Below are 72089 nucleotides of genomic sequence, written 5' to 3'. Positions count from 1 at the left end.
CACGTGGAAATTATATCTCACGGAGGCCACTGACGAAGCAGGATCCAAGGACGAGCAGGATACCAGGCAACTGATCAACCTGGTGACAAGGAGAAATTGTCTTAGAAGGGGGACATGTCGCCGCATCTTCTGCTGCCAAATGGGGTCAGTGCTGTTGATGCGTCCTTATATGGTCCTCGTTGAAGTCACGTGCAGTCCGTGCAGACGCGGTAGGTAGCACAGGGCCCAGACGCTTGAATGCCCTCGCAATGAATGCAAGCGCACGTGGAAATTATATCCCACGGTGGCCACTGACGACGCAGGAACCAAGGACGAGCAGGAACCCAGGCAACTGATCAACCTGGTGACAAGGAGAAATTGTCTTAGAAGGGGGACATGCCGCCGCAACTTCTGCTGCCAAATGGAGTCAGTGCTGTTGATGCATCCTTATATGGTCCTCGTTGAAGTCACGTGCAGTCCGTGCAGACGCAGCAGGTAGTACAGGGCCCAGACGCTTGAATGCCCTCGCAATGAGTGCAAGCGCACGTGGAAATTATATCCCACGGTGGCCACTGACGACGCAGGAACCAAGGACGAGCAGGAACCCAGGACAACTGATCAACCTGGTGACAAGGAGAAATTGTCTTAGAAGGGGGACATGCCGCCGCAACTTCTACTGCCAAATGGAGTCAGTGCTGTTGATGCGTCCTTATATGGTCCTCGTTGAAGTCACGTGCAGTCCGTGCAGACGCATCAGGTAGTACAGGGTCCGGACGCTTGAATGCCCTCGCAATGAGTGCAAGCGCACGTGAAAATTATATCCCACGGTGGCCACTGACGACGCAGGAACCAAGGACGAGCAGGAACCCAGGCACCTGATCAACCTGGTGACAAGGAGAAATTGTCTTAGAAGGGGGACATGCCGCCGCAACTTCTCCTTCCAAATGGAGTCAGTGCTGTTGATGCGTCCTTATATGGTCCTCGTTGAAGTCACGTGCAGTCCATGCAGACGCAGCAGGTAGTACAGGGCACAGACGCTTGAATGCCCTCGCAATGAGTGCAAGCGCGCGCGGAAATTATATCCCACGGTGGCAACTGAACAAGCAGGAACCAAGGACGAGCAGGAACCGAGGCAACTGATCAGCCTGGTGACAAGGAGAAATCGTCTTAGAAGGGGGACATGCCGCCGCAACTTCTGCTGCCAAATGGAGTCAGTGCTGTTGATACGTCCTTATATGGTCCTCGTTGAAGTCACGTGCAGTCCGTGCAGATGCAACATGTAGTACAGGGCCCAGACGCTTGAATGCCCTCGCAATGAGTGCAAGCGCACGTGAAAATTATATCCCACGGTGGCCACTGACGACGCAGGAACCAAGGACGAGCAGGAACCCAGGCACCTGATCAACCTGGTGACAAGGAGAAATTGTCTTAGAAGGGGGACATGCCGCCGCAACTTCTCCTTCCAAATGGAGTCAGTGCTGTTGATGCGTCCTTATATGGTCCTCGTTGAAGTCACGTGCAGTCCATGCAGACGCAGCAGGTAGTACAGGGCACAGACGCTTGAATGCCCTCGCAATGAGTGCAAGCGCGCGCGGAAATTATATCCCACGGTGGCAACTGAACACGCAGGAACCAAGGACGAGCAGGAACCGAGGCAACTGATCGACCTGGTGACAAGGAGAAATCGTCTTAGAAGGGGGACATGCCGCCGCAACTTCTGCTGCCAAATGGAGTCAGTGCTGTTGATACGTCCTTATATGGTCCTCGTTGAAGTCACGTGCAGTCCGTGCAGACGCAACATGTAGTACAGGGCCCAGACGCTTGAATTCCCTCGCAATGAGTGCAAGCGCACGTGGAAATAATATTCCAAGGTGGCCACTGGCGACGCAGGAACCAAGGACGAGCAGGAACCCAGGCAACTGATCAACCTGGTGACAAGGATAAGTTGCCTGAGAAGGGGGACATGCCGCTGCAACTTCTGCTGCCAAATGGAGTCAGTGCTGTTGATACGTCCTTATATGGTCCTCGTTGAAGTCACGTGCAGTCCGTGCAGATGCCGCAGGTAGTACAGGGCCCAGACGCTTGAATTCCCTCGCAATGAGTGCAAGCGCACGCGGAAATAATATCCCACGGTGGCCACTGACGACGCAGGAACCAAGGACGAGCAGGAACCAAGGCAACTGATCAACCTGGTGACAAGGACAAATTGTCATAGAAGGGGGACATGCCACCGCAACTTCTGCTGCCAAATGGAGTCAGTGCTGTTGATGCGTCGTCCTTATATGGTCCTCGTTCAAGTCACGTGCAGTCCGTGCAGACGCAGCAGGTAGTACAGGGCCCAGACGCTTGAATGCCCTCGCAGTGAGTGCAAGCGCGCGCGGAAATAATATCCCACGGTGGCCACTGACGACGCAGGAACCAAGGACGAGCAGGAACCCAGACAACTGATCAACCTGGTGACAAGGAGAAATTGTCTTAGAAGGGCGACATGCCGCCGCAACTTCTACTGTCAAATGGAGTCAGTGCTGTTGATGCGTTCTTATATTGTCCTCGTTGAAGTCACGTGCCGTCCGTGCAGACGCATCAGGTAGTACAGGGTCCGGACGCTTGAATGCCCTCGCAATGAGTGCAAGCGCACGTGAAAATTATATCCCACGGTGGCCACTGACGACGCAGGAACCAAGGACGAGCAGGAACCCAGGCACCTGATCAACCTGGTGACAAGGAGAAATTGTCTTAAAAGGGGGACATGCCGCCGCAACTTCTCCTTCCAAATGGAGTCAGTGCTGTTGATGCGTCCTTATATGGTCCTCGTTGAAGTCACGTGCAGTCCATGCAGACGCAGCAGGTAGTACAGGGCACAGACGCTTGAATGCCCTCGAAATGAGTGCAAGCGCGCGCGGAAATTATATCCCACGGTGGCAACTGAACACGCAGGAACCAAGGACGAGCAGGAACCGAGGCAACTGATCAACCTGGTGACAAGGAGAAATCGTCTTAGAAGGGGGACATGCCGCCGCAACTTCTGCTGCCAAATGGAGTCAGTGCTGTTGATACGTCCTTATATGGTCCTCGTTGAAGTCACGTGCAGTCCGTGCAGACGCAACATGTAGTACAGGGCCCAGACGCTTGAATTCCCTCGCAATGAGTGCAAGCGCACGTGGAAATAATATTCCAAGGTGGCCACTGGCGACGCAGGAACCAAGGACGAGCAGGAACCCAGGCAACTGATCAACCTGGTGACAAGGATAAGTTGCCTGAGAAGGGGGACATGCCGCTGCAACTTCTGCTGCCAAATGGAGTCAGTGCTGTTGATACGTCCTTATATGGTCCTCGTTGAAGTCACGTGCAGTCCGTGCAGATGCCGCAGGTAGTACAGGGCCCAGACGCTTGAATTCCCTCGCAATGAGTGCAAGCGCACGTGGAAATAATATTCCACGGTGGCCACTGGCGACGCAGGAACCAAGGACGAGCAGGAACCCAGGCAACTGATCAACCTGGTGACAAGGAGAAATTGTCTTAGAAGGGGGACATGCCGCCACAACTTCTGCTGCCAAATGCAGTCAGTGCTGTTGATGCGTCCTTATATGGTCCTCGTTTAAGTCACGTGCAGTCCGTGCAGACGCAGCAGGTAGTACAGGGCCCAGACGCTTGAATGCCCTCGCAATGAGTGCAAGCGCACGTGGAAATTATATCTCACGGAGGCCACTGACGAAGCAGGATCCAAGGACGAGCAGGATACCAGGCAACTGATCAACCTGGTGACAAGGAGAAATTGTCTTAGAAGGGGGACATGTCGCCGCATCTTCTGCTGCCAAATGGGGTCAGTGCTGTTGATGCGTCCTTATATGGTCCTCGTTGAAGTCACGTGCAGTCCGTGCAGACGCGGTAGGTAGCACAGGGCCCAGACGCTTGAATGCCCTCGCAATGAATGCAAGCGCACGTGGAAATTATATCCCACGGTGGCCACTGACGACGCAGGAACCAAGGACGAGCAGGAACCCAGGCAACTGATCAACCTGGTGACAAGGAGAAATTGTCTTAGAAGGGGGACATGCCGCCGCAACTTCTGCTGCCAAATGGAGTCAGTGCTGTTGATGCATCCTTATATGGTCCTCGTTGAAGTCACGTGCAGTCCGTGCAGGCGCAGCCGGTAGTACAGGGCCCAGACGCTTGAATGCCCTCGCAATGAGTGCAAGCACACGTGGAAGTTATATCCCACGGTGGCCACTGACGACGCAGGAACCAAGGACGAGCAGGAACCCAGACAACTGATCAACCTGGTGACAAGGAGAAATTGTCTTAGAAGGGCGACATGCCGCCGCAACTTCTACTGTCAAATGGAGTCAGTGCTGTTGATGCGTTCTTATATTGTCCTCGTTGAAGTCACGTGCCGTCCGTGCAGACGCATCAGGTAGTACAGGGTCCGGACGCTTGAATGCCCTCGCAATGAGTGCAAGCGCACGTGAAAATTATATCCCACGGTGGCCACTGACGACGCAGGAACCAAGGACGAGCAGGAACCCAGGCACCTGATCAACCTGGTGACAAGGAGAAATTGTCTTAGAAGGGGGACATGCCGCCGCAACTTCTCCTTCCAAATGGAGTCAGTGCTGTTGATGCGTCCTTATATGGTCCTCGTTGAAGTCACGTGCAGTCCATGCAGACGCAGCAGGTAGTACAGGGCACAGACGCTTGAATGCCCTCGCAATGAGTGCAAGCGCGCGCGGAAATTATATCCCACGGTGGCAACTGAACAAGCAGGAACCAAGGACGAGCAGGAACCGAGGCAACTGATCAACCTGGTGACAAGGAGAAATCGTCTTAGAAGGGGGACATGCCGCCGCAACTTCTGCTGCCAAATGGAGTCAGTGCTGTTGATACGTCCTTATATGGTCCTCGTTGAAGTCACGTGCAGTCCGTGCAGATGCAACATGTAGTACAGGGCCCAGACGCTTGAATGCCCTCGCAATGAGTGCAAGCGCACGTGAAAATTATATCCCACGGTGGCCACTGACGACGCAGGAACCAAGGACGAGCAGGAACCCAGGCACCTGATCAACCTGGTGACAAGGAGAAATTGTCTTAGAAGGGGGACATGCCGCCGCAACTTCTCCTTCCAAATGGAGTCAGTGCTGTTGATGCGTCCTTATATGGTCCTCGTTGAAGTCACGTGCAGTCCATGCAGACGCAGCAGGTAGTACAGGGCACAGACGCTTGAATGCCCTCGCAATGAGTGCAAGCGCGCGCGGAAATTATATCCCACGGTGGCAACTGAACACGCAGGAACCAAGGACGAGCAGGAACCGAGGCAACTGATCGAACCTGGTGACAAGGAGAAATCGTCTTAGAAGGGGGACATGCCGCCGCAACTTCTGCTGCCAAATGGAGTCAGTGCTGTTGATACGTCCTTATATGGTCCTCGTTGAAGTCACGTGCAGTCCGTGCAGACGCAACATGTAGTACAGGGCCCAGACGCTTGAATTCCCTCGCAATGAGTGCAAGCGCACGTGGAAATAATATTCCAAGGTGGCCACTGGCGACGCAGGAACCAAGGACGAGCAGGAACCCAGGCAACTGATCAACCTGGTGACAAGGATAAGTTGCCTGAGAAGGGGGACATGCCGCTGCAACTTCTGCTGCCAAATGGAGTCAGTGCTGTTGATACGTCCTTATATGGTCCTCGTTGAAGTCACGTGCAGTCCGTGCAGATGCCGCAGGTAGTACAGGGCCCAGACGCTTGAATTCCCTCGCAATGAGTGCAAGCGCACGCGGAAATAATATCCCACGGTGGCCACTGACGACGCAGGAACCAAGGACGAGCAGGAACCAAGGCAACTGATCAACCTGGTGACAAGGACAAATTGTCATAGAAGGGGGACATGCCACCGCAACTTCTGCTGCCAAATGGAGTCAGTGCTGTTGATGCGTCGTCCTTATATGGTCCTCGTTCAAGTCACGTGCAGTCCGTGCAGACGCAGCAGGTAGTACAGGGCCCAGACGCTTGAATGCCCTCGCAGTGAGTGCAAGCGCGCGCGGAAATAATATCCCACGGTGGCCACTGACGACGCAGGAACCAAGGACGAGCAGGAACCCAGACAACTGATCAACCTGGTGACAAGGAGAAATTGTCTTAGAAGGGCGACATGCCGCCGCAACTTCTACTGTCAAATGGAGTCAGTGCTGTTGATGCGTTCTTATATTGTCCTCGTTGAAGTCACGTGCCGTCCGTGCAGACGCATCAGGTAGTACAGGGTCCGGACGCTTGAATGCCCTCGCAATGAGTGCAAGCGCACGTGAAAATTATATCCCACGGTGGCCACTGACGACGCAGGAACCAAGGACGAGCAGGAACCCAGGCACCTGATCAACCTGGTGACAAGGAGAAATTGTCTTAGAAGGGGGACATGCCGCCGCAACTTCTCCTTCCAAATGGAGTCAGTGCTGTTGATGCGTCCTTATATGGTCCTCGTTGAAGTCACGTGCAGTCCATGCAGACGCAGCAGGTAGTACAGGGCACAGACGCTTGAATGCCCTCGCAATGAGTGCAAGCGCGCGCGGAAATTATATCCCACGGTGGCAACTGAACAAGCAGGAACCAAGGACGAGCAGGAACCGAGGCAACTGATCAGCCTGGTGACAAGGAGAAATCGTCTTAGAAGGGGGACATGCCGCCGCAACTTCTGCTGCCAAATGGAGTCAGTGCTGTTGATACGTCCTTATATGGTCCTCGTTGAAGTCACGTGCAGTCCGTGCAGACTGCAACATGTAGTACAGGGCCCAGACGCTTGAATGCCCTCGCAATGAGTGCAAGCGCACGTGAAAATTATATCCCACGGTGGCCACTGACGACGCAGGAACCAAGGACGAGCAGGAACCCAGGCACCTGATCAACCTGGTGACAAGGAGAAATTGTCTTAGAAGGGGGACATGCCGCCGCAACTTCTCCTTCCAAATGGAGTCAGTGCTGTTGATGCGTCCTTATATGGTCCTCGTTGAAGTCACGTGCAGTCCATGCAGACGCAGCAGGTAGTACAGGGCACAGACGCTTGAATGCCCTCGCAATGAGTGCAAGCGCGCGCGGAAATTATATCCCACGGTGGCAACTGAACACGCAGGAACCAAGGACGAGCAGGAACCGAGGCAACTGATCAACCTGGTGACAAGGAGAAATCGTCTTAGAAGGGGGACATGCCGCCGCAACTTCTGCTGCCAAATGGAGTCAGTGCTGTTGATACGTCCTTATATGGTCCTCGTTGAAGTCACGTGCAGTCCGTGCAGACGCAACATGTAGTACAGGGCCCAGACGCTTGAATTCCCTCGCAATGAGTGCAAGCGCACGTGGAAATAATATTCCAAGGTGGCCACTGGCGACGCAGGAACCAAGGACGAGCAGGAACCCAGGCAACTGATCAACCTGGTGACAAGGATAAGTTGCCTGAGAAGGGGGACATGCCGCTGCAACTTCTGCTGCCAAATGGAGTCAGTGCTGTTGATACGTCCTTATATGGTCCTCGTTGAAGTCACGTGCAGTCCGTGCAGATGCCGCAGGTAGTACAGGGCCCAGACGCTTGAATTCCCTCGCAATGAGTGCAAGCGCACGTGGAAATAATATTCCACGGTGGCCACTGGCGACGCAGGAACCAAGGACGAGCAGGAACCCAGGCAACTGATCAACCTGGTGACAAGGACAAATTGTCATAGAAGGGGGACATGCCACCGCAACTTCTGCTGCCAAATGGAGTCAGTGCTGTTGATGCGTCGTCCTTATATGGTCCTCGTTCAAGTCACGTGCAGTCCGTGCAGACGCAGCAGGTAGTACAGGGCCCAGACGCTTGAATGCCCTCGCAGTGAGTGCAAGCGCGCGCGGAAATAATATCCCACGGTGGCCACTGACGACGCAGGAACCAAGGACGAGCAGGAACCCAGACAACTGATCAACCTGGTGACAAGGAGAAATTGTCTTAGAAGGGCGACATGCCGCCGCAACTTCTACTGTCAAATGGAGTCAGTGCTGTTGATGCGTTCTTATATTGTCCTCGTTGAAGTCACGTGCCGTCCGTGCAGACGCATCAGGTAGTACAGGGTCCGGACGCTTGAATGCCCTCGCAATGAGTGCAAGCGCACGTGAAAATTATATCCCACGGTGGCCACTGACGACGCAGGAACCAAGGACGAGCAGGAACCCAGGCACCTGATCAACCTGGTGACAAGGAGAAATTGTCTTAGAAGGGGGACATGCCGCCGCAACTTCTCCTTCCAAATGGAGTCAGTGCTGTTGATGCGTCCTTATATGGTCCTCGTTGAAGTCACGTGCAGTCCATGCAGACGCAGCAGGTAGTACAGGGCACAGACGCTTGAATGCCCTCGCAATGAGTGCAAGCGCGCGCGGAAATTATATCCCACGGTGGCAACTGAACACGCAGGAACCAAGGACGAGCAGGAACCGAGGCAACTGATCAACCTGGTGACAAGGAGAAATCGTCTTAGAAGGGGGACATGCCGCCGCAACTTCTGCTGCCAAATGGAGTCAGTGCTGTTGATACGTCCTTATATGGTCCTCGTTGAAGTCACGTGCAGTCCGTGCAGACGCAACATGTAGTACAGGGCCCAGACGCTTGAATTCCCTCGCAATGAGTGCAAGCGCACGTGGAAATAATATTCCAAGGTGGCCACTGGCGACGCAGGAACCAAGGACGAGCAGGAACCCAGGCAACTGATCAACCTGGTGACAAGGATAAGTTGCCTGAGAAGGGGGACATGCCGCTGCAACTTCTGCTGCCAAATGGAGTCAGTGCTGTTGATACGTCCTTATATGGTCCTCGTTGAAGTCACGTGCAGTCCGTGCAGATGCCGCAGGTAGTACAGGGCCCAGACGCTTGAATTCCCTCGCAATGAGTGCAAGCGCACGTGGAAATAATATTCCACGGTGGCCACTGGCGACGCAGGAACCAAGGACGAGCAGGAACCCAGGCAACTGATCAACCTGGTGACAAGGAGAAATTGTCTTAGAAGGGGGACATGCCGCCACAACTTCTGCTGCCAAATGCAGTCAGTGCTGTTGATGCGTCCTTATATGGTCCTCGTTTAAGTCACGTGCAGTCCGTGCAGACGCAGCAGGTAGTACAGGGCCCAGACGCTTGAATGCCCTCGCAATGAGTGCAAGCGCACGTGGAAATTATATCTCACGGAGGCCACTGACGAGGCAGGAACCAAGGACGAGCAGGATACCAGGCAACTGATCAACCTGGTGACAAGGAGAAATTGTCTTAGAAGGGGGACATGTCGCCGCATCTTCTGCTGCCAAATGGGGTCAGTGCTGTTGATGCGTCCTTATATGGTCCTCGTTGAAGTCACGTGCAGTCCGTGCAGACGCGGTAGGTAGCACAGGGCCCAGACGCTTGAATGCCCTCGCAATGAATGCAAGCGCACGTGGAAATTATATCCCACGGTGGCCACTGACGACGCAGGAACCAAGGACGAGCAGGAACCCAGGCAACTGATCAACCTGGTGACAAGGAGAAATTGTCTTAGAAGGGGGACATGCCGCCGCAACTTCTGCTGCCAAATGGAGTCAGTGCTGTTGATGCATCCTTATATGGTCCTCGTTGAAGTCACGTGCAGTCCGTGCAGGCGCAGCCGGTAGTACAGGGCCCAGACGCTTGAATGCCCTCGCAATGAGTGCAAGCACACGTGGAAGTTATATCCCACGGTGGCCACTGACGACGCAGGAACCAAGGACGAGCAGGAACCCAGACAACTGATCAACCTGGTGACAAGGAGAAATTGTCTTAGAAGGGCGACATGCCGCCGCAACTTCTACTGTCAAATGGAGTCAGTGCTGTTGATGCGTTCTTATATTGTCCTCGTTGAAGTCACGTGCCGTCCGTGCAGACGCATCAGGTAGTACAGGGTCCGGACGCTTGAATGCCCTCGCAATGAGTGCAAGCGCACGTGAAAATTATATCCCACGGTGGCCACTGACGACGCAGGAACCAAGGACGAGCAGGAACCCAGGCACCTGATCAACCTGGTGACAAGGAGAAATTGTCTTAGAAGGGGGACATGCCGCCGCAACTTCTCCTTCCAAATGGAGTCAGTGCTGTTGATGCGTCCTTATATGGTCCTCGTTGAAGTCACGTGCAGTCCATGCAGACGCAGCAGGTAGTACAGGGCACAGACGCTTGAATGCCCTCGCAATGAGTGCAAGCGCGCGCGGAAATTATATCCCACGGTGGCAACTGAACAAGCAGGAACCAAGGACGAGCAGGAACCGAGGCAACTGATCAACCTGGTGACAAGGAGAAATCGTCTTAGAAGGGGGACATGCCGCCGCAACTTCTGCTGCCAAATGGAGTCAGTGCTGTTGATGCATCCTTATATGGTCCTCGTTGAAGTCACGTGCAGTCCGTGCAGGCGCAGCCGGTAGTACAGGGCCCAGACGCTTGAATGCCCTCGCAATGAGTGCAAGCACACGTGGAAGTTATATCCCACGGTGGCCACTGACGACGCAGGAACCAAAGACGAGCAGGAACCCAGGCAACTGATCAACCTGGTGACAAGAAAAAATTGTGTTAGAAGGGAGACATGCCGCCGCAACTGCTGCTGCCAAATGGCAGCAGCAGTGGCGGCGCTATCTAAGCAGTGCCCATGCGTCTGCTGTTAAAAGCAGACGAGGTTGCCGCACAAGTTAGAAGGTGTCTTTTGTCAAGTGTTCCAGAGGCGGGGTTTATGCCCTACCGATGTCTTGTGGCACTGTTTATATCGGCCAAACCAAACGCAGTGTCACCGACCGCGCATGGGAGCACGCGCAAAAAGCAAGCAAGAAAGAGGTCAAGGGCGCACATATGGTGGCCCACGTTGCTGCGTGTGGTTCTGAGGCTCGCTTCTCGACCACTGCTATTCTGGGCGGGAGCTGTAACACTTGTGGAAGACTTGCAGTGGAACCTATTATTTGAAAATGAGTGGGGACAGTTGCACTGTTGTATAGGTGAGCCCCGTCAATTGCACTGAGCACCTTCGAACATGAATCCTGAAGCATCCGTATTTGGTATACATGCGTCACCGTGTGATATTGCTCTATACGTTTTGTGCACATGTGTGGCAATATAATAAGCAAAAGTTGCTAGTATTTCCTATGACTTCAAATAAATAAATTAATGTCGCACACCAATCACTGTATCAGATGTACTTTCTCAAATTTCTGCTATCCAGGCACTGATAATGCGCAGTGTTGTCAAATTTTCTTTGAACGTCTGGCTAAACTGAGACACAGAAGTCGCTAACTTTTCGGCAAATGTCGCTCCAAAGTCGCCGAAATTGTCGCTAAAACTATCGAGTCAATTTTATATAATTCAGGCCATTTTGAACGCTTTATCGAAACGTTTCCCGTTTGTATAGTGTGCATGCAGGCGAGAAATAAACATATGAATTTACGTTACGATATTATTTATTATTGCAGTTAAAAAACACTACATGATGGCAGGGGAAATACTTCAGATTTCATGGTTACAAATCTAGCATGGTTCAAGACAACACGGGTGAGATCACTTTTCTAGCACAAAGATGCACTTGGTCCACGTTAGGCCTACATATTTTCTAGTTTTCGACGCTCGTGATATAAGAACTAAATGACATTACATGAGCTTGGTGATGTCGTTAACATGGCACTGACAATTACGTGATTCTTGTACAAATCGTATCCAAAGCTGTTGCCCCCTGATTCACCTGAAAAGCGTGCGAAACGGAGGCACGGTGCGTTCACATTCGCGCGAACGAGCCCAGCTACTCCAATATTCGCGCCTTTCTACAAATGATGTGTCCTATTATTTACCTGCTGCCCTCAGAATCTCGCCTTAAGATTATTTTTCAGTAGATGTGGTAATTTAATTTACTGCTGCACTTGCAAATGTCTACCAAACGAAGGTACTTATAGAAACTGTGGCACCAGCAGTGTTAGACCCATTCGAATTAAGTTTATAAGCAATTAAAAAACATGCATTTTGCGAGTGCAAGTAAACTCTACTTCCCTCGGCGCAATCACCTGCAGTGTATCACCTCTGTGAGTGCAGACCACCGTTGCTGCATCATGGTCACAAGCCCAAACACCGTACACCCAATTCAGGCCGCCTTTCTTTTCGCTAATTAATAATAAAGCGCGTTTTAGAAAGCTATTTCTAAAACGCCTTTCCTAACTTCCAAGTCGCTGAAATATCACAATTTGTTCTGTCAGGTCACTAAAAAAATGTCCGCAGTCGCTAAATAGAAACATTTGTCGCCAAATTGCTAAAATTACAACGTTGATCCTACGCGTCGTAGGGAAGTCTTTAGCTTTTTGATGCGGCGTGGTATGGTGGCGCCATATAGCTTGCATATGCCGAGTAATTAGCCTAATGCATGCACCTAGGGAATAACAGCTATCGACTCCGATATTTCGGCGCACACCAGTGCATATTTTTACGCCTTTATTTGTCTTTGTATTTGCGGGATTACACATATAAAGCACAAGCATTTCCAGGAAACGTGACCCGAACCAACGAAAACACTAATTCTAGCGTGGTATTGCAAATAAAACTTTGTTTGGTTATGCATATGAGGGCCCATGGGACATAGAAGAGGCTTCAGAAAAGAGGCTTCACAAACCACTGGAAACAGTAAGTATAACTCAATATCACATGTAAAATATCTATATAATGGCAGTACTGGTATGCCCATCACCGTGGCCGCACGGCTTCGACAATGGAGCCTTGTCTAAGCATCTACTCAGAAGCCAAGGCCGTAATGAAAAGTTGTGTGGGAACATGTTCTTGTTTTTTTCATGGGCTGTCTTTGCTAATACTATTTTCGCACTCATAGTTGCTCATTGAGTGTCCTAGCCCCTCTAGCATACCATATAATATAGTTTTCTGAAATAGGACCATCTGTCGTAGCGCCGATGCGTAGCCGATACGTGTGTTAGATATACTTAACGAAAGTGTTTGGCACCTAAGTGTGGCGGCGGGGTTCTGCTGTGCAGGTAGTCCGAGTTAAAAGAGATTTAGCATGCTTGTATGTATGTATGTATGTATGTATGTATGTATGTATGTATGTATGTATGTATGTATAATCTACGGTATATAACCCGCCGTGGTTGCTCAGTGGCCATGGTGTTGGGCTGCTGAGCACGAGGTCGCGGGATCGAATCCCGGCCCCGGCGGCCGCATTTCAATGGGGGCGAAATGCGAGAACGCCCGTGTACTTAGATTTAGGTGCACGTTAAAGAACCCCAGGTGGTCGAAACTTCCGGTGTCTCCCACTACGGCGTGCCTCATAATCATATCGTGGTTTTGGCACGTAATGCCCCATAATTTTTTTTCTACGGTATATATATATATATATATATATACTGTATTGCATACATACATACATGCCGGAACTTTGAGTTCGGACAGATTTAGCATGATTGTATGTATGTATGAGCAGGCAAGGAGACACAATCTCTCCGCTACATGCTTATAGAAGAAATATTCAAGCGCTTAGACTGCGAAAGCTTAGGAGTGAGGATCAATGGCGAATATCTCGAGAACTTGTTCTCGAGAAAGAAGCTTGAGAACAAGTTAAGGACCGCACAAAAAGCGATGGAACGAAAAATGCTAGGCCTAACGTTAAGAGACAGGAAGAGAACGGTGCGTATCAGAGAGCAAACGGGGATAGCCGATATTCTAGTTGACATTAGGAGGAAAAATGGAGCTGGGCGGGCCATGTAATGGGTAGGATAGATAGCCGGTGGACCATTAGAGTTACAGAATGGATACCAAGAGAACGGAAGCGCAGTCGAGGATGGGAGAAAACTAGTTGGAGTGATGAACTTAGGAAATTTGCAGGCGCAAGTTGGAATCAGCTAACGCAAGACAGGGGTAATTGGAGAGCACAGGGAGAGGCCTTCGTCCTGCAGTGGACATAAATATAGGCTGATGATGATGATGTATGTGTGTATGTATGTATAATCTACAGTGTATATACATAAAAATATATATATATAACATGAACTATACTATGGCTCTTCTGAACCTCATCGCAGCGCATGCATAAGATAATCTGATAAAGGTAATGCAAATGTTTTGGTATGGTTAACCGATTGCATTTAGGTCACTCCATCAGTACTGCGCATCTGCCAGATTATTTCTTTGCCGACCAGCTACGTCCCACTCATTTAAGGGCCCCTAAACCACACCCGATATTTTTTAAGGTTTTCAAGTAAACACGCGCATAGAGTTCATAATGCCGTCACGATCAACGATGCCAAAAGCACCACCGCTACGCGTCGCGGGCGTGCCACAAAATCAAAAAACAATACCGTGCTCCTCTCCGAGCCTTTCCGGTATGCCCAGCGGTCGTAGTGATGTCACCAGGGTGCATCTGGTGATGTCAACGGTGGCCACGATGTCGATTGGTCGAGCAAGAACCTATGACTTCCGGTTAGTCTATTAGCAGGTACGCGCGCTCCCTGCTCTGCCTCGTCGTGTTGCTTGTGCGCACTTGCGAATCGGTAATTACAGTCCGCAAAGCAAGTGCCAAATTGGTCACGTTCCAACACAGTCATGCTTAACGGCGACAGTGTTGGCCTTTCTACACGTGCGCGCAACACAGGGTCCATAGCGGCACGTTTCGCATCAGCATGGGCCGGCACAGCAACAACCGCGGCTAGCCGAGAGCGCCGAGTCGCGGCTAAGGCCCGTCCACGTTACTGGCACGGTAACTCGCCGCACGCCGTTCGCCATACGCGGGCCGCCGTTCGACGGTGGTTTTGCTCGCGAACGGCGAGATTTCCTTGCCGTGGAGAGGATGAGACCGGGACTCATTTGTGCGGCAGCCTCACCGCCGCTGATCGCTCGACGGCGCCGATATCGTCGCTAGGCCTTCTCCGGTTCACGTCAAAGCTGAAGCGCACGGCGCTTCGGAATGAATCGCCGACGCTCACAAGCCGCAATATTTTCTTACCGTTGTTGTCGCTTATCCCAATAATTGTACACAAATAGGAAAATACTCTGATATTAGCGGCGCCGTCGGCTGTGATGCGAGCACAGCCGAGCCGGTCGTCTGCCGTCGGTAGCCGTGCACTGTAGCTGAGCTCGACAAGTAACGGAGCTCTCGTTCGTGTTTAACGTTTAATAGTGGATTTTGTTTTACATATAATGTAGAATTTATGCATCAGTTTAACTAGCGGAAATCACTTTGCTTGGAAGAGAAGCTGCAGCCGATGTTTTCGTCGCCAATGGAGGAGGCGCGCAGCTTCGCGGTCGTCGATTGGCCCGTCAGTCTTGCGGTGGGCGGTGCGCCAGCCGAACTGCCGTCTGCTTTGGACACCACTCGCGCGGCAAACGTTCTACGGCACTGGAGCCCGCATCGCCGTCGGTATATTTGCCGCTAGCGTGGACGTGCCTAAAGCGGAAGTGGAGAGTGTTTTGAGAAGCGCGTTGGCGATGTCGCATGTCATGTTACATTTGGAAAAGCACTCGGCGAGGAGGAGAGACCAGCCGACGAGGAGAGTAGCGAAGGAAAAAGCGAAACGAGCGAGGGCCATGTTTCGATGATCAAACGCGTGTAACTCCGCTATTACGGCACCATTTCGAAAAATTCTCGCGGCTACGTGTTCGTTGTAGACTCGTGCACAACTGCAACACCACAACTGAATTTCGACCTCTGGGTGGTTTTGGGGCCCTATAAGCGACCATGAGGCGATGTCTCAGCGGTGTTTTATCCATATAAATTTAAAATGTCCCTTCCAAGGTTTGGGCGTTGATAGCAAAGTTGCTTCACGCGTAAATTCCGCAGTGGCAATCGTGCCTGAAAAGCATGAAATGGCTGCTCGGCTCGAAAACAGTTTGAATTTCAAACAGAAGTCTGCGCGCCCTTCATCTTGAAGGAGCCCCGCTTCCATCCAGCAAGTCCAGCTCACACGCACCAACGATTTTATGTAAAACGCACTGCCCTATACGCCAACAATTAAGGCACGAGACTTCAGATAATCATCCAGTGCAGAACGTGCAATACAGCCGCTAGAAGATCGCCGCGGAGCAACAAAGGAAGACACACAGAGAAAAAAAATCACTGACGATTACGATACTCCCTTATGCGAAAGTTGAGCACAGTTCTACACGTGTTTTCATTTCGCGGGTCAATATTTTGTATTATAATTATATAGGTACATGGTTTATATTAGGAAGAGAACGCTGTGAGTATAGCGTAGCTGGCGTAGACAACCTGTCACGTGCGGCACATCGCAAACGGAGCGAAGTGAGCCGCGACTGCCTCGATAATCGGGAGATCACGAGAGGCAGCGCGTGGGTGACGCGTGGGCGCGATTCACAACAGCCGCAGCAGACAGACCTCCACTAATGCAGTGCTTTGTTTCCATACAGACGACACGCGCTAGTCTGGCGCCTTATCGTAGTCATCGTCACCGCACAGTCCGTCTTGCGCGGCACTACGCTTTTATTTGCACGCTTTCGTTCCACCAACGACGCGAGAGGCCCTTCGCCGCGAGGAAATCAGGAAACCGTGCATGCCACCAATGTCAGCGGCGACAAGACCCACGGGAGCATCACATCGAGCCTTATGCGTAGCGGCTCGCCTTTTGCCCCTTGCATGTGCAGTGATCGCCATCACACACGCTGATACCGTGGACTGACCTCAGCAGGTGACGCCGCGAATGAGCGGAGCCCTTCCCACCTCACGCCACACTGACCCCCCCCCCCCTCGGAAGCGCAGATGATATCGCCCACGCGGTGGCGGATGCAGTAGCCGCCGGCCATAGAGTTAATATACTGACTCTAGAGGCAAAGCTCGGCCGAAAAGGGGGGGACCGCTAGAGCGCCGCCATCTTGGAACGCGTCAATGTGGCCAGCGCAATTATTTTTGGGAGTAGTGGAGGCGCTGTTTTGAGAGATGAAATTAAGTATAGGTCGCCTTATGCTGTGTCATCAAAAACGAATACCTGATGGCTTTATGAAGGTGATGTGTGAATATTAAGCTTACAGGAAGCGTTTGCTAACGTAATTTATGCAATTCACGATGTACTTATTCACTCAAAAACGCATGGCGTGAGTTTCGGTTTCGGATATTTTTTATTTGTGTTTTCGGATGCGTGGTAGTTTCGTTTGCTATAGTTCAGCTCTGACATGTTATCGCGCAACGACATCGGTTGACGCGATGGCACCTTCGTGCCTTTTGTGCAAGACTAAAGCTCCAAAGGGCTCTGGCATTTCCCTTCACACGTAAGTAAACGTGTCTGACTTGTTCAGAACATCACGCGAGTAGACAGTTTTCGTGATTCATCGCAATCGTTCGAGAAACATCACAGTACAGCATTTTTAACCTATTGCTTTGTCTGCAAAACTATAAAGAAAGAAGACAATGAACATGCAGAGTGGTGTCATTTTTTGCAGGTTTCCTCTCAGTAATAGGGAATTGCTGGACAGGTGGATCAGTGCAACCGGAATTGTACCGGCAAATCCACGTGCAAGTCACAAAATCTGTTCATTGCACTTTGGACCATCATGCTTCTACAAAGGCCACAGCAGAAGGACATTGAAGAGTGATGCGGTACCGACTATTTCTGTGCCAGGAAGCAATCAACAGGTGAGTATCTAATACGGACGGAATCGAGTGCACGAACCCACATATTAATAGCGCAGGTGTTTTATTAACTGTGCAATATTTTCAACACTTCCTTGCATGCCATTTCACGTCACATATCTTCTCTAGTCACAAAGGTGGGCAGCAAATCCACTTGCACGATCGACTCCGGGCATGTAGCGCCGTTCACTTGTACTTGATGCCGAGTCTTCTATGTATGTCCATAAACTGCAGATTTGCACATCATAGCCCTATGAGCAATTTCAAAATTGAATTTTTTTAAACATGCACATATGCAATACTGGCATAATCTCAAGTACCACTAAGCAGGTCGGACTCAAATATTTGTTGGGTAGACTCGCAGGTAAAATAAGTCGATCATGTGGGCAGCTTTAAATCAGTGTCCCAAAGGGGTATGAAATTTAGTTTTTATCTCATACACTGATTATTTTGCTGTAGAAGCAAGACAACCCACCATATTAGTGTCACATATATTGCACATCATACTGAAATGAGCTTTAATTTACCAATTGGGATGAATTATTTTTGTGGCTCTTTCAGTCTAATCGCACTGCAAGCTGCATTTATCAACCTTCGGTTGGATCTTTGCAAATGTTCAATGAAATATGTTTCCCTGTATGCAGCTGATATGCAGTAACAAGCCCTTCTGTGTGCTCCAAAGGGAAAACTTAAGCTCTAAATTAAAGAATACATGTCTATAAAACAACAAGCATTTGAGGGCAAGCCACTGAGAATGAAAGCAGCCACTTCTCCACGTAAACGACACTCTTTCTCTCAGCTGACTCCTACACCTGGCCAAGGCAGCTCCCCTGCACAGACTCCGCAAGCCAAGACGCCGCGGAGGCACGTGCAGGTAAGAGGCAAGAAGCAATGGCACTGGTGTTTACATTTACCCAATTTCTTTTTATTACGCTTAGGCAGCCAGTACACCTCGAATGACTGCCTTGACGGCGGGTGTGTCACCCAAGTCGCCAAGGAAGCGTATGAGGGTAAGCCACAGAGAATGAAAGCGGCCACTTCTCCACATAAACGATACTCTTTCTCTCAGATGAACCCCACACCTGGCCAAGGCAGCTCCCCTACATTGATTCCACAAGCCAAGACACCGCGGAGGCATGTGCAGGTAAGAGGCAAGAAGCAATGGAACTAGCGCTGACAGTGCTCATTTAAAAAAAATCTTATGCTATAACTATATATTTTTGAGAAGACCGCCAACTATCAAGTTCTTACTCGGCGCAAATGAAGCTACTGTTGAAAATACTGCAGCTTTATGCAATACCCTCATTACAGCATGTTCTCTGCTGTGTGCAGTATTTAGCTGTTCAGCAACAATTTAGTTTGTAGTGTAAGCTGTAGTGTAAACAATGTTAGATGCGTCACATCCCAGTTGTTACACCAATACCTATACTGGTGAAACTTTCATTACAGGCAGCAGCATCTCCTCGGCACCTTAGGAGTGATCACATGTACTGCACCTTGCAGTCTCCAAGGACACAGCTTCTGGACACAAGCAAGAGACTATCTGAGACAAGACAGAAACTTAAACGCACAAAATATAACCTTAAAAAGAAGATAGAGAAAGTAGCGACCCTTAAGGAACTTATTAGTGAAATGAAAAAAAAGCAGCTACTCTCTCCTGAAGGGGAGCTGGTATTAGAATCGTTTGGTGAGCTACCGAAGGAGCTCATTAAAAATTGGAGTAGTAACGTCAGCCGAGCACAACGTCGAAGGCGTTACAGTGAAAAGCTTCGTAAATTCGCAACGACACTTTATTACCATTCACCCAGTGCCTACAATTATGTATCAAGAATAGTCTGCATGCCCAGCAAACAAACAATTCGTACCTGGCTGAAAGTGGTTGATGCTTGGCCAGGGTTTACCCATGAAGCCCTCGAACATTTGAAAAAATCCTTCAAAGAAAAGAGTGCAAGGGAGAAACTATGCTGTGTGATGGTAGATGGCATGAGCATAAGAAAAAAATGTGATGTTGACACCGCAAGTGGCCGGCTGATAGGCTACGTCGACTTGGGCAATGGCCAGACCCCAATTGAAACAGATGACACAAGCCTAGCTGGAGATACACTTGTTTTGATGGCAGTGGGTGTTGCTTCCCCATGGAAAATGCCATTTGCTTACTTTTTGAATAATGGACTCAGTGAAGAAAAGCTAAAGAACATTATTAATGAGGCCATTGTGCAGCTCACCGAATGTTCACTCAATGTAGTTGCCATCGTATGTGATGCCCTTGCTGCAAATGTTGCAATGGCAAAATTGCTGGGGTGCCGTGTCCATGAGACCAGCAGCAACCTTTTCAAGACGTCCTTCACCCACCCTGTGGAGCCGTCAAAAGAAGTGTTAGTTGTATTTGATGCAGCGCATGGCCTCAAACTGCTCAGAAATCTTCTTGGAGACAAGAAAGTTCTGCAAAGCACTAAATACGGAGTAAGCATAATGCATCTGGTGAACTACTATGCAGTCTAAGATATGAATTGTATTTTACAGTAAATTGAATGGGGCTACATTGAAAAACTACAAGACCTTCAAGAAGCTGAAGGCCTTCGAGCAGCCAACAAGCTCAGAAGGGCCCATATTGAATACTACCAGCAGATAATGAAAGTCCGACTGGCTGCACAAACATTCAGTTGGTCAGTCAGCAGAAGCCTGGAGCTGGCACGGCAACTAAACTTGCAACAGTTTAAGGGCAGTGAGGGAACATCAAAGTTTGTTGCGGATGTCGATCGGTAAGTCATAATGCAAACCTATGCTACATTCAACTAACAATCTGCCTTTTCCAGATTATTTGACATCATGAACTCCCAGAAGCCAAGAGCATTGGGGTTCAAAGCTCCACTTCGAGCAACAACAATTCACCATCAGAAAAAGACTATGCTAGATCTTTCCAACAGTCTGATGTCCTTGCAACTACCATCTGGAGACTTAGCCTGCACATCTGGGAGACGTATGTCAATAATCAGTTTGGCATTCACCGTAAAGAGTGTAGGTGAACTTGCAGACAGGCTTTTCAAGTCAGCACTGTGTAGGTAAGGCTGCAGCTTTCACTTTTTCCTGAAGCGAATGGTCAGTGCACAATCACACATATGTTAGTAAATGAAATGTCATAAATTTACACTATAAATGCACCAAGAATAAAGCACAGTTGACTAAATTTGGCTGCTCAAGTCATTGCTCTTGGTGATGCCATAGTTGCAATCGTAGGATTGATACCATGCACCAGATGCAACAGTTTGTTAGGGCTGGACGATTGATCAATTAACATCCGAGTTAATTGATGACTATTTAATCGCAATTAATCAATTGAGTTCACACGACCAAAATCAGGCAAGCGCTGGCATTGACGTCCTCACTTCTCTCACACAACAGCAAGGAAGGAAACGAGTTCCGACTGCACCCACCCACGCATGCTGCACTTGTGGGAAAAATCTGTCAAAATTTTTAGTTCTTCTAGCACACGTACATGTACAGCATTTATTTCTTACCTCCCCCCCCCAAAAAAAAACAGGTTTGTGTGTCCCAGCAATATCAATGCCATGCAAGTGCATATTCTCGGCAGCTGGCATGTCTGTTAATGACTGCTAATAAGCAAAGGAACTCTCTACTGTGCGAAAATGTTAACAAGCTTATTTGCTTCGCCGCCGGACCTGTAATGACGTTTGCGTTTGACTTGCTTGAATGTCTGTTTGTGCATAGTGGTGTTAAGTAACAACAAAGGCAAATGTCAATTTACATAGCATGCATTTTTCTTCAAAGTGTGCGCAGCATGACAAATCAGCGGCTTTGACTTTTTTTCGCTTGTGTACATAAATCAACAAATCCGAGTAATCAATTACTCAATCAATTAAAATGTGCCGATTAAACACGGTAAAATTTTTTATATTGACACCTTACAATAAAATGTGTTGTACTCTTTTTACATTTTACTTTAATTTTATATGCTTGCCCCCCGTGACAGATTAGTCATACAATTAGCCCTTCATCACTAGCATCAGCTGCTTGGCACAACAGCATAAGAAAAAAATGTTTAGAGGAAAAGAATAGTTACAAAATATAGCCCCTGATGTGTGCTGCAACATAACTTAGAATTTGCAGGATAAATTATTTTTTTATAAAGTATAGGTCATGTGTGTGAACTGTGACAATTCAGTAGCCACGGAATATGAAGTTATCTTCAAAGTGCAATAAAATTGTGATATCATCTTTGTTGCAGCTACATTTGCACATACCGCCTCAGCCAAGATCACCTGGAAATGTTTTTTAGCTGTGTGCGCCATCGAGGAGGGTGGAACAACAATCCTTCTGCCATGCAGTTTCGCTATGCTTATCGCAGCCTCCTCGTTCACGCTGATGTCACAGCAGTGAAAACTGGCAATGTCGCTCCAGACCTTGAGGGCCTTATGACAGTGCCACATCAGAGGATGCAACGGAGCCAGGCTGAGGAAAGGGACGAATCTTCTTCACCAGAGGCATCTATTATTCGGGCGGTAGCTGACCATGACTATGGAAACCTCAGCTATGGCCTCACAAATTTCAGTAGTGAGGTTGTGCAGTACATTGGAGGTTTCATTGTCAGAGCAGTAGCGAAACGTGTAACATGCCCTACTTGCACTGATATACTTGTCAAGGACAGCATCACTAGCGTACTGATTTTCATCAGAAAGAATGGGGGACTCATCATGCCATCTGCTCTGGTGCACCATGTCCTTCACACTGCTGAGCATGTCTTTCGGAATAATTTGGCCAATGTTAGAAAAATGACAATACAGCGGCTAGTCCTACTATCATTTCGCCAGTTTTTTGAGAGGCATGAAAGGATCTTATCAGGCCTTGAACACTACAGAGACAACCCTGAGCATGTAATCGAATTGATTAAGCTCATGCTATGGACATACTGTATACTTCGCCTCAGAGAGCAGGCAAAACGGGTGACAGAACACTCAAAGGGTACTTATGTGCGAGCACTCCTCACAAAGCAAATACTGTTCCAGCACCAGTAGATGCTATGCTCAGATACCACTCATGGTAACTTCATTGCAACTATACTCCGTTTCATACACAGCAGGTAACGTTGCAGATGCTGCGCAAGCCTCACTCTGCACGTTTCAAAGTGCAATAGCTCTAAATCTGTGATACCATCTACAGAATTATCTACTTCATCTATTACAATTGCAACTTGTACACGCAAATTCATGCCAAATTATTTATTATTTGGGCGCATTTGCAGTTGATTCTCTGTACCGCTCAGCGGGTCATAGAAACGTGTCACTCCGCTCATTTGGTCGCAATTAGGTTCAGACTTTTGACGCCTTTCATGTGCTGCGTACATCTTATTTCGCGGCGTGATGCTACGAGACCTAATTGTACATTGAATTGCATGGCGCGTACCTAATTTCTTTTCATATGTGATGTAATTTTAGGCCTCGGATGTGAACAGTGAGAAAAAGTGTCTCTATACCTAGCATTTCCTGCTATGTATAAAATGAAGTAGACACCAAGTAAGTTGACAATTTAAGCAACACAAAATGTTGTCATGCACAAATATGACACTTGTATGAACACTCCATTTCAGCTCATGATAACTGCAAATGCAGAGAGCCTGTGTCTGTGATTGTAAGTATACTAGCAGTTTTAGCGAGGAAGGACTTTAAAGTGATAGTGTAGGCAAATAATGAACCAAGTGATAAAATATGAGCTGTTAAATCTATAATATTGAACGTACACTGATAGATGTCCCTTCTAGGCTCTTAATGATAACTGTTTAATGCGAGCGATAACCCATCAAAAGTAAAATCAAAGTTGAAGATGGCACAAATTTTTTGTGTAATTTCAAAAGTTGTTTTTTATTACTACTGCACCTTCTTGAAGCATTACAGTCGTCAATGAAACACTTGGCATATGACAATCTAATGGTTGCTGCTGGCTTTTCCAGTAATTGAGACTGACAAAAATTGAAAGAAACCTGTCTGAATATTGCATATGAGTGTCTTTTTTGTAAAATGTTGCTTTGTAGGGATGTTGAAGAGAATCCTGAACCTGATGTTGAAGAGATGTTCGAGAGCATTTTGCAGGGGCAAGCCAAAATTCGTACTAAAATTGTAGGAATAAAAACACGCCTTGAATCGACTAAATTGGCGATTAATAACTTTGCTTCATGTTTGAATAACAATGAAATCAATGCCAAGCACTTGAAAGCTCAAACAGGGTCAATTGAAACTTTATATGCAACTATAAATACTATCCAGGGTACACTTCAGTCTGAACACAGCAAGCTGGTTGATTTTGAAGATCGCAGCCGTCGCTCAAATTTTGTTGTTTTTGGGTTACCGGACATGCCCAATGAGTCTGAATCTGCACTGCATGACATGGTTATTAAGGAAGTGTTTCAGGAAAAACTAAGTGCAACTATAAATACTATCCACGGTACACTTCAGTCTGAACAAAGCAAGCTGGTTGATTTTGAAGATCGCAGCTGTCGCTCAAATTTTGTTGTTTTTGGGTTACCGGACATGCCCAATGAGTCTGAATCTGCACTGCATGACATGGTTATTAAGGAAGTGTTTCAGAAAAAACTAAGTGCAAAATTCATACTAAGTGCAAAATTAAGAGACTGTGCAAACAGCCCAAATCTTCAACACCCCAGTTTGTCGAATTAAAGCAATAATTGGTAACAAAAATTAACAAAGGCAGACACAGGTTCTTTCAAGAAAACCTAGAAGAATATATTAGATCAGACCCCGCCAAATTTTGGCGTTATTTAGGCAGTGGTAAAAATGAAATATCAAAGATAAATGTGGATACCATTCCTGTGATTAATGCCATAGAGATTGCCAATCATTTTAATAAATACTTTCAGAACGTTTTCTCGGAATGTGATGAATACACAATTAATTCAGGGTCTCCTTTGCCGCAGAATGCAACTATATCATGCGCAGGAGTGCTTGAAATGTTGCTCAATATTAACCTTAAGAAATCTTCTGGACCTGATTCCATTCCTAACGCATTCTAAGGCGTTACGCTGAACAAATATCTGGCTTCCTTACCCACATATTTCAATTATCACTTAAGGCTAGCGTCATACCTCTCAACTTAAGTAAGGCACGCGTTGTCCCAATCTTCAAAAAAGGTGATCTCTTGTCGATAAAAAATTACTATCCTGTTTCTATTACCAGCACTTGCTGCAAGTTATTAGAATGCATTGTTGCCCATTTATGAGTTTTGATGCAAGAAAATGTGTTGTCGTCATACCAGCGTGGTTCTAGAAAGAATATGTCGACTGTCACGCCACTTGTGTCAACTGTTCACGAGTTCTCTTGTGTTCTTGATGTGTCTGGTCAAATCGATGTATTATTTTGGACTTCTGCAAGACATTTGACCCAGTGTCTCATGCTAGGCTTTTGTTTAAATTGGAATGTCTAGGACTCCCATTGGGAATTGTTCATTGGATTAAAGCATATCCGCATAACAGAACTCGGTTTGTTGAGGTGCGTGGATGCTTCTCCGATGTGTTGCGACTTACATCTGGTGTTCCGCAGGGCAGTGTGTTAGGGCCGCTGTTGTATTTAATTTATATTAAGGATTTAGTTCAAGTAATTCCAAAAGAAGTGGGTGTCAGATTGTTTACAGACGATTGTGTAGTTTTTAAAGAAATATCATCTAGAACGGACCAATTTTTGCTTCAGAAGACTTTGCAGTCAATAGATGAATGGTGCCAGGAGTGGGGCAAGGAAAAGCTGTACTCTTACGTATAACAAGAAAGAAGTCACCTACTACATTTTCATATAGTCTTCGCAATAATTCAGTCTGTCAAGTTAACAACTACAGATATCTGGGTGTCATTATAACCGATAAACTTACATGGTCGGGTCACATTTCAAGCATTTGTACATCATCGCTCAGGCAACTTTGGACTCTGAAGAGAAAACTAAAAAAGGCTCCTATAAGTACAAAATTGCTAGCTTATAATGGTTGCGTTAGGTTGAATAAGTGGCAGTGATATGGGATCCCCACACTAAAAAAGATAGTGCAAAATTGGAGAGAACTCAAAGGAAAGCAATAAGATTGATTTTTGGAAAGTATAAAAGGTATTATTCACCATCTTCACTCATGCAACAACCCAATATTTCAACATTGGAGGCCCGTTGAAAAGTTCATTGCCTAGCCTTTTTGCACAAAATTATTTCAAGAAAGGTAAATGTTAATTTGCCTGATTGTGTTAAGCCAGCAGCTAGAACGAAAACAAGGCGATTTCCCCCACACTTACTAGCTCCAATATTTGCCCACACTGAAAAATTTAAGCATAGTTTTTTCCCCAGAACTGTTGCTGATTGGAATTGGTTGCAATTGAAGTTTTCAATTCAGATAATTTTATTACTGAAATAGACAAAAAAATTTTTTGCAGTCCTCTCCACTGTACAATACTGCTACTGCTTGTTATGTTCGAGTTGTTTGGGAATGTTGAGGTATTTATTTGTTTACAATGTGCATTACTTTGATGCTTTTGTGACACAGATTTAATATGTTTTGCCTCTTTGGATTAAGAAGCTCTATTAATATGTTCTGTTGGTATGTTCGTAGAAAAACCTGCTCTTTTGCTGTATATAGTCCCCCTCCTGGTTGGGCCAGAGTTATGGCTCGCAGTATTTGTAAATAAAAATAAATGAAAAATCAGACATCACGCAGCAACTTCAAGGTCTGTAAATGTGTGTGTGTGAATTAAATGTATATACAATGAAAGTGTGAGAAAGCACCAGTGTAAAGTTTTAAGGTAATGTGCATTAACTTCATGACTTAAAACCCATAACTCACTTTTAAAAGAAGAACCTGCAGTTACATTTACTGGGTGAAAAGTTCTGCACTTGTAGCATACAAAAATACAAAATGAGCATGCTGTTTTTTTAAAGTTTTTTTTAATGTGCTGATGTGTATGATATAATTTCATTGTACCTGATTTTGTACACTATGTGCGCTTTATGTGGGTGACTAGCACCACCTTTGACGTGATTTTACAGTTTACAGTTATGTTTTACAGTTTTCGCAGTGTACAATAAAAAAAATTTAACAATCTCAGCGTGGAATTGTGTTCATCACGGTAATGCGTACGACGGTAACAACATTAGCTGGTCAATCTTTCATAGAAAACAAAGGGGGGGGGGGGGGACCCATTCCTTTAGGGTACCATAACAAAGCGTATTAAGCATACAGTTGATACAACTAACTCTGCTATTATTTAGGCAATATCAGGGTAGCTAGAACCAAGCAGTATATATGCACTTTTTGACGCCCCGTGTCGCGAGCTATATATGCCATGCGACTGCACTGGATGCCCTCCCCATCCTTCTGGTTCATCGTGCCCACTGCAGCGAGAAAAATAAAGAAAGATGGGCCTTTAAAGTATCTCGACGCGCGAGTTTAGACACCGCGACTACGGCTTCGAGCTCCTAACTCATAGCATCGTCAAGTGACACTTGCGACAGCGAACAGGGAAGCCTCAACAGCTATACGGTATTTTCGCTAGTGCGTGACTGTTGAAAACCACATACCGCCGGAAATCTTAACAGGATCATCCTTGGGTTGCGTAAATGCCAGCTGCACGGCTGCACGGCCAACACCTCCCACACCCACGCGCACACGGCTGCACAAACACACTATTATAGGTTGCTAGGTTAAAACTTATTACTATCGCCAAATCTAGCAAGCGCCTCAGGAGCTGGCAACATCAGCGTATAGTAATGGCGGCGCTCTTGCGGTGCTCGATTTCAATGCATGGGCCCTATGGGCAGCTTGCCCTCTAGAGTCAGTATATTAACTCTGTGCCGCCGGCAGCTCAGCGCATCCGCAGGCCGTCTCCCCTCCGCTCCTCCTCCACCTTCTGCGTCATGCTTTCTTCTTTCATCTCCCTCTGTGCTCCGCGTTCGCTTTCATCTTTCGCTGGGCTCGTTCACTCTGTTATGAGGTACGACGCCGACGCACGCCGAGGTACGGCGTGCGTCGGCGTCAGATACAGAGTAGATGTTGCTGCTCGAAACAAAGTCCGGTGTGCCGAACATGCTGGGTGCTGTGTCTGTTACGTTATTAACAGCGAAGCTCTTTAAGCCAGCCGTAAAAAGTGCGTGTTTCACGAAAAGTCAGTCGCGCCGTAGCCATGGCAACCAGCGACGCCGCAGCTGCTAGAACACCTGGCATAACCTCGTGACGTCATACCAAGCCGCGAATGCGGAGTAGCGACAACCACGCAGCTGCTACCGCTAAACCACGCCCAGCGATGCAGACACCCCGCGCAACCGAGTTCGCCGCGTTACCGCCGCACCGCAGCTTGTGTGACGTCACGCTTTCCTCCTTGCAGTATCCGAGTTCTGCCGTGTCGCAGCTGGCGATAAGCCACGCCTACCACCGGGGACACTGAGCACTGTGCATGCGCCAACAGCGGGCAACGGCTTTGTAAGCCGTTGCGCGGCAACGCTCAATCAGGTGCAGCCGTGGGACACCGAAAGAAAGTACGTACTCCCAAATAAGAATGAGCGCATCGTGAGCCAGCCATAAAAAACGGCAAAGCTTGCACGAAGCCGCGCAAAGCTCGAGACACAGCGAAGCTGGCCGATCGATTGCGTCTCCTAGTAGTTGCTAGGTTGAACTTGGCTATGTCGAGGTTGAGCTTGGTTGTATCTAGGTTTAACTTAGAAGCAGCTAGGTTCGGCCTTCGCTATGCCTGAGTTGAGCTGGGTTATGCCAGGTATCTGTTAGGTTATGACGCAATCGATCGGCCAGCTTCGCTGTGTCTCGACGTTTGCGTGGCCTAGTGCAAGCTTGGCTGTTTTATTATTATTATTATGAGGTTTCACATAAAGTCTCGATTTTATTACGAAGCGCGCCATAGTGGGCACTCCGGATTAATTTTGATCATCTGGGGTTCTTAAACGTGCACCCAAAGCACGGCACACGAGAGTTTTTGCTTCGCCCCTATCGTAATGATGTCGCCGCGACCTGGATTTAAATCGCGAACGATGCGCCATAGCCACTGAGCTACCGCGGCTGGTTAAAATCATCCAAATTCTGACGCAAGCTTAACAGAAAAGTTTGAAGTAGATGTAGGGTACAGTTTCACAACTATAATCATGGAACGAGCTTGACGACAACAACGTAAAGTGAATCCGAAGCTTCCTAGAATCCGATGCATTGCTAATTCCGAGTAAAACACGCCCTCGCGTGAAGAATAGCATCAATGTAGCGCGCCCCCCGTCAATGTCTTTCTCTTTTTCAATTTTTTTAGGCATGCTCACTGGAACAGCACTGAAGCCTTCATATTCAACGTTCACCTCACTTGCAAATCGATTGTTGGGCTTTCATGTACCAAAGTGTAACTTGGGCTAAGCTATACAGTGGGTTCAGCTTTAATCCTTCCAATTTGGGCATTCTTAATGCGCGCCAAAAATATAACTGCGCGATATTTCTCTTTGACTCCCGCCGAAATGCACTGGCTCCGGCCGGAAATCCAAGTGGTGGCCTCGTGCATAGCCGCAGAAAGACGCAGCCACTGAGCCACACAGCGGCGGGTCATTTATGATCAGCGCAGCTGCCACTGCTTCTCGGCTCCTTGACGATGCCTGCCCCATACGCAGCCAGTACGACCGGCGTCCGCGTGTGAGAGGGTGGGTAAGAACCCCGGGGCATCTAGTCGACCGGCCGGCTGGCCGGCCGCGTTCGCAACCGGGATAATATCACGAGGCCACGACCCCGGCCACAGACGCCACGAGGCGGACTGCGGCATTCCGGGCCCGAGAATGCCGCTGCCGAATGGTGTTTCTTTCCAAAGCTCCAAGGGAAATATACGGCGGAAAAATGGCGGAAAAAAACTCGCAAGGGCGAACTCGAGAGAAACGGCTTGACATAGAGGGGAGGGGGATCAGAAGGAAATATTGAAAGCAGGCAAGCAAAGACAGATCAACGGACAGTCAGACAGACATGCGAGCAGAAAATTTATACGAGAGCGAGGACTCAACACAAGAAATAAAGACAAAAACAGGTCAATTAGATCATAGTAAGTTTTAAAAAAAGAAAGAAAAGAAAAACGAAAAAAGATAGGGAAGCAAATGGGCGAATGCAACGGATAAGAGGAATGAAGACAAAATGCTTCGGTGAAAAACAAAGTACATCAGCAGGAAATAACGCGAGAAAACAGAGACAACAAACACTCTTATAAAGAAAGCGATTTGATTAGTGTAGGGATAAGGTAATGTTCAAAATGTAACAGGGACCCGAGACACAGAGAATGTACTGCGAAAGAAAACTAATCTAGAACGCTGGACTCTGTCTCGTTTATAATCTCTTGTGACTCTTAGCGCCAATTTTAGCAATTGTAACATTATCGTGCACAAAAGACAGCGTTGTGGTCCTGCTTTTGTCACTGGTTTCTGTGCCGTTTCATCCAAGGCGACATTATATGAACAGCTTTATAATGGCGAATTGTTCCTGCTTTGTTCGCGTACGCTTTCCTTCTGTCTCGGCTTTTTACAAAACCAGCAGGCGGCGGAACTACGTCGCATTAAGCAGCAAGTAGCCTGGCGTAAAAGTAGAAACAGAGCTTGAACTACCAATTGCTGACTAGGAGTAAAACTTTATTGCGATGAGAACGGCAACACGAAGCCTATGTATATGGCAAAATAGAAAGTGGAAGTGAGCGCACTAAGCCAGCAAAAGAGAACGAGTACAGGGAAGTAGAATTTAATAAAAAAACGCTTGAAACAACGTTAAAGATTATTGAATGGTGTAAAATGAAGGCAGCGCTAAACTGCATTAAGTCAGCCTTCGTGCTTCCATTTTGACAGCTACCGTTGTTTGAATCGCTGTGTTTTTTAGACAGCTCACATTAGAAAATCTACTAAACAGAAACAATGGTTTAATGTTGCCTACGCTTAACATCGTGCGAAGGCGTCAGGCCATTTTTTTTTCATCAGATATTCTTTAACTTCCTCGAAAAAAATCTGCAGGCTTCAGCAATAATTTACTGCAACAGCTGCACGCTCCTACCGCGATCATCACAAATTTCCCATGAGCTTCTTTTTTCTTCAAGTAGAAATAAATATAAGAGTTCTCATCGTTCGCCGGTGATGGTAACTGCTTTTCACTCGGTAATAAATAAGATAAAATACAGAAAAATATGAATTCTTGCAACAGGTAATATTTAAATAAAAGAAGAATGTGTACGAGACTAAAGGTGGTAGGAGACTAAAGGTACGAGTCTAAAAATTACTTGTCTGCATATGTCTGAGGAACTATCGACCCAAAACGTTTACGGATCACGGGATCTCTGAAAACGATAAATATACGAGCAGCCTTTAACGTAGGCAGTAAAACCGTACATCACAGTTTTGTTCGCATATACCAGCAGAGGCTGGAAATGGAAATACCAGGCTGCGTTTTCAGGCTGCAGAGATATTCAGCTTTCTGTCAGATCCCTTGGTCTGTAAACTTTTTCAGTGGATAGTACATAAGTTTGCTTCAGACGCATAACTGATACACAATTAGATGTGATTGTGTGGGGTCAATATTCCTCATGTGTTTCAGTATTTTAAGAAAAAGCATTCAAGTGCTTTCATTGTTCTGTGTTGCACTACTTTTGATGGTCGTGGGCCTAACAACTTAGCCAATGAAAAAGGCCGATGTCAGTTAATTAACTGGAGTTCTCGTTCAAGGTTCTGTCTAAGTGCAATGAGCTTGGGAGAGTCAACTTCTTTTTTGCCGATGCGCGCAATGTCTCTTAATTCACTACTCTTGATGCTTCCGTGACCTCTCGGATAAGCACAGAGATGCCACCACTCTCAGAGTCGTAGTAGCGCACAATGTATCACACCCGATACTCAAGAACGAATGTTGCGTAATAGTTCAGTGGCTAACATGTCTGGCTTCCGCCTGCACATTGGCGCGGGGGGACGACTTCCGCCATCACTAGGGCACCAGCTGCGATAGCCAGTGGTGATGGTGTAGCGCTGCTGAGGTCGAGCTCGAACACGCAAAGGTATGTGCTGCAGGTATTCTAGTTTATAACTGGATGGGCAGTGGTCAGAATTGGCGGTGAATACATGCTGGATAACCGGTGGAATACATGGATAACCGGTGGACCATTAGGGTTACAGAATGGATACCAAGAGAAGGGAAGCGCAGTCGAGGTCGGCAGAAAACCAGATGGGATGATGAAGTTAGGAAATTTGCAGGCGCAAGTTGGAATACGCTAGCGCAAGACAGGGGTAATTGGAGATCGCAGGGAGATGCCTTCGTCCTGCAGTGGACATAAAATATAGGCTGATGATGATGATGATGATGATGACATGCTGGTTTAAGCAGGAAACTATCGCGATCATTTTGCAGCAGACTGTCCTGGTTAAAGGAGACAACGCAAGGCTATCGTTTAAGATGATTCGCGCTCCTTATGAAACTCTGAAAATGCTTGTTCATGATTCCAAAAGAAGTCGCGAACAAGCACTCGGTCGACTCTTTCCTATCCGCTGCTGTGGCTTGACATTTATGAGCGAAGCGCGTGATTTATTTTGTACCGATTGTGCTTAGAGGTTACCTTCTTGTGCTTAAAGGTTACCTTCTTTGATGCCCTTATGTGCTAGCTTTATTTAATTCGCGCTCTTAATAATATGCGCTATTGTTCTGGGCAGTTGCGTATAAGTACCTATGTTTTTTGTTTTTTTTCTGTGTTTGATTTGTCTTTCGGCATTATTTTGCTTTGTAAAATAATTTTTTTCTTTTGTATGTACCACCCTCTGCTTTGGCTGCCATATACCAGCTGGCAGTATTGCCAAATAAATAAATAAATACAGCACGTCCCTTCCATACCAGCCGTGCATAATAGAACGGCAAAGCGCAATGCCGACAGAGAACTTCAACGAAGTAGAACTTCCTGCGTCTTCAAACAGTACGTTGTAACCGATATTCTACTTCGCAAAGTATTCGCGCTATTGGACCCGGAGTTCTTTTTGGAGGCACGGTAAAATCTGAGGAAGAATAAAAATATTCCACGGTGTGTTTGGTAGTGGGTAGCATTCACGTTATGTACTATCGAGTACTAATCACGCCCTGGGTAGGGCGGCTTAGGCGATAGCACATAAGTGACTAAAAGATGACAACACCATAGAAGTACACACGCTTGCCCTCTAGTGCATTCGCATCTCTACATCTTTTTGCTCCCCACTGAATGGGCGTACAATAAAACTCCCATTTAGGTGGTCATCTCTTCGGCATACAACGGGAGTACCATAATACGCCCACTTTACCCCCATTTGACTGGGAGGTTTTGCAGGATACAATGGGAGTTTTATCATTTCTAAATTAGAGTATTTGTGATGAAATTAAGGCGGAATTTAGGGCGTTTTTTGGTTTATTTGCGTAATGATGCGAAAAAATGCATTTTAGTTTACGTTCGGTGATCACGTAGCGCTATGCTAGGAGGCGCGGGTCACACGCTTGCACAACCCTAGACGGAACACCGCAGGCCGAAATGGCCGAAACACCGAAGACCAAAACGCAGCCGTCCGTGGAACCGCCGCCCGAGCGGGCGTGTCGCCAGCACGAATACTGCAGCTAGGAGCGATCGCCGGCGTCCGATACTTTGGCCTGCTATTCCCTCTGCCGCTGTGTAGGCGCGGCGTCCCGACACGTAACATCTCCGCGCATGCTCGCCACACGTGGCCCAATCTCCGTCTCCGGGATGGAGATGGAGACGGCCCAGGGCCATCGCTAATTTGACGAAGTCACGCGCACACGTGGTCCAAGGGCGAATGAACCCTTCGCCGCACTTCACCATCAGCTTTACCTTTTACTGATCACAGAATATTCAATATCACAGCTCTCGGGTATCACAGGTCAAATATCGTGCAAGCAGTGAGTTTTCACCTACCCAGTGCAAAATTTACGCCAGCAATGAAACATGTGACAAACGGAGCCACGAATAAGTACTTTTCCTCATCATATCCAATAGCAGCAACTTTAGACGAAATAAGTCATGCCTCCTCATGTCCAAGTGTTTTGTTCTTAGAAGTAAAACCCTCCTTCTCACATTGGTCTCCCATCGTGTGGGCCCCCGCGCTGAGGCCAGTTGAGGTCGCATTTAATTGCACGTCAAATAGAATGTCGCTCTTATTTAAAAAAGCACATCTCATTGCAGTCCCCATCCAGATATAAAGTACTTCTCTGCGTCCAGCTGTGAAGCAGCAGCACATTTTCTGAGGAAAAAGCTTAACTGTTCCTTTTAATCGGGTTGCATACTCAAAACGCTATTATGCAGTTGCACACAGGACTGGTAGAGTAGCAGCCAGGACAGTTTAAACCGACATAAAGGAGCAAAACTGTGTGAGCTTCAAATAATTATTGTCTCTGAAGAACCATGTTTTCCAATTATAACATGGGGATCAAAAAATAATATGAATGGAAAGCAAATCTGCTTTACATTCAAGTAAATACTGCTCGTGCTACCTTGCAGGGTGCACACCACGTTCCCGTTCTTTCAACGTGAATTTGTGACCTTGCCATGGGTTGCCAATTATATTGGCGTATTGTTGATCCAGAGTGGTCGAATGGGGGATGTATTTCTCAGGCTAGAGCAAACGTTTTGACAAGGGACCTTGTCTGGTCTAACGAGGAATGTCTCAGGCTGGAGCCACTTGTTTGTCTTGTAAAGATGTTCGCTTCAGCTTGAGATGTCATTTGTTCGACAACTCTTGATCACTAATTTCTCCATCGTTCTGCTTACATATGTTTTATTCATCCTATTGCTGGAAACAAAACTCCATTTTCGTAAGAAAAAATATTGATGAGCTCAAAGGCTTTGTGCGTGGCTGTATCTGCAAGTACAAAAGCTTGTTTTTAATGAATGACAGTTTTGGTGCCTTTTTTAAACATTCAATAAGAAGAACAAAAAATTAAGCTAACAGACTGGCTGTGCCTGCAAGTCACCATGAAGCAGGGGAAATCAAGCTCCATACGGATGTAGAGTACCATTTCTTCGTTTCACATAAAGCCTGGTTTTAGCAGGACTTATTCCTGAAATTGAGAATCATTTTCTAATAAAATACAAGTTATGAGTATTCTCTTCATAAATAAAAAACTATTGCTATTTGGTTATTCATGTTTAGGTGGTAACAGCGCCAACACTGACAAAGTAAGGGCTTATAGAACAATGACACGCAGCACTGACTGGGAACTGATTTAATTTTACAACAGACGAACAGTTAAATACCTTGAAAGGATTCATAAAAGCCGATAAAAAACTTGAGGCAATGAGCGGTTACACACAATAATGTATGCGCGTGAAATAGTCACCTGGTCTTAGGTTTGCAGACAAGTAGGCCCTTTCCTTATGAGTTAACAAAACAGGTGCTACAATGAAACATTTCTCCTTCAATTTTGTTATTCTGTGGGCTTTGATTATTGCTTAGGTCAGTAGCTGTTCTTACTGCTACTTCGCACTTGTCAAATTGAGGCCGGCAGCCGTACTCCGTTCAATGTATAACTACATAGACTGGCAGTTCATGTCATGGATTTATTCTGGCCAAATGGCACCACAGAAAGTAAACGGACACAAAGACATGCAGGACACAAGCGCCTACTCTTAACTCAATCTTTATTAAGAAAACAGACATCATATATAACACGTGGTGACATGAAGTGACGTCATCCTTCCAAAACAAATTCTTCATGCATTGTGACTGCATTGTAAGGTTCACAACTTTTCATTGTGAACGTGCCAAAGCTTAATTATCTCGCGAACTGTCTGGTCATAAGTTCTCGTTACAACTAGTTTTGTGGAACCCAGGATTCTACCCGCATTTTTTTAGTGTGTCGCGATGTGTGGGTCACAGTGGTTGCGCACAAATAACTGGATTCTCCCCGATCTCAATTTAATACAAAGCCCGTCTAGGCAATGTATGCAGGACTAGATGGCAATGGTACATTGTACACAACCCGCCTTTGCTCAGTGGACTCCTCGCGAATTGTGTCCCACACGACAACAATTTATTTAGTTTCCTGGCTTCAGTATTTTTTCTCACATCAGCGCAATCCCTTTTCACATGCTCGATACAGAAGACTAAAAAACTTTGAGCTCGTAGCGACCAGCTAGGTTATTGCCCCTGAAGAAGCACACGAGCCTACTAAACAACGGCAACCATTTTTTTAGATTTCTCATCTCAGTTATACTGTGGCGACACACTGCGCACAACTGGCGCAGCCTCCGCCTCGCCACTTGCTAGCCCGGCCTGACACGGCTGCATGCTGCACCACGCCTCCGATAAGGGACAGCGCCACCGCAGCGTCACCGTAGGCTTACGTCACCGACGGTGAATATAAACCCAAGCTGCCAAGCTCGAACGTTTTTCCTTCGCTAACCGTTCGAGCGCAGCGGTGGTATGCTCGCCCCGCCGCTGCTACTACGCTAATAAACAGTCGTTATGTTTCATGTTGGGATGCGTCCTTCCATCGACATGGCATCCCACATCTGGTGACCCGGAAACCGAACAAACCACACCGCCATGGCCGAACCAGAAGTCCTCACCGCTCTTCGCCAGCAAGTGCAACAACTTCAACAGGAACTGCAGACCCAGCAACAGCATCATTCTCGCAACGCCTCCACAACCGAGGCCGTGCCTGCTGGCTCCGCTGAGGACGTCACAGATCCTACAGAAGGCATCCCGCACGCTGCCTCATACGACACCTGGCGTGTCGCCATCAAACTTCCGCCGTTTTGGGTGGACTCGCCCGAGGTCTGGTTCGCCCAGGTCGAGGCCCAGTTCTCCCTGGCGCGCATCACGCAAGACCGGACCCGCTCCGATTGCGTCGTCGCCCACCTGGACGCACGTTATGCCAACGAGGTCCAGGATATCAATGCCAACCCACCAACGGCCAACCTCTATGAACACCTGAAGACTACACTTATCCGCCGCCTATCGCTCTGGGAAGAACCGAAGATACGACAACTTCAGTCCGCAGAGCTTGCTGAGCGCAAAGCTTCGCAGCTCCTGCGTCACATGCATGCGCTCGTGGGCAACATGCAAGTCCAGGATTCTTTCCTGCGAGCGCTTTGGCTTCAACGACTCTCCGCCGCACGTCCAGGCAATTCTGCAAGCTAAGGTTAGGCTACCTGTCAACGAACTTGCGGAGATTGCTGATCGCGTCATCGAGGCCTCCTTGCCTCAGTTGTCGCCCACCATCGAGGCTATCGCCTCACCGCTGAACACCACAGAGCTTGCTCGCCGTATCGGCGACATCGATCGACAGCTCACCTCCATTTAACGCCTGGGTGAACGTCTTCCGATGCAACAGCACCGCCACTTGCAAAGCCGCGACCTTAACACCACTTCGTCGCGGCAACCTGATAACAACAGCCGCGTTACTACCACCGACGCTTCGGGGACAGAGCCCGGCAATGTCGACCACCCTGTTCCGTGGGACATGCGGAAAACGCCAACGGCAGCTCGTAGAGACGGCCGCAAGCTGCCGACCCGGAGGTCGTCGCATCTTCGTCACCGACCAAATCACGAAGCAGCGGTTCCGACATTTCCTGCTACCCGCGATCCCATCTTCAAGGTCCTCGTCCGCCTACATCTTTCGAGCTCAGTGCGGCAAACCACTCCACAATCAAGACGTATGGCTCGCTCCGCCTGCACATCCAGCTCAGAAACTTACGCCATGACCTTCACTGGAACTTTGTCATCGCCGACATCGCCGAGCCAATCATCGGCTCAGACTTTCTGGCCCACTACAACATCCTTCCGCACTGCCGCAACGACCTCCTCATCGACGCGACAACGGGACAGTCCACACCAGGCCAGCGAACGACCGCCCAACAGCCAAGCATCAAGGTACTCAGTGTTGACAATCATTCGCCATACCACGCCATCCTGGCCGGATTTCCCAGATTGACGCGCCCCAGCGGAATGCCAAGTAAAGTGCAGCACACGACCGTGCGCTACATACGGACCACTTCAGGCCCCCCGGTTTTCCGCCGCGCCCGTCGCCTTGCCCCGGACCGCATGCACATAGCCAAAGCAGAGTTCGAGGCCATGCTCCGTGAAGGAATCACCCGCCGCTCTGACATTCCATGGGCCTCGCCACTCCACCTGGTGCCGAAGAAGACCGAAGACTGGCGGCCCTGTGGGGACTACCATGCCCTCAACGCGCGCACCATCCCGGACAGGTACCCCGTCCACCACATACAGGACTTCGCCCATCGCATTCATAGCCGCCACGTGTTCTCCGTGCTAGACTTGGTGAATGCCTACACACAGATACCCGTCAATCCGGATGACGTCCCGAAAACGGCAATCATCACTCCCTTTGGCTTGTTCGAGTTTCCCTTCATGAGCTTCGGCCTGAGTGACGCTGGACAAACCTTTCAGCACTTCATCGACGAAGTCGTCTGCGGCCTCGACTTCTGCTTCATTTGCCTGGATGACATACTGGTATTTTCCCGCGACGCCGAAGAGCACCACAGGCACCTTCATCTGCTGTTCCAACGCCTCGATGACCACGGTCTACTCGTCAATATCCAAAAAAGCACGCTAGGCGCTTCCGTCATCCGCTTCCTCGGCCACGAGGTTTCATCTGAGGGAACTCGGCCCTTGCCCCAACGCATCTCGCACCTGCAAAATTACCCTCAACCCACCAACGCTAAAGACCTTCGCCGTTTCCTCGGCATGCTGAACTTTTACAGGCGTTTCTGGCCACACGGAGCCGACTACCAGGCTCCCCTCCACGATGCTTTGGCTGGCCTGCGAGGAAACCAACCCGTCACGTGGACACCGACGTTAGCGAAAACTTTCGAAGAATGCAAAGCCGCCCTCTGCACCGCCACGCTTCTCACCCATCCCGTGCCAGACGCTCCCTTGGGACTCTTTACGGACGCATCTAGCTTCGCCATTGGTGCCGCCCTCATGCAACGCGTGGACAATACCTGGCATCCCTTTGCGTTCTTCTCCAAGAAACTCGAAGCTCGGAAAAGGACCTCTTCAACCGCCAGTTCTATTGACGAAATCATGACCACCGCCCCGACAAGTTTGCCAGCCTACTACAGAGAACTTCTGGCCATATACGAAGCAGTGCAATACTTTCGCCATATTCTCGAAGCACAGAACTGCACCATCTATACCGACCACAAGCCTCTTACCCACGCCTTCTCTCAACGTCGCGACAAACTCCCGCCTGTACAGCAGAACCAACTCTCGTTCAATGCACAGTTCTCCACCGACATCCAACATGTCAGCGGAAAAGACAACGTGGTCGCCGACGCGCTTTCTTGTGTAGCAGCCATCAACTCTGTGCAGATAACAGCGGACGTCCTCGCCGAGGCTCAGACTACGGACGCCGAACTGCAGGAACTTCTCAAGGGCAGGTCCTCACTACAGCTGCAACAAGTTACCATTGCAGGGTCGACCACCACAATCTGTTGCGGAACGTCGACAGGACGAAGCAGGCCCTATATGCCACTGTCCCATCGCCGTGGTCTTTTCCACCAGCTCCACAACCTCAGCCATCCCGGCATGCGCGCCTCTACACGCCTCGTGGCTGACCGCTATGTCTGGCCCTCCAAGCAGCGGGATTGTCGCACCTGGGCGCGCTCCTGCATTCAATGCCAATGCGCTAAAGTCACCAGGCACGTCACGTCACCACTCGGAACATTCACTCAGCCCTCTGGTCGGTTTGAGCACGTCCACCTCGACATTGTAGGACCCTTTCCCCCGGCTGGACCCGATCGCTACTGCCTCACCGCCATCGACCGGTACACTCGATGGCCCGAGGCATGGCCCCTCGAGGGAATCACCGCGGAAGACGTCGCCTCGGCCTTCTTCACCGGCTGGATTGCTCGTTTCGGTGCCCCCCGCCGCGTAACCACCGACCAAGGACGACAGTTCGAGTCGCACCTTTTCAGGCTCCTCGGGCTTACCATTGGTTTTGAACGCTTGAGGACTACCAGTTACCACCCCTGCGCCAACGGAATGATCGAGCGTTTCCACCGACAGTTCAAAGCAGCCATTGTGTGCCACCCGGACTAAACCTGGCTCGAGGCCATCCCAGCCGTCATCCTCGATCTTCGCGCCACCTTCAAGCCGGACATCCACGCTACACCAGCGGAGCTCGTCTACGGGGAAACACTCCGTCTCCCAGGTGAATTTCTCGCTGCACTGCCTTCCAGCACTACGACGTCAGATCCCACCGACTTCGTCGCCCCGCTCCGACGCACCATCGCCGCCTTACGCCCGTCACCTGCAGCCCACCACTGCAAGCCTCCACCTTTCGTGTTCAAGGAGCTAGCACCGTGCACGCACGCTTTCCTCCGCGACGACACCGTCCGCAGGCCTTTCCAGCCACCCTACAGCGGACCCTACCTGGTCGTCCATCGTGACGACAAAAACTTCACTCTGCGCCTGAACGGGAACGACGTCCGCGTCTCCATTGACCGGCTCAAGGCCGCATACATCACTGCGAACGAACCGGGCTGCGCCACTCCATCCGCAGCCGCCGACGTCGCAGCCCGCTCCGGTCACGACTCCCTCTGGACGTCTGGTACGCCTCCCAGATTTCTACAGACCCTGCGGGCTCTACACTCGGCGGGGGGGGGGGGGGGGGGTGATGTGGCGGCACACTGCGCACAACCGGCACAGCCTCCGCCTCGCCACTTGCTAGCCCGGCGTGACACGGCTGCATGCTGCACCACGCATCCGATAAGGGACAGCGCCACCGCAGCGTCACCATAGGCTTACGTCACCGATGGTTAATGTCAACCCAAGCTGCCAAGCTCGAACGTTTTTCCTTCGCTAACCGTTCGAGCGCAGCGGCGGTATGCTAGCCCCGCCGCTGCTACTACGCTAATAAACAGTCGTTATGTTTCATGTTGGGATGCGTCCTTCCATCGACACGGCATCCCACAATACTATCCCAACTTCATACATAATTTATTGCGCAAATAACTTTTCACGGGACCTTGTTGGGAGGGTTTTTTGCCGTGACAATAAAACGCAGAAGCCAAAAATTTAATAAAATTCCGAGCACTTCCATTACTGTGAAGATGGAAGCCAGCGAAGCTGTGAATATATGTACAACGGCGTTAAACGCAAACTTCTCATACAAAGGCACACACACGATTGTAGAAGAGAGTCTAAGTTTTATTTTATTTTATTTTAGAGTCCGGCTGCTGAATCGCGGCGCGCGTACTAGCGCGACACACGCGTGGCGCAGTGGGAGAAGCTACGTCACGTTATACGAAAACCCCGGAGATTTCAGTGGGCGCCACAAGGTGGCGCAACGCTTTGGAGCGATACAACTTTCAGGCGGCGCTGCCAGGGTGCGCGGCGCTCCGGAGCGATGTGCGCTAACGCACAGAGAAAGAACCTAGACTCTGACTTTTTTTTTATAAAAGACGTAACGACTGATACACCAATCGCAGCGTGCGTACCATACCGCTGATGCGCTCACGTGGCTGCCAGGGTGAGCACCGTCACGTAATGAAGAATCGAATATAAGGTCCTGCGAAAAGCGTGGTGTGCGGCACACGTTTTTTTAGGATCCTGAAATTTAAAAAATTAAGCCAGCTCCATGCTTGTGAAATCTGATCAAACAGCGCAGCTCTGCGAGCGTGGTTGTATAGAGTTGTGGGTATGACGCTCGCCTTCGGACCGTGAGTACCCGGTTTCAAATCCCGCCTCGCCAATAAAGGTTATATTGGTTTTTCTTTCTCTCTCTCTGCATCCCCGTTTCTCTCTGCGTCTCTCTTTCCTTCTTTCCCTCTCTCGCTCTTATTTTCTCTTTCTCTCGCCCATGACAAGTTGGGTTACAATCGTCGGTACATTGCAACTATAGGGTTACCATAAATGCGTGTTCTGCGTTTAACTTCACCTTTCAATTTATTTATTCATATTACCCCACAGGCTCCAGTGGAGCATTGCGTAGGGGGGGTTACAGAAAAAAGGCAATAAATAAGGCATAAAAAAACTATATCGTAGGAAAAAACAAGTAAATTTGTACATTCGAAGGGTAATAGGAACACTGGTAATCATAAAAAAAGATATATTAATACAAAGTCAAGAGAACATACGAAGTTGCAATTGTTCACGAAATTTGGCAGAATCTTTTATTGAAACAATATCATTTGGAAGGTTATTCCATAGTGCGATGGCGCGTGGCAATGCAGAATTATTGAATGACTGTGTGCGGCCAAAAATGCGCCTGAAGCTGAGATGATTATGAAGTCGACTAGATGTGCGAGAAGGAATTTCAAGTGACAAATGGCTGGACCACGAGTTATAGAAGTATTTATGAAAGAGGCACAGAAGTACAACAGAGCGGCGGGAATCTAAGTCAGGAAGAGAAATATCACGTTTAATTTGGGTAATGCTAGATTGACGACTGTAATTAGAAGTTATAAAGCGGGCAGCACGATTTTGGATGGATTCCAATTTGTCTATTAGGTACTGTTGATGAGGAGACCAGATTGATGACGCATATTGTAGTTGAGGGCGTACCAATGTTTGGTAGGCCTGTTGTCGAATAGTAGGGGGGGAAAGTTGCAGATGACGACGTAAAAACCCTAAAGTTCTGTTAGCTTTAGCGCATATCTTCTCGATGTGCGTACACCAGGAAAGATTAGTACAGAAATGAACACCAAGATATTTGTAAGTAGAGCCACGAGAAACTTCAGCCGAACAGATTTTGCACGGGAACTTAAGAGCTGATTTCGTGCGAGTGAAGGAAAGTACGCCGCATTTAGATGTGTTAAGTGACATTTGCCAACGGTCGCACTACTGATTAACTAAATTAAGATCATTTTGTAAAGTTAAATGGTCACCATGACAGTCAATGGTTCTGTAAATTACGCAGTCATCCGCAAAAAGTCGTATACAGGAAGAAATGTTGCTGGGTAAATCATTAATAAAAGTTAAGAAAATAAGAGGGCCTAATACACTACCCTGCGGTACACCTGACGTTACTACTGATGCAGAGGAGCTAAAGTTATTCACAGATACGAACTGCTGCCGATTAGATAAGAAATTGCGAATCCAGGATAATGTTAATGAGTAGATCCTAAGAGCAGTTAATTTAGCTATTAGGCGACAGTGAGTGACTCTGTCAAAGGCTTTTGCATAGTCAAGGAAAATGGAGTCAATAATTTGGCTATTATTCATGCCATTATGTAGATCTGACGTAAATTCCAATAGTTGAGTGTCACAAGACAACGATTTACGGAAACCATGTTGATTTTGAAAGAAAAAGTTATTAGATTGAAGATGGTTGAAAATATGGGAGGCAATGATGTGCTCGAGAAACTTACAACAAATGCATGTTAGCGAAATGGGGCGGTAGTTACTAGGAGAGTGCCTGTTTCCATCTTTGAAAATCGGAATGACTCTGGCTATCTTCCAGTCTGCAGGAACAAGACCAGTTGATAAAGACTGCTGAAAAATATGGTACAAAATCTGACTGGACATAGCTGACATGTTTTTAAGGATTTTAGAATTAATATTATCAACACCGCACGATGTAGACACTTTCGAATCGCGTATTAGTTTCGAGATGCCATCAACACTAATACTTATAGGATACATGAAGCGATAATTAAGGTTGGAGACACAGGGAATGGAGGAGCAGTCTTCATTAGTGAAAACAGAGCAAAAAAACGAATTGAAAGTAGAAGCACACTCAGATGCAGAGACAGGAACATTGTCGGCGTTATGTAATGTAACAGTATTACAGCCACGGTCAGGAGAAACAGCTCGCCAAAACTTTCTAGGGTTAGTGCGTGAAAGTGAGGACAGATCGGTGGAAAAATACTTCTTTTTCGCTTCAGATATTGCAACACAGTAAGTCTTTAAACAATCTTTATATTTAGACCATGATGAAGGACATGATAGCCATTTAGCAGAAGCGTATAACCTTTTCTTTTTATTTCTGAGTGACCTAAGCGATTTATTAAACCATGGGTTATGTTTGTCGTTAGATATTGCGACTAATGGCACGTGCTTATCTACTAGAAGTGTCATAATATTTTTAAATGAATTCCAATTTTCTCCAACAGACCTGTTGGTGAATGACGGAAGAAACGTTTTATGAAAAAAAAAACCTCAAGTTCAGTGTTCATAATTTGCCCTGTTATAATCCCTAATAACCTTACGTTCAACACCAGCAAAATTCCGTGGAATATTACTTGAGAATTGCAGTAGGTTATGGTCGCTAAAGCCGTCAAGCTGCACGACAGGGCTAATGCTATGTGGCTCTGTTGTGAGGATAAGATCTAATATATTAGTGCCGCGAGTAGGCTCTGTAACAATCTGGGTGAGATTAAACTCTATACACAGCTCAATAAAATCACTTGATTCACTGCTCGATGACGACAAGCGAAACCAATTAATATCAGGAAAATTAAAATCACCAAATAGGTAGATTTTGTTAGTGGTAAACTGTTCAAGAGCCCTGGAAATAGTTTTGTGAAGATCAGATACAAACAGGCGGTCAGAGGTAGGTGGGCGGTAACATACACCCATCAATATCTTTCCGAATAACGTAGGACAAGCTACCCAGACTACTTCAAAAGCAGAGTCAGTGTCGACAAGAAAGGAAGGTATAGTTTTATTGATGGCTATCAACACACCGCCACCTTTTTTATGTGCACGATCATGGCGATAAATGGCATACTGGTTAGAAGTATGATATAACTCGGAGTCACATACATCGGCGTGAAGCCAAGTCTCGGTCAGCAATACAACATCGGGCTTACTATCTTCAAGATATGATTCAAGCTGTACACGTTTTGGCAACACACTGCGGATGTTAGTAAATGATACTAAAAATGAAGGTGCACGTGAAGTTGATGGCCGCTGCACTTTCGTACTGCGCACATCGGCAACTAGCTATCGAGCAGTTACTACAGAGTCAGAAACACTGTCGTAAGTATATGTAATATTATCAATACGAAGTTTGTCGACATTCAATTTATAAGGGCAATTCCGTTCTCTGGCAAATTGTAGCAGTTTCCTGCGTGCCTGTCGTGTAGCCAGCGAAAAATCTTCTCTAATAGAGATCCCAGAATTTTTCAGCTTATGTGCACGGGTGAGAATTTCCTGCTTGTCCTTAAAAAACGTAACCTTATCAATTATTGGCCTACATTTATTTGAAGCAAATTTTCCCAGCCGGTGTACACGTTCAAACTGAGAACTAGTAGTTGTCGTTTCCAACTTTTCTCTGCACAGGGCAATAACTTTTCCCTGTGTAGCTGCCCAGCTCTCTTTATCCTCGTCGGGAATTCCAAAGAACAACAGATTGCACCGTCGCATTCTGTTCTCAGCTTCATCACACCTTGACACAACTGCCTGAAGTTGATTCGCAAATGAACCAGCAGCATGATCCGAGAAGTTGGATAGTGTAGGGGCATATGAAACAAGCTTTGCTTCCAAAGTGACCACTCTCTCGGTCAAGCCATTAATTTCTTTCTCGGTTGCATCTTGCTTTTCTCTCAGCCACACTTAATTTCACCGATTAATGTATTCTGACCCACTTCTAGCCTACGCACAGTTTCAAGGACAAGCTCAAGTGTTTGTTCCAGGCTAGGTCCGGGATTTGATTCAATGTCACCCGAAAGCAACAACAATAGACATGCAGATTTCTTGCGTAAGCATGAAAAGAACAGCAATAAACGACGCATCATATCACGCAAATCGGTCGGGCACGACACCACTACAAGGCAGTAATGCAGCTTTTTAGACAGGAAGCATCCTTGAAGTAACCAACCTGGAAATACAGCAGCGGTAAGCGTCCCATCCCTTCAGCGGCGTCGTGCCCAACCGAAGTGGTGCCTGGCTAGCCTTTATATCCCGCTTCATATCTTGCGGGGGCGCCAGTGAATGAGCCATGTTGCCAACCGCCAGTAGCCGAAGGAACCAAACTTGGCCATCCTTGCACTTTTGGAATCAGGAAAAGAAATGCTTGATCAGAACTGCGCGGCCGAGGTTCGAGAATCCACGGAGATACGGCACCGAGGAACGCAATCTGGAAATACAGCAGCGGTAAGCGTCCCATCCCTTCAGCGGCGTCGTGCCCCAAGTTTTTGTTGTGATGCACGGTGTTGCTGTGTGTGACGTTTTCTTTATATGGACTGCTCGTTGACGGGAGATTACTTATGGTCACCTGGTGCTCATATTATTGTAAGTAGTTCCTGCACATACAACATTTCACTCATTGTAATAAATACCACGTTAAAAAAAGGTGGGTGTATAGAGCAGTGGTTATGATGCTCGTCTTCGGACCGTGGGTACCCGGGCTCGAATCCCGCCCCGTCGAGCGAGTTAATTTTGTTTTATTTATTGCTGTCGTGTCTCCTTCTTTCTTTGTTTCTTACTCTGCAACTCCTTTCTCGCCACTCTTCGACCACCTGTGGCTGGCGCTGATCAACGCTCGGTATGATTCAACCTCGGCATCAAACAGCTCCGCTGTTAAAAACGCCGCCATGCCGACATTTTCATACGACTCCAAAAGGTGGCGCCACGCGTCTGAAGTCGATCTACTTCCGGCCTGTTGCCGGACGCGATCTCCTGGAACCTAGTCTTTACAGCTTCGCTGTAAAAACGTTCACCGACGATTACAATTCCTAATGCGAAATTTGAGCGCAGCTTTATAATTGTTTTCATTTCGCGATATGGTTGGCTGACATGGACAACCTCTCTCGTGCGGCACGTTGAAAACGGAGCGAAGAGTGGCGCGATTGACTCGCTAATCTGGAGATCGCGAGAGCCAGCGCGTGGGTGACGTGTGGGCGCGAGTCGCAGCAGCTGTCGCCGACAGACCTCCCGGACGACACGCGCTACTCTGGCGCCATGTCGTAGTCACCATCGCCGCACTACGCTTTTCCTCTCACCCTTTCGCCTTACTCTCCTCCTCCGCTTTCCGCCTCATGATTCCGCTGCACCCTCCTCTCCACCTTCCTCCTCGCGTCTTTCATCCCCCGCTGCGCTCCGCATTCGCTTTTATATCGCTGTGCTCGTTCGCTCGGTTACGCCGACGCTCGCCGCCGGATTATGCGCCTAAGAGCTGCGCTCTAAAAATTTAATACCGGCAATCATATGGGACTGTGTAGTGATTAAACTAACCATCTTATATAGCTACGTAAGGCGATGCAGTCTTTGTACTGCATAAGAAGCTTTTATACTTCTCACGAGTCACGATAGTGTATCGGACCGTGCACCAGCAACAGGTATTGTACAATTATGCTAGATAGATACAACGTGCCCGTTAGAATCAACGCTAAGCTCAACTTTCTTAAAATGTTTAAATTAAATTCCATGCAAGGACACAGATGATGCCCACAGATTACGCAGATCCAACACACATGTTCGCATCCATGTCAAGCAAAACGATCGTGAAGCTATTGTACGCTATACGCTACCTCTCTGGAAGCATTAAATCTCTGCAACCACTCCCGAAGATGTGGGTGTGGCTGGCGAAATTCTTTCTTTCGATTGGTATTTTAGTGCTGTTCGTAGCACATCTATTGTTTCAAAGAGCAGACACGACCTTGATTTAATAGGTGAAGAAGAAGAGTGTTTGTAAATGTTGTTCAGCTCAGCGCCTGGGGCCCCCTTTTCAGCATTTCCTCGGCCAACAGTTGTGATGGTGTGCAAGTCGCTCTGCCGCGTCGGCTAACGTTGGTGCCTGCCACAGCGCGAGTGTCTTTCGTCGTCGCGCGCCTCACGTCTCGTGACCCTGGCTGGCGCTCATCCGCACGTGCACAGAAAATGATTCACATAGAACGTCGCAACTGTTGCTTGAAGAAATGTCCGCTCGCAAGCTCGCTTTTAGAAATTCCTGCGGCTGCAACATTCATAAGGGAACGAATTACCAGCGAAGCTGCTTAGGCTGCACACATGGAGTGCATACATGGGCAGCATACATTATTGACTCATACATATTTTTGGAGCGATAGCTTTAGTACTCTAAGTACAAACCCAGAAAACACCTGGTTCCGTAAATCTGACCTTCAAGCTCAGCCAAGGTCAAGCTGGGACTTAGCCTGCCACTACCGGCTGCTGCTGCATACGTCGTGTGGACGCCCGTATCTTGAAAGCGATCTGTGACGTGGACAAAGTGAGCGGTCGCCTGGGCCTCACCTTCAAAGCGATCTGTGAAGTGTACAAAGTGCGCCGAGTGCTAGTAGCTTCGTATGCGCTGTGCGTTCGACGCTTAGTTCGCGATGAAGCGAGACGCAGCACGAAGGTCAATTCGCTCGCTGCTGCTGCCGCGCCGAGCAGGGTCTGTCTGTTTTCTTGTGGTGCAATTGTAGATGCGGTAGTTGCTGACGGCGCCGAGCAGCGTCTGTGTCCCTTCTCAAAGCAATAAAAACAGGGCTGTTGCTCAACAAACTTGGTTTAACTGCGTTCCACCCCGGCAATTTCCTTTTTTTTTATAAGGCACCACACTCAGCCAACAGAAGCGCCGCCGCGGCCCCCGCATCTTTCACGCGTCTGCCCCAACCACTGCTGCAGCCGCGCCGGCACCTCGGACGTGTGTAGCGATATAATTACAGAAGCGCAGGCCACGATTACAATCGGTGCCATTCCTGCCTACGCGTCTTGATACGGACGCAAGTCGCCGAGGATACCCCCCTGGTAACGCATGCAGGTGATGCATACGGAGGCTAGAGGTGAACAGCTTCGCTGTAAAAGGTCGCTTGTGGCTTGCGGTATAATATGCGTTCGGGGACATGCCGCGGTTGCTCAGTGGCTATGGTGTTGGGCTGCTGAGCACGAGGTCGCGGGATCGAATCCCGGCCACAGCGGCCGCATTTCGATGGGGGCGAAATGCGAAAACACCCGTGTACTTAGATGTAGGTGCACGTTAAAGAACCCCAGGTGGTCCAAATTTCCCGAGTCCCCCACTACGGCATGCCTCATAATCAGAACTGGTTTTGGCACGTAAAACCCCATAATTTTTTGCATTCGGTGAACGGGGCCACAGTCTGCTGCCATATAAGATTGTGCCTCTATCGAACAGATGGGTTGCTGTATTAACGTGAGATTGAGGGAGCTTGTGTCATCTGTGTGAAACAACCCTCCCACACACATTGTGAAACACTGCAAAAAATGTGGCTGTGGTCCTGTGTTCCACAAAACTCGCGTTGTAACCAAGCATCGTGAGCAGACAACACGGGAGGTAATTGGGGCTTGCGACATTTTCAAAGTAGGACAAATGCATCAGTTGTACTGCACAAGAAAATTTTAATGGATGACATCACATCATGCCATCACGTGTTATTATACAGGGTGTCCCAACTATCGCGCCCCAAGATTTTAATATACGCAAATGCCACGTAGCTGGACAGAACCAAGGTAACGTTGTTTGCCGTCGCTTGGATATGTTCAGATTATTATTGCGATAGCAATTATATGGACACTCAGAAGCAGATTTCTGCCGTCGGCGTCGCCGTCGCCGTCGCCGTGAGGTTCCGTATGACGTCATTTGGAGATGAAATCGTCGCCGTGCGCGGAACGCTGTATGTGCGAGTGAAAGGGCGCGAGGGGCGCGTCTTTCACGGGGAGTGAACGCACGGCGGAGAACAAACGCGCGTTCTGCGCCGTGCTCGCTTAAGGGCTGCAGAAGTAGGCGTCTCTTTTCTCCTTTACAATCACCATATATGTAGAGCAAACGCGCCTTCTTCAGACGCACGAGAGGCCGTGGGGGAGGGGGAAGGAAGGGAGGCGACGTTTAGCTGCGGCACCAAGTGCCTATTTATATCAGAGGCTCCAGCAACAGTCACCAACGCCGCACGCATTTTGAGCTAACGCGGGCAAAACGCCGATGGCGTCGACAACAGTTCTGCGTGTTGTTACTACCAAAGCCGCTCACCTTACTTTGTATGACATTGCTGTGTTGCTATCGCATTCATTGCTTCGCCCTTAGGGCGAAACTGTGACATTTTTTTTTGAATTCCACCTAATTACATAATTAATCCTAATTATTTTTCAGCTTCACAAATATTATATTTAGATGAAAAGTGCCAATGAGAAAATTGTACGGCAGCATGAAAAACATCCCACAGCCTTCTGCTGCCCACTACTCAGTGGATTCATTATAGTGGCCTCCGATATGGTGCAGCCTCGGATGCCACGTCCCTGACAAACCCATAACGCTTGCATTGCGGATCCACAGCCTGAGTGCATAAAACGTGCTCGCAAAGCGCAGTTTACGTCGCGCTCTCACTATTCGTGCCACCTAACTGCTCTATTTAGGCTCTCCCATTGTTTGCGAAATTTAACCAGAATTCCCATACGAACATAAGCAAAATCGCAATCGTACCACGTCGCTCTTCGCGCCGAAAGCACCCGCCGACATCCTTAAAGCTCGTGAGACCATCTATCAAAGACCCGACGTGCATCTCGGACAGACACCGTCTACTAATCATGTAAGTAAAAAATCAAGCGCTCGAACTTTGGAATACAATAGATCAACACATGTGAACAGCAATCGGCGAAGCTCCTATTCTATACCATCCCAGCTACCGACGAGAAACAGCCACATATGCCGTAGCATATGCTTCCTCGCATACTAGTTTCACTCTCCTGAAAGGCGACATCCACATGCATGCTACACGTAAGGGTAAGAGCATGACAGATTTCGCGAAACGCATGAAGAAAAGCAAACATGTGCGCCTGATCGCTGTGCTTGTCTCTTTAAACAACACGAAGACTAAAGCTGCTGAATTACATGGCTCATGAAAAGTTCACATAATAGCACACAAAGCACCGATGTAAGAGACGTGATAGCTGAGTGCACAATATTTGCCGTCTAGAACGCGCAACGTACACAGACGCACACGGCATCTTTGTTAACATGGCGGCAGACGCCGCGCGCATCTTTTCCAGACAGCCGTCGTCGGCTAGCTGCTTGCGATTGTCTGAGCAAAAAGCCCTGCTGACTGCTCCGACAGTCCTCGGGCATTCCGCAACTTATGGTCCATGAAAAAAACCAACGCGCTTATGACAAATCTCGGAATAGTGGACACAGCTTAGTAAACGATCCGAGCAAAATCTAATGCGGCACAGCAGTCCCAAGTAGTCCGGCACTGTCAGGAACTGATAATCGAAGAGGCGCACTATTATAGGGATCCTAGCAAACATGTGCGCATTCAAGTATCGAACGTACAGAGGGGTCCACTGTTAAAGGGAACACCGGAGCGCGTGGCGTCTGCTCAGCGCCACCGTCGGTCGGCGGCCGCAACGAGTGTCGCGCAGGCGCAGTGAGCGCTGTGGGCGGTGCACTCTCGTCGTCTGCTACGGTCAGCTGCCGTGCTTCGGACCATCGCGAAGCAAGCAGCTCACGTAATTCCTGTTGGAACGCAGCCACTCTCCTTCCAGCTGGAAGGAAAGCGACTTCATTGATGTATAATCAATAAATGCCATTAACATCAGTAGCAATGACCGTGCCGTCTTTTGTTCGCCTTCTCGTTTCATAAAGATTTGCTCCTCAAAAAATTAATCCGTCTCCCGCTAAAGGGAGCCATGTGTGGATGCGAAGCAGCGGGGAGATGCTTAGCTTGAGCGGGAGATGGTTGATGTTTCGATTCGGCTTCCCGAGCCCGGAGTTCAGGGTCCGCTTGCCGCCGTTCACGTTTCCTTTCGGCTTCGCGAGCCCGAAGTTGGGGATCGCCACGTCACCGCTCCCGTTTCGCAGGCAGCGGCCCGAGTGCTCATCGCGGCGCTGCACAGGAGAGAGAAGTCCGCTACGTTTATAGTTTCACGTACGCAGAAGCAGCGCCAGAAGTCCCTGCGTGGAGCCCTCGCATACATACGATGGATGCTTCCGCATGCGAAAAATATACTGACCTTTACCGTCTATCTATTTGCGCTACACACAACTGAAGCAGCAAGGTGCAGAGGCTTTTGCTGTCCTTGTCAGCGTACTGCGCGAGCAGGAGGTCTGCGCGATCGTGCACAGTTCGAGCACTGAACACTTTTCCCCTGGCCGCCGACAGCCGCACGGCGATTTCAGTCCATCTCATTGGATGCCGCATCATGTCTTCGAATGGGTTGCACTCTCGAACATCACGAAGTAGATCTAAGTCGTCACTTTTTGAAAATCTTAGGCGCGGAGCACAGCTCGGAGCGTTCGCTTGGTCGGCCGCCATCTTGAAACCTGCTGTCTCTCGATAGTTTCGTAACTCGCGAGAGCGCCCCGTCGGACCGCCACGTACGTAGAGCACGCAACGCAAGCGCGAAGTTTTGAGGCGTTCGCGCTCCGTCATTTTCATACCGCGGAACTACCGTGGCGCCCCAAGCGGAGTATGCAGCTGTCGCACCACCTGTCGTGCGTGCCGCTCCGTATAAGAGAGAAAGGAGGGAGTGTAAGAGAGGAGAGAGAGGGGGAGGGGACGCGCATGCGCTGTGGGGGTGGGGGACGCCGCGGGACGGAGGAAGGAATGGACAAAGCCCCCGCCATAAGCTGCTTCGCATCTAAAATTCTTTACTGTACCCGTCGATTCCCACAATGGGCCATCCAGCGAGCTCGAGAGGCGGCCGGGAGACAAGGTCTCTCTACCGCCCCTGGCGCGGCCTAGGCCCAGGCCTGAATCCGCTGGTCGCAATAAAGTTGTTTCACTCATTCACTCGTCGATTCCCATGATTCAATGATAACCCGTGTGATAGCTGTTTATAAATTAATATGCTCGTTAAAGGCGCTTGGTGGATTCTTCGTGCAGCCTACGCACTGCAGTGACTCGAATATGCAGTAGTACAAATGAGATGGGCACTACACACGGAGAAGTATTCTCTAATATAGCTGGGCCACAAAGAGACGTCGGTAAAAAATGATCAAGTTTGTCTTGTAAGCTTTAACGGGAAAAATACCTGCTTTTCAATAATTTGCCTCGTCTAATTTTCCTTCAGCTTAGCAATGGCTGGTTATCAGTGTGTGGGCATGCACTCACGGGCCAACATTATAAAGGCGTGATCGGCTTGCTTCTCTACTATCCGAAGCGCGGCAGCAGACGGTAGCAGACGACAAAAGTAACCACCCACAGTGCTCACTGCGCCTATGCGAAACCTGTTGCGGCCACCGGCCGGTGGTGGCGCCGAGCAGACGCCACGCGCTCCGGTGTTCCCTTTAACAGTGCATGGACCCCTCTGTACATAAGAAAACTACAGCTGTTCTTTGAAGTTTTCAGGTAGCCGACAAAATTGATATGGACACGACGGCTACTACACCGACAAGCATTGTGGCCAAAATTAAGTTTCATTCCTATGTCGACGGGCGCGGCCGAGTGTGGGCAGACGATAGTCTGCTTTCTCCGGAAGTACGTACAGTCAAACCTCGATATAACCAAGTCAGTACAATCGGAAATTTGTCTTGTTATATTGAAATTCGACCTTTTAGTCGAATAAGTGCATTCGCTGGAGGATCTTTTTTACACGGAAGGGGCCGCAATCGCAAAAAGGTGCCAAACTTGACTCAGAAAAAAATATTTTTTTTTCGAATTTAAGAGTCGGGGACGAAAGATATGGTTTCATGCCGTGCCAATGATACCGTCCCATCGGCAGTACGAAGTGAAGCCAGCCATAATTTCGCATCCACCCTGCCCTCACGGCCGATACTGTCACACACAGTGGGACGACGCTATCATGAAAACCGCCTACAGCGGGGGCGAATGCTTCGTCTGCCTCTCGCTTCAATGCATCTCTGAAACTTTATATCATGCAACCTCCAGTGCTAAACACACGGGAAGACAATGCACATAATGCCACGCCATGTCGGCATAGCCACCAAGGTCGATTCACATAGGTCGCGAAGCTTCAGGCAAAAAACGGTTCAGAACGAATTGTCACCGATATCAGCAAGGGTGGTTATGGGAGCAGCGATTGAAGCGCGACTATGTTTGGGGGGAACAAACATTGGGAGAGAAAAAAGCGTTTTATAAATAAAAAAATACAGAGATAGATTCATTCAACGCAAATAAAGTTCCTAATATATTTTATATACAAGTGAAAAAAGAAGAGACAATTCTGTTTTACTTGATCATTGTCAATAAATACCTTTTTTTCAGCGCCCACCGTAAGAGCGCCCATCGATAGCGGCGGGCGTTGAAGCCGCTATCACTTGCAATGCAATGCAGCTCATGAAGTGTGCAGAAAGGCGCGCTCGTTAAGTTCACCTGTTACAATACGCCCCCTTCACATGTTGTGTTGTTTTGCTTGCCGACCTTTGTCTAAATTTGGTGACGCGCGTAGTTTTATTGTTTCTTAACCTGTTCAGTCCAAAGCAGTAAGTTGCGACCGCCAGATAATTGTTTAATTTAGTTGTTTTCATGCGACAGCACTGGCCGACGTGCTTGGCGTCCGACGAAACGACGAGCACTCTACTCCCAAAGCGTTCGTCGGCCTCCAAAGAAATTACGTTCTGTGCAGGAATGCCATTTCGACACCCGTACGGCTGGCCTTTTCCTGCATCGCTTTCCACGCTGAAAGCTCGGAACGCCCATCAACTCGTATGGCGAGGCGTTTGAATACACAGCTGTAACCGCAGGCCTCCGAAAACAATTTTCGCGCCTTTGAGAACAAAATGACGTCACTTCTGTTTTAACGGATATGATGTCACATTATTTTTTCTTACGCCGAAAGTGTTCGCTCCTCACACAGATGGCGCTAAGCCCCATGAACCGCCATGTTTTGTACGTATGGGTTTCTATGGAAGCTTCGCTACCAGGTATATCTACCTTGCACCCACTCCAAGGTCGATCCACATAGGTCGCGAAGCTTCGGGCGAAAAGCGGTTCAGAACCAATTGTCACCGACATCAGCAAGGGTGGTTATGGGAGCAGCGATTGAAGCGCGACTATGTTTGGAAGGAATAAACACTGGGAAAGAAAAAAAAAACCGTTTTTAAATTAAAGCGAGACGCAGTTAGATTCATTCAGCGAAAATGAAATTCCTAATTCATTTTATATATGCATGGAGAGAAAAGATACAACTGTATTTTACTAGATCATTATCAATATGTACCTTTTTGCAAGGCCCACCGTGAGAGCGCCCATCGATAGCGGCGGGCGTTGACGCCGCTATCACTTGCAATGCCATGCAACTGTTGGAGTGCGTGGAAAGGGGCACTCGTAACGTTCACCTGTTACAATACGCCCCCGTCACATGTGTTGTGTTGTATGTCGACGTTTGTCTGAATTAGGTGACGCGGGTACTCCTATTGTTTCTTAAGCTGTGCAGTCAAAAGTAGTGAGTTGCGACCGTCAGATACTTGCTTACTTTAGTTGTTTTCGTGCAACAGCGCTGGCCGACGGGCTTGGCGTCCGACGAAAGGACGAGCACTCTACGCAATCTACGCCCAAAGTGTTCGTCGGCCTCCAAAGAAAGTATGTTCTGTGCAGCGATGCGATTTCGACACCCGTACGGCTGATCTTTTCCGGCATCGCTTTTCGCGCTGAAAACTCGGAACGCCCATGAAGTCGAATGGCGGGGCATTTGAATATACAGCTCTAATGGCAGGCCTCCGAAAACAAATTTCGCGCCTATAAGAACAAAATGACGTCACTTCTGTTTTTGACGGATATGACGTCAAATTATTTTTTCTTCCGCCGGAAGTGTTCCCTCCTCACACAGATGGCGCTAAGCCCCATGAACCGCCGGTAAGCAACCGTGTTTTGAACGTATGGGCTTCTATGGAAGCTTCGCTACCAGGTATATCTACCTTGCCCACTCTTTGCGCAGGCGTTAGATTACCTTTAAAAAGGTGCTCGGGCTGTGTATGCGCCCCGCCGCGCCGATAGCCATGCGCAGCCACGGCAGCGCTGGAAAAGGCGCGACAACCGGCCCCCCTTGGGCTTTCAACGCTAACTTTGTCATTTTTTCTTTCTGTTATAGGCTACTGCCAACAAGTGAATTTGATAAATTCCCATTAAGAAATTTTGTACATAAGGTATAAAAATTATGAAAGAATAGGAGAGTTTAGTATTTTTCAGCTCTCTCAGTCCGAACATCGTACAAGTGTATAAGCAGCAGTTCTCGCCTTGTCACATTTAAGATTTTTTTTCCGTGCTGAAAGAAAGGCATGCACTTAAAAAATAAGCTTGGTTGTAACGTGTGAAGGAATCTTGTCAAGTCACATAGATGGTTCTGAAATAAAAAAAATAATTGCGGCTCCCCTGCTACTGTCCTTATCTAATACGCCCCAAAGAAAAATCACGTTTAAAATAACAGACTAAAAAAAGCCACAGAACATGGACCCATACTAAGCCAGGGACACTATCAAGCTGATATATAGGACAAAATACTTTCAATAAAGAACTTCACTTGCTTCGATTGCTTCAGTACACTTTAATGTACTGCTAATAAATGTTAGGCAATGCTTTACAGAAACACCTATATCCATAGAATGACACCTCCGAATCAATTTGGACACTACATGACTTCAAAATGTGTACATACACTTTATACATGTCTTCAATCAAAACATAAATGGTTCTTTTAACGCGCACACTTAGAAACCTGCATAACAGTCACGTGGTTCCAAATTGATTTTTGTTTATCAGACATAGGACGGCTACAGTTACAAATTTAATTCTGGTAGTGACTCAAGGCATTCCAAAAAACTTCCGAATGCAATCGAAAAAAATTTTCAAATTTAGAGTGGTTTGACATCAATTGTTTAAATCATTTTATAATGCTAATTCATGAACCCTTGTGGTTGGGAAAGGGGAAGGAAGCGCGCCGTCTTCTAGTCGCGCGCAACGCTCCGGGGGGTTCTACGCTGCGCGCGCACGCCCGGGCGGCTGTATCTTGAAAGCCATCTGCGTCGGGGGCAGAGTCCGCCCTACACTGTGTTTTCGCGTTGATGCGAGCGGCGGCGCGAAGGTCAATTAGCTCGCTGTTGCTGCCACGCTTACTCACTACCGCGTTTTGACAGCGAGTTTCCGCGGTCATCGAGTGAGATGCGTTCAGGTTTGCTTGTGCGCGCGTGGCACCATGCTTGTTATTTCAGTTAGTATGCCTAAGTTTACAAGTTTATACGGCTGATAAAGCTACTATACCTATTTCGTATAGCTGTCCACTAGTTTGCTGTCGCAATCAATGATTCGCCTTGCGGGCGAAACTGCCACTTTTTTTCAAATCTATCTGACTGCAGAAATAATTCTGAACATGTCGCTCCGACTGACAGCCATATTTGTCTTGGAAGTTGGCTGAGTTATTTTGCTCGCTGTTTGGCTCGTGCGAGATATGGGCGTATTTCAACACTCCTATCTACGCTATACGCCATAGGTAATTTCTGGGAACCCCCATTTTACTACCGCAATGTCACTTTAACGTTCCGCTAAATGAGGTCCGGAGTAGGATAATGGTTTTAGCTTATCTTACTTCTTCTCGTGGGAGTACTTATTTTCAGCTTAGGAGGAAAAAGGGCATGTCATCTTTTAAAACGTACATATGGGCCAATTTGTGCTTACAGTGCAGGAGGCACGAAGAGCGCGACGCACGAGGCTTAACAATGATAAGTCGGGCGAAATAACTCCACCTTTCTGCCGGTCGTGAATAACGAATGCGCTTCATGAGAAATGAGTATAGTCGTCTTAAAAGCGGATAAGAAGGGCGCTTTTTGTTGGCGTCACTGAAACGTAAGCCGTTCCAAGTAATGATGTTTAGTTTATGTTTTTCTTTCTTACCCTTAAATTAAGCGCTGCGTAGCAAAGTAAATTTTTTTCTGTTGGAGCCATATCCGTGATACTTTGAAGAACAAACAATGTTTAGTGCACTTCGTGTCTAAGCTTGTAGTTGCCGGCTGCCTTTTACCCCATCTACCGGCAGCAATTTACATTTTACAGTGCATGGCCTCGCTATTTTTGTACTATGAAAGTGAAATGATGTCGTATGGCGCAGTTCATCTGGACAAACATCGCACGGTGAACATTCGCGTTCATGAGGACGCCTCCATTAGCGGCCCAAAAGGAAAAGCTTGTTTCCGTGATGCTCAGCTTGCCTCATTACCTGCTCCTAGAAAAAAAAAGAAAATCCGCACACGGCTTTTGTGTCGCGCAACACAGTTTGAGATGGTAAATAATTATTTTTGTACTAGGAAAGTTAAACGCATCACCTAGCAAGCCTTGCAGCTGATCACCTCTTGCAGCAACGGGAAGAAGAACGAACTGTCTTTAAAGTGTAACGCAAAGTGTTCTTACCTAAGGTAAATTAACGAGGTTCGTTTCGCAAGCGCGGAATTGTCGCGAGGGTACGGGAGAGATGAGGCGATGCGAAATGGAGTCGTGCAAAGTGCACCCTGGAGTTAAATGCGAAGCATTTCTTGGCGAACATTTGCCACTTTGAGAGTATCTAGCTAGCCCCCTACTTCTTGGTGCCCTGATAGCTGGGACACCCTGTATATACGGAGACGAAACAGATACACAATCTACAGGAATGAAAGCATATTAGAATGAGCTCAATTACAGCAGATAGCAATTTATCGGACATGAAGCGACGCAGAGATGGATCGCAAAGTTTTTTTTTTCAGACTGTATTTAGATTTAATGCGAAACACACTATGTGGTGGGCTATTGAAAAAAAAAAAACAGGTGCAGTGCTCACGGATAGAAACGCAACAGGGAGCATTTAGTAGAACCCTGCCTATGTGCAAAGTACTCTAGAGTACCATGTCATGTCGCTAGGAATCTGGTCACCAAAGGTGACGCGGACTCAGATCTAAGTGTACGCACTAAAATTACGTCGATGTGACACGAACTGCAGCCGGTGGAAATAAAAGTATGCGCATTATTAGTTAGCCCTAAATTGACGCGTTTTTTTCCCGTGAGCACTGTACATAGTACTGCCGTGTGCGTTTTCTATGCCGGGTTGAGGAGCGAGAAATGCTGCAGTGATATTTTGGCCTCACATAATAATTGGCCGTAAAGTAATTGCAAAAAATTGGAGGATGCTTAAGCTTCGCCTTTAAGAGTAGAACGCGATAGCATTATCGGGACCCGTTTGCATCGCATCGTTCGCATACGGCAAGTAGGCTTCATTCACTGCAACACTGAACGTGGGAAAGCCAGCTTACAAAGACCAAGCTTACACCGATCCTCTTAAAGTCGGCTTCACTTTTAAACTGAAATGCATTGCTGGAAAAACATTTTTCCAGGGGCAATATAAGTGGTCTTATATTAAAATGTGAAGGCCCTAGCGCCTTTTTTTATTATTTTATTAACTGTTTGCTATTGCCCCGACGCGCGCAGGTCTGGCAGAAATGCTGGAAAAGGGGTTTGTTTGAGTTTTCTCGTAGCAGAATTAGGTTTTCTCGTTCATTCAAATTACAATCCGACGCCAATTGGTAAACAATCCGACGAAGAATTCGACGCCGAATGGTTTTTTTTCTGACGGATTTCACTGTGAGAAATTTCATTTTTGTTCACCGAAACCTTGCACGACGTGCAGGGCCTGCGTGGTCGATGTGGTTGGATGATTGTCTCCACCACCCGCGATCACACGCCGGTTGCCGACGCCGCATTTTCTGCGACACGGGGCCATAAATGCTATCGCGTTAAAAGGATGCAGGACAATCAAAAAGTTACCGTCAGTACATGAACGAAAAACGTTATTTTTCTCGACTCCTCGCGTCGTACTGGAACTGTCTTGTTTTGTTCCCGGTGGCGGTATCATGTAATAGGCGCTTATTTCTCTCTTGAGACACCGCCATGCGACCACTGTTTCCATTCTTCCGGTGACGAGTAGACGTGGTTGGTGCTTCATGCTTCCTTCGACGCCATTAGTGACCGATTTCAGTGAAAAGTTTGATGCCAGCACATAGACGTAGCATGCCTGGCACATCTTGGGAGATGCATGGAGAAGTTAAGCAAAGGTTTCGATGTCCTCGAATATTGTTGCCAACACACATGCTCGTCGAGAAAAGTCAAGGAAAATACAGGGGTGATTTTTTTAGACCATGCGTATTTATTTATAAAAAGACCACAAGCGAACTGAATGTGGTGTTCTTGCAGAGTACTGCCCAGACGATGCGGAACCTACTTAGCCGCAAATAATGTGATCTTCGGAAAGCTAATTAAGAAAAAGTCAATAATTACCTTTCTATTATTGCCTTAAAGGCAGTTCTATAAAATGTGACTTAAAAGGCAGTCACATTTTAATGCACCCTCAATTTGTTTTTCTTAACTCATATTCACACCTATTTCGAGATATTTACCACTGAATTTCAACGGTAAATCCAGGCAATATCGAAACCAAGCGCGCCAGGAGCGCAGAAGAGACGGCCCCGCTATCACATCTTACGGAAACGCCCCTTGAAGAAACCAGCGAGGAAGCTTGAAACCGAGCGTCTCGGCCAGTCACGGCAGCTACGACACGGCACGCTTTGCATGGCAACAATGTGCGGCTGTGTGTTGGGTCTAGATTTGCCGCGACAAGCTATCCTTCAAACTTCGCCGCGCACTTCCTTGCCATCTGACGCACAGCAGGATGCGCTCGTTCTCGATATTGCATCGATGGAGCTTGAGCTTTGAAATTCGATGGGGAATATCTCTAATTAGGTGGGATTTTCAAATTATTTTAAAATTGGTGTGCATTAAAAATGTGGCTGCCTCCAGATTTATCATTTAGAGAACTGCCCCCAAGGCACTAATGCTAAAGTCAATTTTTAATTTTTAAGAATTATTTCGGAAGCTCACGTTATTAGCGCCAAAGTAAGTCGACCTCGCCTAGGAACTCGTTGGGAAAAATGCCGCGTTCACTGTGCTCATTATAAGAAAAATATGTAGGGTCTAAAAAAAATTCATCGGCCCTTCCACTCCGTGAAGATGGTGAACCAGCGAAGCTGAAACGTGCAGCTCCGGTGTTTATGTCTGGGTTAATCCCGAGGGTTCAATAAAGTATTTCTCAATATGAGGTTACACACAAGTTTGGCTGCGACGGAGAGAACGTCGTCCCTGACGGTATTCCCGCAGTTCGCCGTTGTCGCTTGCGTTCGATGTCTCGAGTTTGCTTGGCGGCGTGGTTAGCAGCATTCGCACGCCATTGCCGCTTGTGATTCCTCGAAATTAAATAGCTTAAAAATTAGGTCTGTCTGTTACGTAAGACAATAAATGGCTGATACCCCCTTAAGCAATGGCTCATACCCCGGTAAACGCGGCCTCCCCATTACAACGACAGAAGAGAAGTGAAATTCTATGCTGGAATGATTGGCGGCAACAAGTTGTGTGCACGTAAAGAACCCCAGGTGGTCAAAATTATTCCGGAGCTCTCCTCTACCGCGTGCCTCATAACCAGAACTGGTTTTGGCACGTAAAACTCCAGAAAGAAGAAAGTAGATTAGCGGCAACACAGCCAGGTGTGGTAGAAGACGACGAACGCGGGTGCAGTGGCACGAGCGCCTGCCAAGCACGAGCACGAGTGCAACCCGAGGGGCGCGCCAATGAACCAGCTGCGGAAGAAGACGACGATGCTCGAGCCAGTGCTGATGATGATAGTTTTAGGTGCAGTCCATTTCGCCTAGCCATATACAATTTCGTCTAGACATATAAAGCTTCGCTTAAAAAAAACACCCTGTATAGAAATTGTATGTTGTTCTGGCTATGCCACTTCCTTGGTGAATATTAACTCCCCTCCTTTTTGGCACTAAAGGGAGCGTGAGGAATTTTGTGTCTCGAAAGGCCGGCTTGCGTACGTGCTCTAACTTGCTGCTCATTTTATTAAAACTTTTCATCACACAAGCAATGAACTTGGCTAATTCATTATTAGAAGCGAAAAGCAAGTAACCGCTAATACAATGAAAGATGCTGAGAACACGGTAAACTTGAGGATAGGAGCAGCATAAGATCCAAATCAGGGGTCCCTATAAAGCAGAACTATTTAAATCTGTCTTTATTCCACTGTACCGACATCAAATTTACGTAACCGCCGACGTAAACATTGGGCGGTGACCAACAGCGTTGTTTGAACCACCCAATTAAACGGTCTCCTTCTATATATGGCGTCACTTTTTTTTTTGCTTTCACAGCGCGTAGCATTGCCCACATTGAGAAGTTTTTTATATCAAATTGGATGACAAGAGGCGAGGAGCACGCTCAAGTGGAGAGGGTTTCGATGAGGCCGAGCGAGCACAGTGAAAGTAGATAACCGGATGAGGAGGGTGGGTCCGGCGTCTGCGATTGGTCCCCTTCCCCTTACTTAGCTTGTGGTGGCTGGTCGAAATTCGCGACGCCGTGCAACGGAAGATTAAAAACGTGGCTTAAAGTGATCCTCAGCGAATAAGAGTTGGCAGGTCGATGTCGTATACGTGCCGAAAGGGTTCGATACGTTGCACTTCCACATGAATATCTTTATTATACGCAAATGAATCCGCCCTCCCTGGCTAATCCCAGAAGCTAGTGCCTGAGCAATCGGTAGGCAGACGTCTTCTATTCCTTTCGGAACCGAGCAGTCTCCGGTTGCTCCGAAAAACGTTTTGTTCGGCATATTAATGCATCTTTAATGCGTACACGTCCCCTTCAAGTGGGTAGTTTTCGCGGTCTTGTGACGTCGCGTGAAAAGAAGGCTAAGTGGGCGCAGCCAGAAAACGTTTGTCCAAAATAGGAGGGCTAATAGCAAAAAAGGTGTGGAATCAGGAATAATTATTTTTCTTTTGTTCGCTCCAATCATGCATAATCAGTGCGTGCACATGATATCAGATGGGGAGTTTCCGCCGTTTTCGTGACGTCGCGTGACAGACAGGCGAAGTGGGGGTAGCCCGAAAAACGTTTTCACCAATCGTGGAGGGCTGATTGCTGAAATGGCATACAAACAGTTTTCAATAGCTGTACGTTATCGCGCCCCAGAGCCAGGACAATGTAATGATTATGTTCCAATTCTATTCCTTTTCGCGCTTTGTAAGCCACACGTGAGCAGTCGATGACAAGAAAGGAATATAATCGAGCGAAAGCAATCCTTACATTAAACCGGCCCAGATTTCGTCCTTGTGTAAAAACATTTTGTCGTTCCAGCCTGCAAGCGTGGACATGGAAGAGGTATCCAGCAAAGCCCCTTTAATTACACTTCATTTGTATGTAAAGACTGATTCATGAACTTTCCCATTCATTAGAAATCCGTCATGCGGCATAGTGTAATACAAATCTTCAATGTGCATACTGAAACCGAAGCACCTGCCAGGATTCTGCTCTAAGTTCGGCATAGGTGAAATGTCTCAACGGGGAGCATATAATCACGAGAGGCAGTTCTGCAAATCACGAGTTGTTGCGTACTGCCAGGTGTATATATATATATATATATATATATATATATATATATATATAATGTGTTTTTTGAAACGATAGCACAAAGAAAGAGTTCACAAATTCTCATGTCAATTTGCCAAGCTTGAAAACTTGGTCTTCTTAACTCTGAATGGAACTTCATCCCGCCTGTCTGTTACCAACGCGGCAAGAGCGCACTCTTTTCCAACGGATGGTGTTGTTTATGTATGTTCTGTTGGCTTCTTCTGAATTGCTGCAAATGTATTTTCTTTCGAAAACATGGTGCTTTGCGTAATGACAAAAAAGGAAGCGACCTTCTTTATTTGGCTTATGTTTGAGCGTCCTTTTAATACGATAATTTACCGAAAGCTCGACATGTTCAAGACCATCCGGACTAACATCGGAGGCACTGATGCGGGCATCACAATCATTGAATTACGTCAATAATGGTCTTCTTCAGGAAAGAACCTGAATAAACAGCGATGTAGGCTTGGCTAATATACAGGTATCAGGTCGAGAGCGCACACACGTGTCCAGGATTGGCGGGATTGCGCTGCCTTCGATATGGGGCATGCCCAGATAGTTTTTCTGGACTCTTGGTTTTCCGCAACAGCGCAGATTTCAGCAGCCATGCAGTCGGCGTTTGTGACCTTTTTATCATTTCAATTGTGTCCGTGAGTTCTACGCCTACCCTTTGGAATCGGAGAGAAAATAAGTTTTCTGTCAACAACTCCGGTCCGGATTCACTGGAGGAGCAATCGCGTAAGCCTGCTTGCGCGCTTATGGTTTTTCGTGTACTAGCCAGCAAAGTCTGCCTGGCGTCCGATTAGCAGCACATGTTTCCTCGAAGTTACCTGCTTACTCACCATAGCTCGGGTTTTGCGAATCCAGAAATTACCTTGGGCCAAAATAAGGCTATGTTTTTTGCCGGAGCTCATTCTCACGCAAGAATTAACAGGCGCTTTATTCCGTGTAGCAGCGAAATTAATTTTTTCAGACGTTTCAGTGTTTTTCACCATTTAGTTTCACTGATAACCAAAAAACAGCCTTTATTGAAAAGACAAAAAGCCACTACTGTATCTTTTAAACAGTCAACGTGTGTACACTATTAGATGGGTTTATCGTCATTACAACTTACTGTATTTTATAATGCGTATTTGCTTATGTTGGAAACAGTCATTACCATGATTTTTCATGTTTACAGAAAAACCTTTCCCAAGGCTCTTTCCGTGTTCGCACTCAATGCAAGAAAAGGCAGATAGTTCAGCGCAGTACCTGAAAAGACGGGTCAGTCTCGGCCATGCATCCACCATAATGGCCCGTTCAAGCATGGAAATTTACCGTCGGCGACAACTTCGGCGATCATCGAAATCGGCCAATCAGCGGCCGGGCTACGATCGCTGATGAAAGTGCGGCGCAGTGTAGCGCACGCAAAACACGACCGCTTAAGCCTCTCGGAAAGCAAGATGCTTATGCGACCTCACGCCTGGGAGCCGTGAGCCAATGACCTGAGCGGAGCTACACTCCGTCGAGCGGAGCGGGGGGAGTGCGACGGCAGATGACGGAAACAGAATGGCAGCCGAGACGGAACTGAGCTGACAAGAATCTCTAACGAACGTGGTCGAACGTTAAGAGCAGGGAGAAAGACCGAAAACTACCGAAGTCGCACCCAAAAGAGCCGGCTCAGACGGAACGGCTCGGCACGGCTCACTGAACGCGAGAGAGCCACGGCTTCCTCTCTAAAAGAACCGCCGCTCGCTTTTATTGAACCGTGGCTCGCACGTTTCTTTTTTCTTTTTTTTTTCAACAAGAGCACCTTAAAAGACCCGGCTAACTCCTGAGCGACCCATATCTAATCCGGTTAGCTGTCTTGCAAATGGCGCAGCCATAGTCTTTCACGTCGTTGTTTGCAAGTACATTTGCTGGTTTTTTGGTAATTTGTACCATGCTTCTTGTAAAGAGACGCTCCCAGGAAAAGTCTATTGTCTAGTACATTGACGCTATGTGCATTAAAATAATTGTGGATTAAGCGGGCGTGTGTGTTTCCCATGTTGGTACGAGCCGAATCCGGCTTTCACCGTGTGTACGTAGCATTTTCCTTTTCAGCTGTGCTGTTGCGTTGGAGGAAATTAACGTGATCATATCGGCCATTTCGAAAATTCATTCGCCGGCGGATAGGAACGTGGTTTATCCTGCGCTGTGTATATCCAGGTATGGTGCAATACAACTGGTGAGCACGAACGACGTCTTGCTCTACTCAAAGAATGGTGCATACCGGCAGTAGACTCACTCACGCCCATAGCTGTAAGCAGGATAAACACGGTCTTGTTGGATATAGGAGGCCGTCGTTGTAGCGACAGTTCGAGTGTTTGCGATGCTAAAGCGACACGGAGCCAAATGAGACGTGAGTGCTATTCGTAATTTTTATCGAAGCTGGTTGCTGCATTTTCCCACAAAATATAATGTATGCGATTGTTGTAAGTGCAGTGTATTTCTTTATTTTTTATGGATAAATACAAAATACTCTTGCACTAACTATGCATTCGGAACAAACCTGCGAGAAGAGGCCTGGTGAGTTTCTGCGCATCTCGTCGGAGTTAGCAACGAAAGACCTGGTCTGAATGCAGCCATTTTGTAGCCAACTATTGCAGGGTTTCTCGTGCGACAGAAAGTTTCTCGGTGTGAGCGCTCCATAGAAGTACAGGTTCACTGATTTCTTCAACAGTGCCATGCATCGGGGGTAAAACGGTAGAAACGAACTCCTGATACCTGTCGAACGCTGCTGGCAGTTACGCCTTGATGTTGTGGTTCGTGATCTGAGCGCGGTACCAGGATGACTCGTTGGTGTAGTGCAAATTCCAAATGATGGCCCGCTTTACGGTACGGCTTCACTTTTTTTGCAAAATCAACCTAATTCTTGCGCAAGCTGACGCTTCTCCTCGTCTACAGTGTCAAGCATGAATATTAAAGTTCTTTTTTCGTACAATTCGAATAGTCAATTTCTTTTTTTAACGGCTATTTTTTTTAGATTTCAAACATCTAATACTAAAACATTCAAAGCAAACAAGGCACACTGCCAGTTGACCAAGCCCTGTTCTTCGGAACGTTGTTCTTGTCCCCGGAGATCAATGTGAGCTTGAAACGTTGCACCAGCTGCCAGCATACAATGATCGCATCGCGCATCCGCTGCGTCTTCCGCAGTTCTCCATTTAATACCCTTTCAGTGGGGCATTTGAGATGGTCGATAAACAAATAAAAACCACCGTTGACTGAAAGCGCACATCTCTATAGGTTCCTGGCGTTGTCGCTCCTAACAGCTCGTGGCTTTTGTCATTGCCAAAACGCTTGGTTTAATTATAGGTAAGTGTTTCGAGCAACACACATTTCATATCTTTTTAAGAGAATCGTCCAGTTAATACGAATTTTAAAGTTGACAGTATTTTGAAGCACCGAACCACATTCAGACATCCGCCAACGTTCAAATGGATCGAGCAGTAAGTTTTGAGCACGCAGAAAAATATGTCGATCCTTCTGCTAATATATAAATCTTATCCCTTTTTTTCTGCACGGTCTCAAGTTCATCTACGTCTTGCGCACAGTGCTATGACAAGATCACAAATGTTCAGAATAGCACTTACACGCTGTGAGCATTCCCATTTTCATTGGTTTTTGTCATTTTCCATTTAGGGCAACCTACTTTAAAGCTGGGAACACCACTAAGTCTGAGTCCGGTCACGCTGTTCTAATCACGAATGCAACTTAGTTTTCTGATTTCCTTCGCACATTTAACGCCCACATGTGTATAATTATTGAGTACAAAGGGGAACATTAGGCTGAGATGAGGAAATTCACTAACTTCTTAGCTATTTACGCATAATATAGAGGATGTAGTTTTTAATCAAGACTGTTATCTTGAAGCAAGTTTCATTTATTGTGTGCACTTCTATTCACAAAGAAATCCCGAAAACATCTGGTAGGACTATCTGTTCTCGCCTGTTATAGTAGAGAACGCCGTTATGTGCATCAAATTGAGTTTACCTCGCACTTTTCTGTAGGTTCGTATATATCACTATGACAATAAAGTAACCACGTTTTCTGCGTCATGCCTTAAAGGGGTACCGATACAAAACGTTTGTACCCCTTTTTATTATTATTATTATTGTTATTGTTATTATTATCATTACGTCAAACTCCTTTAAAAATGGTCAGAGGGAGTTGCTCTCTAATAAATGCACTAAAAACATGTTGTAGCATTGTCGCTTATATCGTTGCAGACATACTACCCACACACTGTACTTTGGTATCGTCGTGTAGAGAAAACAAGCCATTACTCTACTACATATGCATATCGTGCGCAGATGGCGCCGTTGTCAAGAATATAGCTAAATTTTGCCTCGTGCATGGCGTTCATAGAGGCGCTCGGCAATACGTTTGTCGACCCGAGCAGTAGTGGTCGCGCTTGAGATAGCTCACTATGTGGTAGTAGGTATAATTTATATAAAACTCATACTGGTGTTTTATATACATTATACCTACACCGTGAACGTATCTCGCCGAAAGCTGGACGCAGGCCGCATATACCCTGTTTTCTTCTATCACTGTGCTTCTGAGCATTCCACACGGGATAATTTGATCAGTCTTTGGTTGTCGTTTCTGTCAGAACGCGCAGAGGCCTTTTCTCTTTCTCAGCTTCTCTCCTCTATTATCCCCTGGGCAGAAACTTTCGACAAACTGGTCGCAATGCGGCTTCGACTACGGCACCATCCCACGTATCAATGATCACATTTTCGCGAGGCGAAGAGGTCGTCCTGGTAAACCAAATACCAAATCGATTCTCCTGAAGTCTCTGCACCAGTTCACGAGGTGCTGCACTTCGCTATTCGCCCTTCGTATCGCTCAGTTCAGTTCGTGCAGGACGAGGTCACAGAATTCCATGCACTCGCAAGAAATCTAGTGCGGCGTTCATGCACGAGGTTCCGCATGAGCGAAAATTCGCACCGAACTGGCAGGAACTAGTTCGCGAAGTGCTGGGAGAATTGAATGAACTTAAACCCTATATGCGAAGAAATTTACCGCGCTATGTCAAATTCGTCACATTAAAGGTGTTGTAATTTACGATTTGTTGCATGTTCGAGGTGTTATGCCGTGATTACCGAGTCGGCGGTTATCTATCAGTGCAAAAGAAACACGACAAACGTTTTGTGTCAGTTCTCCTTTAGGTCACTGAAGCTAAGGAGTTATGCGAATTATTATTTCGAAAGCATTATATGGCGCATGAGGCCGAAAATCCGGCTTTGTCGGCGTTGGCGCAGCCACAAGATGGTTCAAAAAGTCAAGGGAGCCCAAGTGGGCAAATCGAGGCAGTTGATGACGTCAATTAAAGCAAAGTTAATTAAGGCAAAGTTAATTAGGGCAGAGGGCACAAGGCAGCGTGAATTAAGGCGAAGTTAATTAGGGCAGGTTTAATTATGATAGAGTTCATTGCGGCACTAGAAGCCACGACCACTGATGAAAGTCGAATCTACGACCTTTGATGTTAATTAAATCGAAGTTACTTAGGCACAGGTAATTAAAGTAGAGTTAAATAAGGCATTCGAACCCATGATCATTGTTGCAAGTCGAACCCACGACTTTGCGTTGTGCACACCTTGCGACGAACACCGCTGTTTGTCGCACTTACAGAATTCATCAAAACGTTTCGGGATGTAGTTACTCAACGACTAAAAAGAGTATATAGGCATCGCGCGGTGGTCGCGATGCTTTCGCTTCCTTACACTTAGGGATAACTTGAATGTTTTATTGCTTGAGAACAAGTCATTATTCGCCGACAGCCCGTCCCTCACCCAAGTAATCGATTACTATAAAAGTTTTTACTCAAATTACCCTACCTCTCAGGACACACCACAAGAAACACTTTCGAATAACCGACGAAAACAATCAACGTAAGTGCCACAGAACGAGAGAGAATCGGAAGGGGGCGTTCAAGTTAATATGTCATATAAATTACAGATAATCAATTGCTTAACTAATGACTTAGTCTGTTTTCTGTACACCGATATATAATGCAAATCGCATTACATCCGTATATTTTTTTCTTCGATCCCCCTGCATTACGCAGTTTAGACGACGAGACTTTTTCCTCGCTTAATATCTGTGCCTCTCCTTGCTGATCTCCCTCTCTCTTCGGTACGTTACGTGTTCGTGAGTAATGGGCTATAAAACTGTGCCACGTGCTGAGAATCAGAGAGGTTGGTAGTTAAAAAAACTTCCTTGAATTCAACACTGGAATTTGGCTGCCTTATCCCAAACTTTCGCTACGGTTTGGGAATAAAGCGATTTCCGGGAAATTAGAGTTGCATACCTCGAGGGTCATTCCGAGCAATTTTAGAGAGGAATCTTTGTGACACAGCTACCGAATTCCTAGCATTCTATTGTATATACTCTTCGTTATACTCCTGTGCCATCTGGTTCACTTTACTATTGGTCGGCGACCCTTAAGGTGGCGGTCCCACTCCGGCGGCACGAGCCCCCCGTTTTCAGTACTTTTGGAGCAACCGCGGCGGCTCTTCTACTTAGGATATAAAGTTGTCGTATATACCATAACAAAGCTTAATTATTGTAAATTCCAACTATGTATAATATAAAGAAATTGATTAATGTGATTTAGAAATAAATGTTCAAGGACAAGCATGAGATACATGCTTTTTGCGAACTGTGTCTCAGCTGTGACCATATTTAGAAGAAACTACCACATTTACTGCATTGCCGCTTGCTCTGCAGCTTTAGGACATATTTATCTATTACCTACACACAGCTAAATAATGTTGAATTTTTACTTTTTGGATAATTTGCTTTTGAAGATTGCCAAATATCGCAAACTTCTGTTGTAAACAGCCCGGTAACCACACGCTGAAGGAAGCTACATTTTGGAAAACTTAGAGATCGAAGAATTTACATTTAGGGCACAAAATTTTATTCATGTACCTTCATTAGTCTTCCTAATTATTTGACCGAAATTAGGCAATATTTAGAAATCTGGTCCTACTTTAGCCCATTCTTGCGGGAAGGTACTAAAGCTAGGAAGCTTTAGTTTAAAACTAATAAAGGTAAGTACATGAATGAAATTCTGCGTCCTAAATGGAAATTTCTTTAACTCTGCGTTTACCAAAATTTAGCTTCCTTGAACGTGCAGTGGCCGAGCGGTTTACAACAGAAGTTTGCAATATTTGGCAATTTTCAAAAGCAAATTATCCAAAAATATAAAAATTCAACATTATTTTGCTTCGTCTAGAAAATTGATAAATATGTCCTAAAGCTACAGAGCAAGCCGCAATTCCGTAAATGCGGTAATTTTTTCTAAATACCGTCACAACTGAGACGCAGTTCGCAAAAACCATTTATCTCACGTTTGTTCTTGACCATTTATTTCTAAATCACATTAATCAATTTTCTTATATTATATATAGTTGGAATCTACAAGAATTAAGCTTTTTATGGTATATGCGACAACTTTATATCCTAAGTAGAAGATCCGCCACGGTTGCTCCTAAAGTACTGAAAATGGGGGGTTCGTGCCGCCGGAGTGGGACCACCACCGTAAATAAAACATTGCGCAGAAACCATCAACGATTATTTACAATTCAGCGAACAGCCCGAATGAACGAGCGAACGAGCAGTGAGAGAGTGAACGAAGAGGAGCGAGCGACAAGCCCACCTCCCCCTTCCCCACCCCTCTCCGCTACTCGGTTGCCGGAGAGCACGTGACATTTTCCTGGGCGGCTTTGCTTCGAAAATCCGACCACCGCCAATCACGAAAACGGGTGAAAGAGGCAAAGAAAGCTATACGCTTTAAAATTTGCCGCCTAGAACGGCTTTATGAATAATGACCAGAACTCAAGCCAACAAGCAAAAGTGAGCAAAAGCAGTCAGGGAAAGCGTGGGCGACAAGTTTTTTGCACTTCGCGAAGGTACCATATCACGTCTAAATCACAAAAAAAATGTCCCTCGCCTGTCAAACTTTCAATGAGCATTCGTCTTCGGAGGAAAGCATACAAAAAAAAAGAATTGCCTTCCTTTGAGGCACGGGTTTGAATGCTCCGCATAATGCTACGACACAGCGAAGTATCATTGACTTAGTCACGAACTCGATCAGGGTTTCGTGCGTAACGGGCTAGTCGTCTTCGCTAATATGTCCAACATCACGATCGGCTGCCATCTGTTCTTATACGAAGAGTTCTAGCGTAAGCAAGTTTTTTATTATTTTTACTTTGTTATTCTGAATATTGGCTCCGATACCCTTGTCTAATCATCGAGTTTACCTAAGCGATTACCCCTAACTTAAATCGAAAGCCTCTTCATGTAGGAGTCACAACCGATACCGTGAAACAAAGCTTAAAAGGTTGTGTTACGAACTCAAGACTTTTAGTGCAACGGGTACAATGCGTTTTTAACGCGATAGCGTTTAAGGCCCCGTGTCGCAGAAAATCCGGCGTCGGCAACCAGTGTGTGATCGCGGGTGGCGGAGAAAATCATCCAACCACATCGACCGTGCAGGCCCTCCTCGTCGTGCAAGGTTTTGGTGAACAAAAATTGAATGTCTCACAGTGAAATCTGTCAGAAAAATGGTAAAGTATGATTTTACCATTCGGCGTCGGATTCGCCGTCGGATTGTTTACCAATCGGCGTCGGATTGTAATTTGAATGTACGAGAAGACCTGATTTTGCTACGAAAAAACTCAAACTCAAACCCCTTTTCCAGCATTTCCACCCGACCTGCACGCGTCGGGGCAATAACAAACAATAAAATAATAAAAAAAAGTGCTAGGGCGGTCACATTTTAGTATAAGACCACTTATATTGCACCTCGAAAAACGTCTTCCCAGCAATGCAGTTCAGTTTAAAAGTGAAGCCGACAACTCGGTGTAAGCTTGGTCTTTGTAAGCTGGCTTTCCCACGTTCAGTGTTGCAGTGAATGAAGCCTACTAGCCGTATGCGAACGATGCGATGCGAACGGCTCCCGATAACGTTATCGCCTTCTACTCTTAAATGCGAAGCTTAAGCGTCCTCAAATTTATTCACACGAGCTTAGATAGGCCCAATGGAATTCAGCAGGTTTCATAAACCGGCGCCATTGTTGCCTGGATACACTTGGAAAGCTCCGCCTTCCGCACGGCTTACCAGGACGTGACATAACTCAGATTTGTCA

General features: G+C 47.3%; 1 protein-coding gene across 1 annotated transcript; it reads left to right on the top strand.

Moving 5' to 3' along the window:
• Positions 1 to 20226: 20226 nt before the first annotated feature.
• Positions 20227 to 22743, top strand: LOC125944133 (uncharacterized). Its single transcript, XM_049664187.1, has 2 exons — positions 20227 to 20357; positions 21842 to 22743. The coding sequence occupies exons 1-2, from the start codon at positions 20227 to 20229 to the stop codon at positions 22626 to 22628; spliced, it is 918 nt and encodes a 305-aa protein (XP_049520144.1). The 3' UTR covers positions 22629 to 22743.
• The last annotated feature ends 49346 nt before the right edge of the window (positions 22744 to 72089 follow it).

Source organism: Dermacentor silvarum, chromosome 1, assembly GCF_013339745.2.
Source record: "Dermacentor silvarum isolate Dsil-2018 chromosome 1, BIME_Dsil_1.4, whole genome shotgun sequence".
Taxonomy (NCBI): Eukaryota; Metazoa; Arthropoda; class Arachnida; order Ixodida; family Ixodidae; genus Dermacentor; species Dermacentor silvarum.
Note: the sequence above shows the minus strand (reverse complement) of the source record. Positions and strands in the feature narration are given on the sequence as shown.

Coding starts and splice junctions, on each gene's coding strand:
- LOC125944133 (XM_049664187.1), top strand. CDS start 20,227: ATGAAAGTCCGACTGGCTGCACAAACATTCAGTTGGTCAGTCAGCAGA. Junction 20,358..21,841: donor TTTGTTGCGGATGTCGATCG/GTAAGTCATAAT, acceptor TCTTTGTTGCAG/CTACATTTGCACATACCGCC.